Source organism: Cornus florida, unplaced genomic scaffold (genome assembly GCF_030987335.1).
Source record: "Cornus florida cultivar Cherokee Brave unplaced genomic scaffold, ASM3098733v1 CherokeeBrave_3.0.0_Hap2_Chr05, whole genome shotgun sequence".
NCBI classification, from domain to species: Eukaryota; Viridiplantae; Streptophyta; class Magnoliopsida; order Cornales; family Cornaceae; genus Cornus; species Cornus florida.
Window position 1 is genome coordinate 61,500,118 of NW_026775575.1, and position 72,089 is coordinate 61,572,206.

At 33.9% G+C, this 72,089-nt stretch overlaps 1 long non-coding RNA gene and 1 other non-coding gene across 2 annotated transcripts; both read right to left on the minus strand.

Moving 5' to 3' along the window:
- Positions 1-35,222: 35,222 nt before the first annotated feature.
- Positions 35,223-39,094, minus strand: LOC132306616 (uncharacterized). The gene is made up of 3 exons (XR_009482057.1): positions 38,742-39,094; positions 35,941-37,037; positions 35,223-35,827 (listed from the first exon to the last, which is right to left on the minus strand). It is a non-coding gene; the product is annotated as an uncharacterized LOC132306616 (long non-coding RNA).
- Positions 37,386-37,457, minus strand: TRNAC-GCA (transfer RNA cysteine (anticodon GCA)). Its single transcript has one exon. It is a non-coding gene; the product is annotated as a tRNA-Cys (tRNA).
- Positions 39,095-72,089: the final 32,995 nt, after the last annotated feature.

The following is a 72,089-nucleotide window of genomic DNA, read 5'->3' on the forward strand; positions in this document are numbered from 1 at the left end:
CGGGTGCATAAGTCCCACATCGCCTGGGTAGAGGAAATGTGAAGTGCTTATATGTAAGTGCATCATCTCCAATTGGAGTGAGTCCTTTTGGGGTAAAGCCCAAGAGTAAAACCGTGCGGGCTCAGGCCCAAAGCGGACAATATCATACCATATGGTGGAGTGGGACGTTACAAATGGTATCAGAGCACTCCAGGTTGAAGTGTCTCTAGGATTCTATCGTTTAAAACTTCTACGTAGTGTTTTCTCATGAGTAGAGCTTAAGTTTAAGATTCGTTGAATTCCTTTGCGGTTCGTTTAGAAGGTACTGATGTTAAGTTTATTCTGTAATTTCATAATGTTTGGCACTAGGAAGAGGATGGGGTCCACGATGAAAGCAAAGACGGGCCCAAGGCCGAGGAAGGTTACTCCGGTAATTCCCCTACGAAAGCTGATCAAGAAGGCGAAATTGGAGACCAATGAGTTGATTCTAATAAGCGTTGCTTTAGAGTATAAGTCAAGAAAAGTTTCGTGCATGCGGGATTGGCCACCATACTGTGGACCTAACACAACTTCGGTGGTCCTCGAAGCTGAGCTAAGTGGAGGGGAAGACCCCGAAGAAGATCAGGATGGAGGAGATACCGGAGCATCCGAGATGGAGGGCACCGGAGTTCAAGGATGACTGCTCTTTTAAGAGTAATTTTAATTACTAGTAGTGGAGGAGGTATTAGTAAGAAGGTAGTATAGATTTAATCACGTACATTAGGATTATGTTAAAGAACACCTTACGGTTATTTGTTTGACAGTTTTGGTTTGAAAAGTTCTTAATAAAGTAAACTTATGGTTTTTGCTATCTTAATTTTGTTTATTGGAAGTTGTGTTGTAATGTATACATGAATGGTTTTATTAAACTGTATTGGAATGTGTACGTTGCGATAAGGAAAGAAAGTCAGTCATAGTAGGGTGATTGGTTTTTTGCAAGCAAACAAAGTTTTGCTTATAGGTTCATTGTCTTGCAATAGGATGATTACCAACGAGTTATAAAAAAACTTGTGTAAACTCAATATAGTAGGTTTGGTATAGAAGGAAGATTCTCAAAATAAAGCGACATTCTAACTCTGAGTAGATTTCGGAGTATTTTGTTTACTTTATGTGTTTTACATTGTGGAGTGTTCAGAATAGTTGGGATTTAGGTTGGTAACACATGTATGCCATAGACCTCAGGGTATCTCTACACTTTTTTTTGGCAATACTGCCATTTTACATAGGAGGATGGGCCTATGACACTAAATATTAGTAGACTCAGATTTCTAGCCAATCTAGTGGTCCTGGACATGCACATATTTGAGGTGATACTTGGGATGGATTGGTTATCTCACTACCATGCCAAGTTAATTGTTTTGATAGGTCAGTTGTTTCACCATACCTGGTCAGGACATGTACGTTGTAACTATGCCATGTTCTAATGGGGAAGGTAGCACTTACTTGTGCCATGTGGAAGAGGAAACGGGGGAGGATGTTACTGTATCATTGGATCGCTTACCAATTGTACAAGACTTCCTAGATGTTTTTCAGGAGATTCCAAGGTTGTCACCTAGTCGCGAGATTGACTTTATGATAGACTTAGCTCCAGGTACAACACCTATTGCTAGGGCACCGTATAGGATGGCACCAGTGGAGATACGAGAGCTGAGGGATCAAATTCAGCAGCTACTTAGCTAGGGTTATATTCGTGGGAGTACATCACCCTGGGGAGCAACAGTGTTATTTGTGAAGAAGAATGATGGTTCGCTTCGCCTGTATATAGATTACGGGGAGTTGAACAAGGTTACTATTCGTAACAAGTACCCTTTACCTAGGATTGATGATTTATTTGATTAGTTACGGGGAGCCACATTTTTTCTCTAAGATTGATCTGTGTTTTGGGTATCATCAGCTGAGGGTTAGGGAGCAGGATGTTCCTAAAACAGTGTTTCTCATGAGATATGGTTCTTATGAGTTTCCTATCATGCCGTTTGGGACAACTAATGCACCTGCACTGTTCATGGATTTAATGAACAGAGTCTTTCGGGCTTATTTGGATCAGTTTGTTATTGTCTTTATTGATGACATATTGATCTATTCTCGGTTAGAGGACGATCATGCTAGACATCTTCGCATAGTCTTGTAGACGCTTCGTGATCACCAGTTATATGCCAAGTTCGAGAAGTGTGAATTTTGGCAGCGGGAAGTGAAGTTTCTGGGTCACGTGGTGTCAGAAAGGGGGATAACGGTTGATCCAGCCAAGGTTTCAGCTGTGGTAGAGTAGGGACAGCCTACTTCACCTACCGAGATTCGGAGTTTTCTTGGTTTGGTAGGATATTATCGTCAGTTCATCCAGGGGTTCTCTAAGATAGTAGGATTACTCACTTATCTGACCAAGAAAGGTGTACGGTTCGTGTGGGATGAGCGCTGTCAGTGAGCTTCTGATGAGCTGAAAAGGAAGTTGACTTCTATACCAGTTCTGGCTACTCCACAGAGTGGGATAAAGTATCTTGTCTACACGAATGCTTCGTTACAGGGTCTTGGATGTATTTTGATGCAGGAGGAGCGACCGATTTCTTATGGATCTCGGAAGCTTTAGCCTCATGAGCTTAATTATCCAACGCATGATTTGGAGTTGGCAGCTGTGGTCTTTGCCTTATGTATTTGGAGGAATTATCTGTTGGGTGAGTCCTTCAGGTTATTTAGTGATCACAAGAGTCTACAGTACTTGTTCACTCAGCGGGAGCTAAATATGAGACAGTGCAGGTAGTTGGAGTTTGTGGAAGACTATCATTTTTCTATACAGTACCATCCAGGAAAAGCGAATGTGGTGGCGGATGCACTCAGTGGAATGCTTTGAAGAATATAGATGAGTTGTTGGATGCTTTTATGGCTTGCATGGTGGTTACACCCTCCATCATTCGCAAGGTTTTACAAGCACAACTCACTGATCAGCAGTGTATCGACAAAGCTGCAAAGATGGCTTCTGGGGAGGTTCCATTTATCATGTTGGGACTGATGGAGGTTTGAGGTACAAAGGACGTTTGGTGGTACCTTCTGCTGGTGATTTGAGAAAGGATGTGATGACTGAGACTCACCACTCTGAGTTCTCTGTTCATCCAGTAAGCAATAAAATGTATCCGGATATGACGCGGCAGTTTTGGTGGGCAGGTATGAAGAGGGACATTGCTCTTTTTGTCTCACGATGTAGTTTTTCTCAGATGGTCAAGATTGATCATCAAAGGCCGCCAGGAGCTCTACAGCCACTACCGATACCGGAGTGAAAATGGGAAAGCATTTCTATGGATTTTGTGGAAGGATTGCCAAATTCTTTCAAGAGGCATAATTCCATATGGGTCATTGTGAATAGGTTGACCAAGTCAGCTCATTTCTTGCCTAATTGCACTAACTACACGTCAGAGCAGTTGGCGAGGCTTTACATTTCAGAGATTGTAAAGCTACATGGCATTCCATTGTCTATTATATCGGACAGGGATTCGAGCTTTGTATTCGGATTTTGGAAGAGTTTTCAGCAGGCCTTGGGTTCAGAGTTGCACCTTAGTACTGCTTATCATCCTCAGACTGATGGACAGACTGAGCAGGTGAATCAGATTATGGAGGATATGCTTTGGTCGTGTGTTCTTGATTTCAAGGGCCATTGGGAGGATTATTTGCCACTTGTGGAGTTTGCTTATAACAATAGTTTCCAGAAAACTATTGGGATGGCACCATTTGAGGCGTTATATGGCCGACTGTATCGATCGCCTATTTGTTGGATGGAGGTTGGCGAGAGCCGATTCTTGGGTCCTAAGTTCATCAAGGATACTTCTGAGAAGATAGCTCTTATACGAGATCGCATGCGTACTGCCCAAAGTAGGCAGAAGAGCTATGCTGATCGGCGTACTCGTGCTTTGGAGTTTAGAGTTGGACTTCAGGTTCTACTCAAAGTGTCACCTATGAAAGGTGTTATGCGCTTTGGGAAGAAAGAGAAGTTGGCACCGCGGTTTGTCGGTCCAATTATGATTATGAATCTAGTTGGCACTGTAGCTTACCGACTGGCACTTCCGGATAACTTAGATCGCGTTCAAAACGTGTTCCATGTTTCCATGTTGCGAAAATTTTTGCGAGATGAGGATCGGTATCAGCATATCGATGTTAGGGAGATTGAGTTACAGCTAGATACAACTTATTTGGAGCCACCGTGTTGTATTGTAAACCGACGGGATCAGATTCTTCGTAACAAGGTTATTCATTTGGTACGTGTTCAGTGGAGTCATCACAATAAAACTGAGTCCACTTGGGAACGGGAGGATTTCATTCGCTCGCAGTTTCCTGAAATATTGGAAGAAGGTAAGAGTGAATTCCGAGGATGGAATACCTTTTGTTAGGGGGGAAGAATGTAATACCCCTAATTTCAAAAGGATAGTCCTGGTATTTAATTTATGTTTTAATTGACTTTTTAATTATTTGACTTACTTGACTTATTTGTATTATTTGAATTAATTATTTGGTTTACTTGTTTTCTTTGATTTAATTAATTATTTGAATTATTTACATTAATTGTGATTATTTGAGTTAATTGTTTTAATTATTTATTTGGCTTTAATTTTCATTAAATTGTATTATTTGATTTAATTACCTGATAGAATTGTTATTAATTAATTGTTTTCATTTTTGAATTTACTTGCTTATCGTAAGTTGGGTTTATAAGTTAGGTTTAAATTTACATGGGTAGCCGACGTTGATTAAAACCTAGGTTTATCTATGGGCCGAGTTATATCTTTATGGACTTAGGGTTTCTGTAGTGTCTATATATATGTTGTTATACGTTAGTTTAAGGTTACAAATAAAACCCTATTCACTTATACAGTGAGATAGGAGGAATACAGAGAGAAAGATTTAAGGGAAACACAGAGTGAACTTGGGTGATTAGCAAAGCAACTCAAGGAGGAAGGAGCGTGGTAGTGGGGAACTACAGTGTAGGACACAAACATATCACACAGAGACGGTGAATTAGAATTTCAAATCTGAAATTCAAAGGCAAGTCTCTGTTCTTCTCTTTCCCATGAATCTGTGTTCTATGCATACTTAGTTAAGACTCTAGGGATTAAAACAAGGATAAAACGGACTTAAATAAAATTTATAACAAGTTTTATATGCATGTATGAATTTCATTTACTCTCGTGAATTAACTGCTTTGCAAGAATTGTTGATATTCTGCTATTTGTTTTTGCTGCGGATTGTTTTTGAATCTTGTGTTAGATTCTTGTTGTGAAGGTATATGTATTAGTCTGAGACATTAAATGAACCCTAGAATAAGTGTTTAACACAGTATTTAATTTCACCAAATAAATCTGTTGTGGGTTGCCTAAAATTTCAGACTAAGGTTCTGTAAACGTGGCTTTAAAACTTGTGCTCCTACACATGTTAGGATTGGATCTCAATGGTTTAAACTTATTTAGGACTAAGATTGAACCTAGAATAAGAATTAGAACACACCACAGAGCCTCTGTAATCACCGGAGTTGGAGAAGATGAAGCTGGAACGAGCAACAGGCTGCTAAAGGGGATGGAGCAGGCTCCAAAACACAAAGGAGCTGGCTCAAAGGCAAAGGAGCCGGCTCTATTAGAGTTTGGAGCCGGCTCAATGTGAAGGAGCCGGCTCTAACCCAAAAATGGAGCAGGCTCAATGTTTTAATTGAGCCTGCTCTTTCTTTAAACGCATTAAAAGGAATTTTAAGGCTGTTTGGGCTGCACAGTGTTTTCTAAGGCTGTTTAAAAGCTACTATGAGATGTAATTAAATGTTAGGGACTTAAATAAATATTGAAAACATTTGATACAAAAATGGTTTAAGGAAAGGAACAACGAACAACTCAAATAATGGCTATACGTTGCACTGTTTTTGCTAGGTTTATATGACTAGAACTTAGCAAAGTTTTATATATGCTTGAATTATATGTAAACCTATATTTTTATAGTGTTATAAGTATGGTGAATTAATTATATTTAACTATACTTAGTTTGGATTTAATTGATATTTAATTTGTTTAATTTCTATCAATTTATCGGTTGTTTTGGAGGACTTAAACGCTATGATTTATTTTAGCGGTTTAAATGATTGGAGCATGATATTTAGGTTTTGTAATGAATACCTAATATTGATATATGTATGAATATATACAAATGCATATTCTGGAGTATGGTTGTTGATTATAAAATGTTGTTTTAATAACTATGCTATATGGAGGATTTGTATGTACCGGTATGGGACGGTGACATACTAGGTTTGGATTAGTCAAACACTAAATCCTACCTACTTTGGATTAAGGTATGGATTAACCCTATGAGTTAAGTCCATCACTTACTTGTGTCATGTCAACAAAATAGTTGAATGACTTAATATGGTTTCAGGACGGATGGATATACATATACCAGACCACTACACAGATGGATGGTATTATGTACTAGGAGGAGTATGGACTTTATATATTTATTATATGTGTCATGGTATGAGCTTGAGTCTCAGGACCATGGTTAGGGTGCGTATATCGCCTAGGATGGATAGCTGGACAGAGGTGTTGTTCCCTGGTAGGTCTAGATACACATGACCACAGTATGTGCGATTTGCATGGTATCTCTATTCAGGCTAAGACAAACCTTTTTGGACTAGTGAGCGTCCTATAGTATGTACTATATACATATATGGACTACTTTAGATATTGTTGAGTCTTCTTAGGATGTATCTGCGTATCGGATTACTGTTTGGATTGTAGTAGATCAGGACTTGCATGTGGGCCTGACCCACTCCTTTATTTTTCAGATGTTCATCAGTTCCAGGGTTAAAGCTTGGACGAGCAGAGCAGATACAGACTTCCACTCTACCGATGTCGTAGGATTTCTTTCCAGATGTTCGATTTGGATTTTATCTTCAGTTTTTACTTTCATTTCAGTTTGAAGTTTCAGTAGGAGTCCACTAGAGATGGATTCCCGAGTTGTATGGATTGGAGGAGTTTGAATAAGTTGGTTTTTAATTAGTTTAAGTAGAGGATTTTTTTTTAATTTAGTATTCTTTCAGTTTTTAACTTTTATTTCTTATTCACTTTGTATTCCGTATTCGATTTAAAATACTTAAATTGTTTGATATCCCTCGGGTTTGGGCTCGGACCTGATCAACCCGCGTCTCGGATCCGAGGTGTATCACAGACAGTTTATACTCGTGTCAGGAAGTGTCATCAAAATTTGGTTTTTGGTCAAACAGATTACACTCTTGTCAAAGAGTGCTTGATTTTTTTTTTTTTCTCTTCAGGTAGACAGTTTAAACTCGTGTCAAGGAGTGTCATTTTTTTTTTTTAGGAGATAGTTTCAACTCGTATCAAGGAGTTCTTCATTTTTTTTCTAGGTAGACAGTTTAAGCTCGTGTCAAGGAGTGCTTGAATTTTTTTTCTTTAGGTAGACAGTTTAAACTCGTGTCAAGAGTATTATTTTTTTTTTTTTGGGAGATAGTTTAAACTCGTATCAAGGAATTCTTGATTTTTTATCAGGTAGACAGTCTAAACTCGTGTCAAGGAGTGTCATTTTTTGTTTGGGAGACAGTTTAAACTCGTATCAAGGAGTTCTTGATTTTTTTTTCCAGGTAGACAGCTTAAACTCGTGTCAAGGAATGTCATTTTTTTTTTTTTTTTTTTTGAGAGACAATTTAAACTCGTATCGAGGAGTGCCATTTTTTTTTTTTTTTTTTTTGAGACAGTTTAAACTCGTATCAAGGAGTTCTTGATTTGTTTTTTGTTTTTTTTTTTCAGACAAACAGTTTATACTCATATCAAGGAGTGTCATCTTCTTCTTCTCTTTTTTTTTTTTTTCTGAGAGATAGTTTAAACTCGTATCAAGGAGTTCTTGATTTGTTTTTTCTTTTTTTTCAAACAAACAGTTTATACTTATATCAAGGAGTGTCATCGACAGTTTATGCTCGTATCGGGGAGCACTTCAACTTTAATTATTCTTCAACTTTACAAGAATCAAACGACAATCCAAACCTATCCTGGAGGGCACGGACTATCTCGTCGTCACTTTGAGGATTTTCTTCTTGGTTTCCTTAACTTAATTCCCCCTGTGATTTTACACTTTTGGTTAAAGTCATTGTTGTAGCATGGTGCGTTTCTTGGTATAAGTCTTTCAAGTTGATGTTTATAAAGAAAGATGATGTTAATTCGTCATCCGAGTTAGGAAGTATATTGTCTTCCTCTTCGAACTCACTTCTCTCATCTTCTTGAAGGTTGTTGGATATATCAGGAACATCTTCTCTAGCACCATGATTTTTTATGCTAAGCTTCATGTTGTGGGCTCGAATAACAAGCTCTTCAAATGTGCGAGGCTTAATCCCTTTTAGGATGTAAAGAATCTCCCAGCACATGCCTTGCATACATGCTTCAACTGCAGAAATTTCAGACAAACGATCCTTGCAGTCAAGACTTAGAGCTCGCCAACGGTTGATGTAGTTAACCACGGGTTCACCCTTCATCTATTTTGTGTTTGTAAGCTCCAGCATACCTACAGTATGACGAGTGCTATAGAAACGGTTGAGAAATTCTCGTTCCATCTGCTCCCAACTGTCAATACCTCCAGCTTTGAGGTCTGTGTACCAATCAAATACATTCCCTTTGAGGGAATGAACGAATTGCTTGACAAGGAAATCTCCGTTTGTACCAGCATTGCCGCAAGTTTCTATAAAGTGTGCGACATGTTACTTGGGATTGCCTTTTCCGTCAAACTGTTGAAGCTTTGGAGGTTGATACCCAATCGGCATTTTTAAAATGTCAATTCTTTCTGTGTAAGGCTTTGAGTACATGCGAGCACTTTGAGGAACACCACTATATATTGTTCTCTTATGCAATTCATTATCATGTCTTGAAGGTGTTGGACGAAAAGTAAGGTGACAGAGGCAACATTAATTGTTGGATTGGCGGACACATCATTTAGATAATCAATTGGAGTGTTCTCTGGCATGGAATTAGAATGAAGAATTCGGCCTATAAGCGTTGTACACACAAATTTTGTAGTCTACAATAAAAACAAAATTGGAAGCAAATAGAATATTTTATTAATTTATAAAGATGGAGTACAATCCTCTGTAATAATATTCTTTACAAAGAATACGGTCCTCTGATTCGATCTCCTTGTTTTTGGTTGGTTGGATCCAAGGGCTGCACAAGCTTGATCTTGAATTACTGTGGAATTTGGATGAAGAACGGCATGACTTTAGAGAGGATTTATTCATCTTTAGAGAGGATTTATTGAATTTGGTGAAGAACGGCACGACTTTGGATGTGCTTGGTGTTCTTCGCCTTCAGGTTTGCCCTCTGGATTTCCCCTCTGGATTTCTGATTCCCTCAATTTCTGGACCTTCTGGATTTCTAGACTCTGAATTTGTGTACATTCTGGATTTCTGAGTCTCTGGATTTCTGAACTCTGAATTTGTGTCCGTCTGGATTTCTGAACTCTGGATTTGTCTGAATTTCTGAACTCTGGATTTCTAAATTCTGAATTTGTGTCCCCCTCCCTCCTTCATCCAGGCCTCTATTTATAAGTTTCTTGGATTAATAGGATAATGAAACGTGTCCTCCCCTGATAAGAAAAAAAATCATAATTGGGCCGGGTCGATTATATTATGATAATTATCCTTAAAAATAATTATTCCAAATATATTTTATTAAGAATAATTATCTTTCAATTTCATCATCTGGGTTAGGCTAATTAAATAATTTAAGTGGACCAAGGTTGGGCCAATTAAATAACTTAATTAAATATTGACCCATATTTAATGGGTCCATTTGTCAAAATTAAAGTCCACTAAAATTTTAATGTCTACAAACGTATCTCCAGACTATTTTATTAGAAAGAGATAAAGCTTGACATCAAACAATTTGTCGCTGAATACGAAATTTGTCAACGACAAAAGGGGTAAACTATGGCAAGCCCAGGACCCTTACAACCATTGCCTATTCCAGTCAACGTTTGGATAGATATCTCAATGGACTTCATCGATGGTCTACCATCCTCCCACAGTAAAACCACTATCTTTGTTGTGGTGGACCGCCTAACGACGTACACCCATTTTTGTTCCGTCGGCCATCCCTACACGGCCTCAACACTTGCCCATCTCTTCGTGGACAACATTGTCAAATTGCATGGAGTTCCCCAATCAATAGTAAGCGATCAAGATAAGATTTTCACCTCTAACTTTTTGAAAGAGCTTTTTCACTTGCAGGGCACTCTGTTGAAGATGAGCACCTCCTATCATCCCTAGACTGATGGGCAGACTGAGTGGTGAACCGGTGTTTGGAGAACTACTTACATTGTTTCACAGGAGATAAGCCCAAGGAATGGGTACGATGGCTTCCATAGACTGAATGGTGGTATAACACCACTTATCACTGTGCTATCAAATTGACTCCCTTTGAAGCAATTTATGGGTGGCCTCCCCCAATTCTCGCAACCTATACTCCAGGCTTGTCGCTGGTAGATCAAGTTGGCCATGTTCTTCAAGATCGTACTCAAATTTTACGGCTTCTTAAAGATAATCTTATTGCCATACAGTCTCGCATGAAGAATCAGGCTGATAAGCCTAGGAGTGAACGTGAATTCAACATTGGTGATTAGGTATTTCTCCGTCTGTAGCCTTACCGTCAAATCTCTATCCAAGTGCGGTTGTCCACGAAGCTCTCACCTCATTTTTATGGGTCATATAAAGTACTGGAGCGCATTGGTCCTATAGCATATCGTCTCGACCTTCCACGGGACTCCAAGATTCATCCAGTCTTCAATGTCTTGCCTGAAAAAGAAGTTAGGCGAGCATGTATTTCCCCAACAGCATTTGCCCAATATTACTTCTACGGGAGATGTCCGTGCTCAACCCACTACCATTCTGGATCGTTGACTTGTCAAACGTCATAATCGGGCTGCCATCAACATTCTCATCCAGTGGGTACACATGCCCCCAGAAGATGCTACGTGGGAACCTTATGAAACAATCAAGGAGTGATTTCCTTATTTCATTGGTGCTCAACCTTGAGGCCAAGGTTGTCTTTAAGGGCGGGGGGATGATAGGATTCTCGATTCTTCCCCTTTGCTTGGTCCTTACACTTAGCGTTAATTTCCTTGAATTACGCTTAGCGATTGATATCCTATTTTCATATTTAGCTTGATTTGATTTCCTATTTCCATATTTAGCTTTATTTTCTTCTATAAAAAGCTGTAGATGCCGTATGACTAAATCATCAAGGAAAATTACATTTTCTTGAAGCAAATATTGGAGGCTAGATCCCCTTGAAGTGATCAATCATTTTTCTCTTTTCTTATTTTCTTGTTCTATTTTCTGATTTCTCTTGATAGAAACCCTTAGATCCTATCAATGTTTAACTGAGTCTAACTAATGTATAGGAAGAAATGTTAACCAAGTCATCACAGGCGTCGGTCAGTTCTGATGCTTGCAGTCTAGCCCTAGATGAGTAAGCAGTGCATGACACTCCCAGTACGAATGGAAAACATGCTCGTGGATTCGGATATGGAGAAAGGGCTGCAATTTTGATCATCTCCACGTCGTGTGTACGTAGCTGTTGAGATTGAGATTGCTCGAAAGAGGGTTGAAGTAGCCGAGCAGAAACATGATGTGATGGCGAAGCGATTTGCAAAAATGCAGGAGTCCATAAATGAAATGGACATAAAGATTGGGAGAATTCTTGAAATTAATCTGAGGCTGGCATGCTCTTTGTTTGTCTCCCAGTTTGGCTTCAAGCAGAAACCACCAACAGAATAATGACTTTTCTTCACGGTTTCTCTTTGAAATATACTTGTGCCTATGTATGGGAGCACTGAATTGACGTTTTCGTATTGAAATTGGATGATTTCAAATCTAAGGCACAAGCAATTATGTTAGAACATTTTTGTGCAGGAACTACTGAGTTAATCTTTATCAAGATTGAATAGATGCATTTTTGTAGAACTCAGGTTGCAATAAAATACTTTTGATTTATATAATTGGATGTGATATTTGGATTTCGCTTTAAAAAGATGCATTCCACTTATAATTGGATTTAGCTTTACACTTTCAAATATGTAAGATTGTCTTAGATTTGATTTTTATATTTAATTATATACTAAGAATTTTATTTTAATGAAAATTTGATACTGTTTTTCCATTTACATTTTTAAAATCTATTATTTTTCTCTACGCATTTAATGTGCTCATTGATCAGAAAAAGAATAATCTCAAAAACCAACTAAAAAAATTTATCCATGAAATTATTGAAACGTTATCTTTATCTTTGACAATATTTCTCCAGGTCAGCTGTAACATATTAAATCAATTCAACCACAAATCTCTAACCCAGAGTAGAACCAATAATACAATACATTAATGAGGCATAAACTTGTTGCTAGAAAGAATACATTAACGAGGGAACTAATGGAGAAGATAAAAGGGGATTTTAGAAACTTGTCTTGGAAAAATCATGCTTTCACAGCTTTTTTACCCAGGTCGGGAAAGTGAAGAGGATCTTCAACTGAAGGGACAGCAGCAGCTACTCGTGGCGGTGAATTTTCGGCCCCCCTGTTCCCACTAACACCGGCACCAGTTGTAGAATCAGCCACTGGCGGCGGCCGTGAATATCCTCGTCCAGTTCGCTCTTCTTGCCCACGACCTCGTCCACCACCATCCGGATTTCCATCAACTCCTCTATTAGTCCTCCTATAACCTTCAGCCCCTCCATTCCCTTTATAGTTCTGTTGATAACCATCAGCTCCTCCATTATTCCTGCGATACTGGTTCCAATTGTTCCCCTGATAACCATTCATCTCTCCATGATTCCTAAAAGACTTTCCAGAACCACGACCACTGCCTCCTCCTCTCACTGTCTCAGATTTCACTGATATTAATTAACACCACCATTATCACACATAAAATATATACAATAATATCCAACAAAGAAAAAGAGATACAATCAATATAAACAGGATTTAAAATACAAACTTATAGATACAGAACAACAAGAACGGAATTATACCATATTGGGGGTTCAACCGCCGCTCCTCTTCATCTTTCAACCGCCGTTCTTCTTCCTCTTTCAATCGCTGCTCTTCTTCCATCCTCCACTGCTTCAGCCGCTTCACCTCGATCTTTGTGGCAAGGTCTGCGGCATCAACCTCCTTTCTTCTCCGATCAAGAAAGAGAAGAAATTCCCTTGACGAGCCATGTAAAAGCGCACAATAACAACGACAGAAGGGTTCTAGATCGACTTCACACACTTTCTCTAACCCTCTCTGGATTGCGTGGGGAGGAAGATAAGTAATGGGGGTTTAAACATGGGCTTTTAGGGATAGCAATTTCCTCCGACCCGGCGGGTTTTCGCCCCGCCCTAATGGGTTTGGAACGAATATGGTAAAATAATTGATAACCCAAAACGGGTTTGGGATGGGGGCGGATTTAGTGATGACCCCGCCCCACTCCCGCCCCGATTATATGTGTATCTTTTAATTTTTTTATATATATAAAATATATATTTTATATTTTTATGACTTTTGTTACTTTATCAGAAATGTCTGTTAATATATTAATATTCAATACTTAGTAATTTAAAAGTTAGGCTAGCTTATTTATAAGCCTAATTTAAACACATTGAGCTAGTTTTTTTTACTATATAATAAAAGTGGCATAACTCGGCCCACCCCGCAATTAAACGGAGTACATGGGGTGGAGTCAATATTTTGTTTACCGGAGTAGGGGTGAAGATAGTATAACAATTGCAAACCCGTTCCGGAGTAAGGGCGGAGTTGGTGTGATACCCCCGGATTTCCGAATGCGAGTTAGCCAGATCCACGCCCGAACGTCCGGGGATATCAAAAACAAAACGACAATATTCGAATACAGAATACAAAAGAATAAATAGGAATAATAATTTGCTGAAAGAAAACTAAAAAAATAATCCAATAATAGAACCTCTTAATAAATTTTCATTAATAATAAAATCATTTTGATATAATAAATCCTCCATTAATACAACTCGGAAATCCATACTGTATAGACCCAAAAAAAACCAATCTAAACAAGTGACAGCAATAACTGTCTATAACTGAAGAACGAAGCATAAAAGAATCTCCTATATAGAATCGAAAGAATGAAGTAGATTGATCCCTGCTCAGCACGAACAACCTCTACTCCTGACGAACACCTGAAAAATAACGGTAGGTTAGGTCCACAAATAAGTTCTACTCTACTACAATCCAAGTAGAGATTCGATACACGTATACATCCTAGTCAATCCAATAATAACTAGTAGTCCGTATATATATATATAAATACACACTAAAGAAACATCACTAGATTATATGGTTGCCTCAACCTGAATAGTAGACAACATACAAAACGCACATATAGTGGACATGAGTACCTAGACCTACCAGGGCACATAACTACACTATATCTAGCTACACATCCTTGCCGATATATGCGCCCTAACCACTAATCCTAAAATTCAAACTCATATTATGGCACCATAATTATATATATATAATCCAGTAACCATCATATCCAGTATAAATTAATCCTCTACAAGTAATCATCTATAAATCATTTAACTTGTTCAACTGACCTGACTTGAATATAAGTAAGATTTAACATTTTAGTTAATTCATTCCCTTATACAAAATAGGTAGGACTTAACTGATAAGTTAATCCGTCCCTAAAGTGCCACCATCACATGCTGAAATATTACATCCACACAATCTAATAATCGATATAACAAATACAATAATACATCAATTAATCCAACAATTAATATAATAATAGAATATCATGCTATCACAAAATAGGAATAACTTAGTACTTCTTTAAGCTTCCTACATCCTGTATCCTATACAAACTAAATCTTACACATACTGATATTTTATTATACAGTCAAGTAAGCATTCTCCATATAAAATTCATGCTACACAGTTAATCTTAATTATTAGAACAAAATAAAGATTAAATCCATTCATTCCTCCAAAAATTCAAATAGCATGCATTGTTACATTTAAATTTGTTTAAAATTTATTTAAATTCATTCCTAGTTCTTATTTAATGTTTAGGACCCTTCAAAATTAATTAAGATTAATTTAAACGCTTTTACATAACGAGCTTTTGGTCATAATTGCTCGAGCTTTCTGTCCAAGGCTTGAGCTTTTCACCTAATTGCTCAAACTTTTCCTTTCAGGCTCGAGCTTTTCACCTATTGCTCGAGCTTTTCGTTTTAGGCTCAAACTTTACATTCATAGCTTGAGCTTTGCCTCCAAGGCTCGAGCACTGTAACAGTAGATCTAGCACTGTTACGCGAATCTGCCCAGAATTTCTACTGTGATCTTAATCTTTATTGTTTAAGGATTCCTAGACATATTTCTAAGTTCCATCAATCCACAGATATGAAAATACATCATTTAAACCTGTAAAAATTCATAAAGGAAACCAGATTAAATTCATGAATTTAACAATTCATACAACAAGAACAAATATGAACCAAATTCATAAAACCTATGTTCTAATCCAATTAAACATACATAATTATTTAATTTTAATATTTAAGCATCTTGGAATTTCCTAGGCATATATAGAAACATGAATCAAAGGGAAAGAGATAAAAGAAGAACTTGCCTTAAACTTTCGGATCGAAAGTTAAACTTCTTCTTCCTTGATCTTCTTCTCTAAAAGTTTTTTTCATCATTCCTTCCTCTTCCTCCTTTTCTCTCTAACTCTCTCCTTCTAGAATATATTACGTGATATATTTTAATCCCTTTTTACAACCTCTAATTATATATTTATAGGCTAAATAACCTTTTCATAATCCAAGTCAACTTAATAAATAAAGTAAATATTAAAATATTAAAAAGGTAACTTGAAATATGTTAAGTATATAATTTATGCATATCCTTATTAAATAAACAAATTATATACATCCGATTATTTATTAACAGATTATTTAATAAAACTTAAGTTACCATAATATTAAAAGGTAACTTTAAACATGATACGTATAAAATCTATTTATATCCTTATTATATAAATATAAAATATATATCAGATTAAATATTAATATTAAAGTTACCATAAAAGTAATTAATAAATTACTTTCTTTTTATATATGTATATACATATATATCTATATATATACATTTACAGCTATCCATGGATAATTATCCATACCCATCAGACCTCCTATCCAAGTAATCTATGGAATCCAATTAGTTGGCCCATTACTACTAACTATAACCATAAAATAAAATAAAATAAAATAAAACATTTAATCATTTAATTTACAATTAATTACAATTAATCAAATACATCATTTAAACACATAATCTAATTAAACAAATAAAACAAATAACACCCAGACAAAATACAAATAACGCATAGACAAATAGTCAATTAATAAAGTAACACCTAATTCAATTAAACACATAAACAATTAGTCAAATAATCAATTAAACAATTAAAAATGCACAAATAAATAAATACCGAGACTATCCTTTTAACATTAGGGGTATTACAATTGGTATGATAAATTTTCTAACAGGGCGGAGTAGGATTTAGCCAAACTAGTCCCAACTCCGCCCCGTTGCCATTCCTATAGAGGCTCCACTTTCCTTTCTCTATTTCTAATTAAACCCCTCTTCTTTGGACTATTATTGCTTTTCTCCCATTTTCACTTTCCTTTCTTAGCTAGTGTTGTGATTTTTTGTGTGGCTTTACACTTAACATATATTTTCTCTATTTCTATTTAAACCCCTTTTCTTTGGGCTATTCTTGGTTTATACCTATTTCCACTTTCCTTTCTTAACTACTATTGTGATTGTTTGTGGCTTTTAAATCGACTCTTTCTCTATTTATAATTAAACCCATCTTTTTTGGTCTATTCTTGGTTTTTACCCATTCACTTTCCTTTATTAACTAGTATTGTGATTTTTTGTGGCTTTACTCTGATTATATATTTTCTCTATTTGTAATTAAACCCCTTATCTTTGGGCTATTCATGGTTTTTACTCTTGGAATTATAAAATTGGATTTGGAAAGGGATTTTAAGATGTTTGGAAAAGGTGGAATTTTAAAAGAAATGGAATTTGATGAATTTCAACCAATATTATAATGTTGACAGATTCAAAGAAAATTGAGATTTTGTTTGATTAGATGAAAATTAATACTGAAAAATGAAAAGAAAATAATTTTTCATTGTGTAATTTATTTAACATTAGTAAATTTATTATTAATACACGATAATAACACTATCTTGCGTGCATAAACAATGTGATAAGCAAATCTTAATAATATTAAATTCAATGTGGTTTAACATCTTCATTTATTTGTTTCAAATTCCTAAAATTTTCTTAAAAATCAAACAGGCATGGGGAATTCAAATTGCCTTCAAAAAGTTATACATTTTCCATTCGTTCGGTCCCAAGATCAAATGGCTAAAGTACACATGAAGGCAATTTTAGGAAGGGTGTTCCATGGTGTAATTAGCAAGTTGGGCATGATAGATATCTATGCTCCAACTTGAGGGGGTGTCAACATGAGCTGTATTTCCTAATGTATTTATGTAAATTCTCCTAAATTAATTTGGTAATTAATTATTAAAATTACAATAGTTGACCGATATATTGTAATTTATTTTTTAGGATTCTTTAGTTTAGGAAGTTTCATATATCCTGCAATTACTTTGTTATATATCCTCCATATTGTGAGGAAGAAGAGAGTGTAACAACGAATCATTCATAGAAATATACAGTTTCACATATATATTGGTATGTGTGAGTATGCTTGTAGTAGCTGTGCCCACTCTTTCATTTGTTTTACTTCATTTTGGTATTGTCTTCATTTTTTTTCCCTTTAGATAGTCCTGAATTCGAATATATATTGCAAGGCACTTCATGTGACCATAATCTATTTTATATTTGGATTTCTTACTAGATGGAAAGCTAGATGTTTAACTGAGTGTAACTAATGTATAGGAGGAAATGTTGACCAAGTCATCACAGGCACCGGTCAATTTCGATGCTTGCAGTTCAGCCCCAGATGAGTAAGCAGTGCATGACACTCCCGGTACGAATGGAAAACATGCTCGTGGATTTGGATATGGAGAAAGGGCACAATTTTGATCATCTCCACGTCGTGTGTACGTAGCTGTTGAGATGGAGGATGCTCGAAAGAGGGTTGAAGTAGCCGAGCAGAAACATGATGAGATGGCGAAGCGATTTGCAAAAATGCAGGAGTCCATAAATGAAATGGACACAAAGATTGGGAGAATTCTTAAAATGAATCCGAGGCTGGCATGCTCTTCGTTTGTCTCCTAGTTTGGCTTCAAGCTCGTTTGTCTCCCAGTTTGGCTATTCACGGTTTCTCTATGAGAGCACCGACGCTTTCGTATTGAAATTGGATGATTTCAAATCTAAGGCACCCATTCGTTTGTTGATGAGAATATTTAGGAAGCAATTATGTTAGAACATTTTTGTGCGGGAACTAGTGAGTTAATCTTTATCAAAATTGAATAGATGCATTTTTTTTGTAGAACTCAGGTTGCAATAAAATACTTTGTAGAACTCAGGTTGCAATAAAATACTTTTGATTTATATAATTGGATGTGATATTTGGATGTTGTTCATATACTTTTAAATTGATGCATTTCAAATTTTTATAGTCTGGATTTCTCCTTATATATACTTTCAAATATATAAGATTGTCTTAGATTATGATTTTTATATTTAATTATATACTAAAGAATTTTATTGTAATGAAAATTGATATTGTTTTTCCATTTACATTTTTAAAATCTATTATTTTTCTCTAAGCATTTAATGTGCTCATTGATCAGAAAAAAAGAATAATCTCAAAAACCAACTAAAAATATTTATCCATGAAATTATTAAAAAGTTATCTTTTATCTTGACAATATTTCTCCAGGTCATCTGAAACATTATAAATCAATTCAAACACAAATCTCTAACCCAGGATAGAACCAATAATAAAATACATTAACGAGGCATAAACTTGTTGCTAGAAAGAATATATTAACGAAAAACTAATGGAGAAGATAAGAAGGGATTTTAGAAACTTGTCTTGGAAAAATCATGCTTTCACAGCTTTTTTACCCAGGACGGGAAAGTGAAGAGGATCTTCAACTGAAGGAACCGCAGCAGCTACTCGTGGCTGTGAATTTTCGGCCCCCCGGTCCCCACCAACACCGGCACCAGTTGTAGAATCAGCTACTGGCGGCGGCCGTGAATATCCTCCTCTTCCAGTTCGCTCCCCCTGGCCACGACCTCGTCCATCACCAGTTGTAGAGTCAGCAACCGGTGCAGGCCGTGAAAATCCTCCCCTGCCCCGAGTTCGCTCCCCCTGGCCACGTCCTCGTCCATCACCATTTGTAGAGTCAGCAACCGGAGCAGGCCGTGAAAATCCTCCCCTGCCCCCAGTTCGCTCCCCCTGGCCACGTCCTCGTCCATCACCAGTTGTAGAGTCAGCAACCGGTGCAGGCCGTGAAAATCCTCCCCTGCCCCCAGTTCGCTCCCCCTGGCCACGTCCTCGTCCATCACCAGTTGTAGAGTCAGCAACTGGTGCAGGCCGTGAAAATCCTCCCCTGCCTCCAGTTCGCTCCTCATACCCACGACCCCTTCGCGGCATCATCTCACCAAGTGGAAGAATCACACTCTCAACCTATACAGCAACAGACATTATGTTAAGGACCATTCTTGAGCCGCAGAACCAAAACACATAAAAAGGGAAAAAGAAATTCAATGTAGAGCTGCTACCTTTCGAGCTTTCTCTTCCTTGTCAAGGCTATCTTTCTTTTTGAGCTTGTCCTTTTCAGATTTCTACAATATTGAGATTAGATGCAATCATATATAAGTTATAAATATAAAATAATTTTAGGGGAAAAAATAAATAAAAAAAATTTGCTCACCAACTGAATGCTGTCTTCCCTTTTTTTGCCAACAAGCTGCATAGACTCGAAGTCATCAACTGTTACCTTCCTCTCCACTGTTACCTTCTTCTCCCCTGAATTTAAAAAAGTTTCCAAATCCTTCTTCTTCCTAAGAAGAGACTTCTCATATTGCTCAAGTGTCATTTTCTGGCAAAGAAAATATGTTATGGTTAGTTAGATTTCACAATGACAATATGTGTTTCCAAATTTTGGAGTGACTATAGCTATTACCTTTTCTTCTTCTCGTCGCTCTTCAGCCTTCTTTTTGCGGTACTCCTCCTTCTCCTTCTCCTCCTCCTCCTTTCTGCGAGCCTCTGCCGGATCAGCTTTATCGAGTTTATCCTCAGCATCTTTTAACCCTTCAGTAGTTGGAACAACATTCCTGACCAAAAAGAGTAAACATAAGATATAACCATTCAACTCTTTTCATTATGTGTAAATAAAATAGTGGCTGATTTCTCTTAAATTATAGTCATAATTCTCGGTTTTGTTACTTCTCTTACGAACTAGTTTGTGCATAGAAATCTTATGTATTATCAACTACAAAAAGAATCTTATGTATTATCAACTACAAAAAGAATCTTATGTATTATCAATCGTTCCACTAAGTGATGTATTTTGATTCTTCAGAGTCCTTTGCTGGTAACTAGAACCTAATACTGACAACAAAAATATCATGCAACATAAACATTTAATGCAACAATTCTCTCTATCTCGGAGTGATATATACAAGATTTGATTAGTAAAATAGCATATATTTGAAGCTATACAATAAATAAAAATTAAGTTAACATAAGAAACACATACCTTTCGTCACTACCATTGTCATCAGCACCATTGATTGCAAGACCTTCATTAGCAGAAGTATTATTCAGCTCAGGCATTCCCTGCTGCTGGTTTTCAAGTTGCTGATGATTAGCCTCGACATATTGAGTACCTCGGCCACGACCCCTTCCTCTACCACCGCTACGACCCTGACCCTGACTATCCCAATTTCCATCAACTCCTCCATTATTCCTCCTATAACCTTCAGCCCCTCCATTCCCTTTATAGTTCTGTTGATAACCATCAGCTCCTCCATTATTCCTGCGATAACCGTTGTTCCCCTGATAACCATTCATCTCTCCATGATTCCTAAAAGACTTTCCAGAACCACTGCCACTGCCTCCTCCTCTCACTGTCTTAGATTTCACTGAAATTAATTAACACCACCATTATCACACAAAAAATATATACAACAATAACCAACAAAGAAAAAGAGATACAACCACGTAAGTCAATCAAAAAATAATTGTAAAGCTACATTGTTTAACAACAGAGAAAACTGAGTTGGAAAAATCTAGAGAGAGAAACTGGAACTCATATCAATTTTAATTTTTAAGAAAACTGAATACAGAATAAAAGAATCCGAAGAGAGCGTTAAAAAATTAATTTTTTATCTTTGATAAATTAGAGAAGTGGAACTTTTTGATCTCAGATAATTATAATTTAGGCCCACGGGTGGGAATTTATGCCCAAATTCGCCCACTAATGAGTTTTGGATCAGTTGGTAAAATTGTATAATTAGCAGGTTGAGAAACTGAATACAGAATAAAAGAATTGCACCCAAACAGAGCGTTAAAAAATTGTAAAATTTTTTATGTTTGAAAAATTAGAGAAGTGGATAAAGATAAAATCTTAATTACCCAACAATCTTCTTCACCCTATCAAATAAACCCTCTTTCAGAATCAATTAACATCGTTTAAGAGCATGAGCAGTATATAAATTTGTATAAACAAATAAATACATACCAATATAAACAGAATTTAAAATATAAACTTATAGATACATAACAAGAAGAATGGAATTATACCATATCGAGAGGGAGGAAGAGGTTGAGACGTCGCCGCCGTAAGGGGCTGATATTGGGGGTTCAACAGCCGCTCCTCTTCCTCTTTGTCTTTCAACCGCTTCAGCCGCTCTTCTTCCTCTTTCAACCGCTTCAGCCGCTCCGCCTCGATCTTTGCGGCGAGGTCTGCTGGATCAACCTCGCTTTCTTCGTCGCTCAAGAAAGAGAAGAAATTCCCCTGACGAGCCATGTAAAGGGCACAATAACAACGATAGAAGGGATCGTCAAATCGCGCCTCTATCACTCTCCAACTATGACTTCACACACTTCACACTCTCTCTAACCCTCTCTGCACTCTTATAAACAGAGGATTGCGTGGAGAAGAAGAGAAGGGATGGGGTTTAAATAGAGAGGCCTGTGGAGGCCTAATCACGTTATTTCCACTTTCCTTTCTCAACTAGTATTGTGATTTTTCCGACTATTTTATCTATTTTTAATTAAGCCCCTCTTCTTTGAACTATTATTGGTTTTTACCCATTTTTACTTTACCTTTTTTAACTAGTGATGTATTTTTTGTGTGGCTTTACACTGATTATATATTTTCTCTATTTCTAATTAAACTCCTAATTTTTACTTGTTTCCACTTTCCTTTTTAACTAGTATTGTATTTTTTGTAGCTTTACATCGAATTTTTCTCTATTTATAATTAAACCCGTCTTCGTTGGTCTATTCTTGGTTTTTACCCATTCACTTTCCTTTCTTAGCCAGTATTGTGATTTTTTGTGGCTTTATTGGGACTATATAGTTTCTCTATTTGTAATTAAACCCCTTGTCTTTGGGCTATTCATGGTTTTACTGTTGGAATTATAAAATTGAATTTGGAAAGGGATTTTAAGATGTCTAGAATAGGTGGAATTTTAAAAGGAATGGGATTTGACAAATTTTAACAAATATTATAATGTTGACAAATTCAAAAAAAAAATTTGAGATTCTTTGATTAGATGGAAATTAATACTGAAAAGTGATCTGATTGAAAGAAAAATAAATTTGTAATTTATGTAACATTAAAAAAAAAATTATTATTAATACATGAGAATAACATTATACAAGCATAAATATGAAAATCTTAATAATATTAAATTCAATGTGGTTTAACATCTTCATTTATTTGTTTCAAATTTCTAAATTTTTCTTAAAAATCAAACAGGCATGGTGAATTCAACTACATTTTAATAAATAAATAAATAAGCAAAATATTTCTTTATGCTTAATTTGGTTAGATAGAAATTTTTTTAAACTTTTTAGGGCTACATTGGTTAGATGAAAATAAGTAAGAAAAGTAGATAAATGGAAAATAAAAGAAAATTTATTTTCTAGCATACATTTGGTTAGCATGAAAATTTATTTTCTAGCATACATTTGGTTAGCATGAAAATTTATTCAAGAAAATTATAGGAAAATGTTAATTGTTATTTTGAATATCATGAAAGTGAGGAAAAAAAAAAAAAAAAAGAAAAAGTGATTGAACATACCAAAATTACCCTTATTATTAATGAGTTTGTATTTGATGATGTCTATTTTTAGCTAGCAAATAAATAAGTAGTAAAATGATGGATTAAAATTTAATAATATAATTATTTATATTTTATTTATATTTAAAATAAGATTTCATAATATTTTCTTAATAATTATTAAGATAGATTTGATTGTATATTGTTGTTGCCAAAGATATGAACAAAATGGACACACACACGCAAATAAATAAATATTATTTTCATTCCAAATTTCAATTTTTTCATTCTCCAACTCCTGAATGGAATTTGACCGAATTCCACCAGAAATGTAATAATATTATTTTCATTCCACATCATAAATTTGTTTCCTTTCCTCTCCTTTCCTTTCAAATCCAATTTGTTCCAAATATACTATCCAATTTAATTCTGATTTCTTTTTCAAATCCAAATCCCAAAGGAATTTGGTTCCAAACAGAGCGTTAGTTTCCTTTTACGGGGTCATCAAGAATATAAACGAAGGGCATCAAACTCGAAAAACAAATGTTATTCTCAAGCAACCTGTTTTAAATATTTTTATACACTTTCAAATATTCACATGATTTATGATTATATATTAACTCAATTATATGTTTATATAGTATTTTAATGGTCAAAGCTAAATTAAATAGACCTCATTTATTTTATTTTTAATATTAATTTTTCTACCATAGCAAGAAAAACACACAATGTCACTTTTTAATTTTTGTTATCAAGGAATTTAAATCATTGTCCTGTTACCTTAAAAGGTTAAAAAGATACTACTAGAATACAACTCTTTAATGGAAATGTTAAATATATAGTAATGTCTATATATAATCACACTTTAATGGAAATGTTAAATATATAGTAATGTCTATATCTAATCACATATGATTAGTTCTTTTTGTTTTCTTCCTCTCTGTCTCTTTTTATGGCAAGTAAAAAGTTAAAAATAACATTGCTAAATAAAGGAACTTGTCCCCTCATTTGATTTGGAAATCAAATTTAAAGACAATTCAGGGATATTTAATTTTACGTGTAAATTAGTTTCCTCTTTCTTTTTCCTAAATGCATTGGTTCCAACCAGAACGTACAGTACTCAAACATAAGATCTCAAAAAATATGTTTTCTTTTCTGTCTCTTTTTCTCTTTCAATAAAACCAAAAACAAACAGAACCCACAAACTAAAAAGGTCTGAACAGGAAACATTTTGGCAACATAAAATTTGTTACAAGATTTTTGAAAGTAAAAACATGAAAAATAAAATGACTAGTTAAAAAGCTCATTCAAGAATCGCTACTGAAAACAAAAACGGTACGATTCAAATCACAACAAAATTTAGCCTTTCATATTTTGCTTCATGCCGGACACCATCCGCAAAGAAAAAAAATCAGAAAACATAAAAGTTTGCCAAACAAGACCTGAATGTTATATTTTATTCATGGAACTCAAACTTATTAGAGAAGTTATAAGAAAGATATCGACTTATTTGATTCAATTTTATGAATATGGCTTTAAAAGGATGCGAGAAGTCTGACAAAGAAGCATATTTGAACTCAAGATTTACAACATGGCCAACAAAAAGAATTCTGATGAACAAAATAGTTAAACAATTGTGTTTAAGTGCATTTCAAAGATAATCACAAGAGATAAAAGTCATTGGTGGCCGCTGATGGGAAGGAACACGCGCCTTGGATTCATTTCAATCATCAAAAGCATTTGGTTAAGGAATTCCGCCCAACTCCTTGGCTTTAAAATCATTTTCCTGTCAGGAATGCTCCCCCATCTTTGTGCTCATTTCATTTATTGACTCTTTCATATTTGAGAGTTGCTTCGATTCTGCGTCTCCTCATGTCGCTGCTCAGCTATTTCAGCCCTCTTCCTGTCAGCCTCCATCTCAACATCTGTGGACACACCGTCACACACGACTTGAAGATGAACTCGCAGCCCTTTCTCCATATCCAAATCCACGAGCAACGTTTTCTATGCATCTCCTCATGTCGCTGCTCAGCTAGATGTCATGCACTGCTTCCTCATCTGGAGCTGGACTGCGAGCATCGGAATTGACCGATGCCTGTGATGACTTAGCCCGCATTTACTCCTACATTAATTACAATTAGTTAAGACATCTAGCTTTGTAAGTATAAAATACAAAATGAATTATGCTCACATAAAGTGCTTCCTAATTTAAATTCTTCGTAACAGTAGGGGAAAAAATACTTACTATTCAAAAGCTGCATGTCCCCTTCATATCAAAAGCAATCAGATCGAAGTTGAGAAAAGGGAATTAAACAATCCCAACAAGGTAATGAAATCCAATTGAATTCAAAATCCAATCAGACTACCACCCGATAAAAAAATATTATTAATATAGTAGTTAAAATACTTACATGAAAATCAACCAGCATTTGCCCACAATAAAAGATAGCAAAACCAACTTGAAAGAATTTCAGGAGCAATGATAGTACCAACTCGAGAACCATTTGCAGAACTCATGTATCAAATTTCCAAGTTCACACTAGCCGCATTCACATTCAACAATCCTACCAATAACACAAATGTGCAAAACAACGCCATTTCCAATTAACCCCAAAACAATTTTTCTTAAATGATTTTCATAACATACATATAATGCCTGAGCACCCTCATGTGTCCATCCAGACCCTACCTTGTAATGTGTTTGCTCGTACAGGCGAATGGAAAGACCTTACCCTCATGTAATACCCCTAATTTTAAAGGGATTTATTTGGGATTATTTGGACTTAATTATTTATCTTAATTGCATTGTTTGTTTAATTATGTGGCTATGTGTTTATGTGGCTATGTGTTTATATGTAATGTGCTTAAATGATTTATTTGTTTGTATGTATTTGTGTGATGTGTTCTATGTGATTTAACTGTGTATTTATTTGAAATTATGTGATACCTTAAATGTTTAAGTGTATAGTTCATTTATTTTATTTTAAAGTATGTATTTGGATAGTAGTAATAGACCAACTAAACGGGGTTGCATGGACTACTTAAATATAGGAATCCTAAATTAGTAAGGATATGACCTAAAGGTATTAGTTTATATATATATATATATATATATATATATATATATATATATATATATATATATATATATATTGATGTGTATATATATAAATATGGATGTTGCTATTTTGTTATTGTTATTATTACTATTACTAATATTAATAATAAAGGAGGATCTATTATACATATATATTTGTATATTTTGTTACAAAATATATATATGTATGTGTTTATAAGTTAGTTTTATAGTTTGTTATTATAACTATAATAAGTTATTTTATTTTCCTTTTTATTTTTATTTTCTTTTCTCTTGTAGCAGACTTAGATTTTAATTGGGATTAGGGTTTTACATAGGAGGCTGGAGTTTTTATTACGTGATATATATACAATAGAGGAGGCAAGAGAGATACAGAGAGGAAAGGAGAAAAACGGAGAGAGAATGAAAAAGAGGATTTCGCCAAGAGTGAAGGCCGAACCAAGGAGGAAGAAGAAGGAGGTTGCTCGTGTGGGTGTAGACCAACCAGCAGAGGAGGACGACGGCATCCAAAGGCTGCCGGCGTTAAGGGATTGGTCGGAGAAGAAAGGAGCTGGATTTTAATCCAAAACCGTAAAAGTAAGTTCTATGTTCTATTCCTCTTTAGTGATTTAGTGTCCAATACATGTGTATGACAGCTTTAGGATGTTTAATTAAGATTAATGAACCTATATGCATGCTTAAACAAATTAAAACAGAGAATATGTTTATGAATTTATATTTTTCTTGATCTTGAATCTTACAGTATGAAATCTTGTTTTAAATTGTGTAAAAGATGCATAAAGATTTTAATTAAATAATTGGGATTGTTTGGGGACATAGAACAAACCCTTAGGACCTTTAACGGAGGTGATCGGATTGATTTAAGGTCGTCGAAGATGAAGAAGAAGGATTGCAGCAGGTTGAGAGCCGGCTCCCAAGGGGAGAGAGTCGGCTCCCTCTGCAAAGTACCCACGGCTCTCAGGGAGAGAGTTGGTTCCATGGAGAAGGGAGCTGGCTCCCTCAGGCCTAGAACATGCTCTCTCTGGTTGAAAGCATGCTCCATCAGGCTGAGAGCATGCTCCCTCCTCCCTCAGGCCGAGAACATGCTCTCTCTGGTTGAAAGCATGCTCCCTCAGGCCGAGAGCATGCTCCCTCTTGGAGGGAGCCTGCTCTATTGTGGAAGAGAGCATGTTATCTCAAAAGGAGAGCATACTACCTTGCTGAATATCACGTCATTGTTTTTTCAAGGTTCCGTTTTGATGAATTAGGGTATTCTAATGTGGTTTATGTCGGTTTGGGTGATCTAAATAATTGAAATAAAATGGATTAATTCCAAAAATACATAATCTATGTTAATATGCTAAGGACTTGAACGATATGGAATTTTTAATAAATTTACATGTTGTTAATAGATGATTTAATTGCTTATATTTATTCTAGCAATTTTCATGGTATGTTTATATGATTTTAATCATGTATTGGTAGTATAATATGATCATGTATTTATCTGATTTTTATTATGCTTACTTCTAGATTATTTGATGTATAATTGTATATGTTGCATCAATTATTGGATTGTATGGATTAATGCACCATTAAAATAATATGGGGGCATTTTAGGGACGGATTAACGGAAAAGTTAAGTCCTACCTATTTGTAAAGGGCACAATAACAATGACAGAAGGGATCTTCAAATCGCGCCTCTATCTCTTTCTAACTATGATTACTCTATCTCTCCAACTATGACTTCAAACACTTCACACTCTCTCTAACCCTTTCTGCACTCTTATAAACAGAGGATTGCTCGGGGAGGAAGAGAAGGAATGGGGGTTTAAATAGAGGCATGTGGAGGCCTAATCACATTATGTTATTTCCACTTTCCGTTCTTAACTTTTACCGACTTTTTTCTCTATTTATAATTAAACCCCTCTTCTTTTAACTATTATTGGTTTTTACCCATTTTCACTTTCCTTTCTTAACTAGTGTTGTGATTTTTTTATGTGGCTTTACACCGACTATATATTTTCTCTATTTCTAATTAAACCCCTTGTGAAGTTTTTTTTTTTTTCATTTTTCCATTTTCGTGCATTTTTCAAATTTTTTGAATTTATTTAAATTTTGTACCTCGTTTTGCGTGTCACGAGGGCGCCAAGGGGCGTTTTAGTCATTTTCTTGAGCCGAGGGATCTAGTGATGTTTTTTTTTTTCATTTTAAGTCATTTAGAGGTGGTGGTGTCATTCTTAAATTTTTCGAGGTCGAAACGATTTTCGGGTTTGGGAACTTCTCCCAGTTTTCTCATTTTAAGTGAGGGGCATTATGGACATTTCACTCATATATTCATATGCATTTATCTATATATTTGGGATGATATTTTGGAGGATAGAGGAGGCATTAAATTGAATGACCAAGGGCAAGATTGAAACTTCACCAAAAGTAGAAACCATTTCTTGCTTGACAAGTGGCACCATTAGGACCACTTGACCAAGTGCAAGACTAACATTTTTCCCCTTTCTCTTTCATTTTCGGGCATCCCTCTTCCTCCTCTTTGTCTTTCACTTTCCTCTCTCCATATTCCATATCTATACATCACATATATGTCTATATTAATTTAAGTATTGATTTAAGGTGTTTGGAGTGAGTTCTAAGGAAGATTAAGAGGGGATAGTTAAGGAGCTTGAGGAGGGCTTCCATTTGGCACCCATATTGCTAGGGTTTGGGGGAAAGTTCAAAATTTAGCTTAGCTTTAGGCCTTGTTTGGCTAATCTCTTTGAGGTAGGGGTTTCTAAGGCCCAATCTCTTAATTCTTTTGTGAATTACTTCTAAATCTTTGGTGTATTACATGCTTAGTTGTGCAAATTTATGAAATATAATCTTTATGCTTGTATGAAAATGTGTAAAGCTATGTGTTACTTGTTTTGTTATGATAAGAATTGCTCCTATGATGCTAGTTCATGATGATATTTGCTTCTATGATGTTGTTTCATACTTTAATTGTATCATGAATGATGTGTTGAACACTTGAAAAGCTATCATATTGATTACTATTCAAAGCATGTTATAAAATTGAGGGTTACAATGTATGGACTTTCATAGTATTAGACATGATAATTCATTTATGCATAAACATTGGGAAGGAAAATGGGAAGTTAATTTCAAAGGATTGAAAATGGATTTTGGGAAAAAGTATTTAAAAAGGTTTGCGAAAAACCCGGCCGCCTAGGAGCTGCCTAGGGATCGTGGGGCTAGTGTGGCCTAGGGGGGACTGGGGAGATTTCCTTAGTGCGGTTGAGTTAACTGGCCCCAAATGACGCCCTGGAGTTGCCTTGTGGTCAGGGACAGTTAGTCAATTCTCCTCTCGTGCCGCCATGCATGGAGCTGCCATGGGACGAGTTGCACTAACAGTTTAGAAATGATAGCAAAAACAATTTTGAAAAATAGGGAGCGACATGCATGCCATTGCATCCCATTGCACGGTATAATTTAGTTATGACTTGGACTGTCGATCTTGTTGTTATGTTACCCCCGTATGGCATGATCCCACTTCCTTATTTTTCTATTCATTGTGTGAATTCACAGGATCTCAAGAGGTGTGTCTTAGGCACCACCTACTGAGCAATTTTGCTCACCCCTTATTATTAATATTTTTCAGAGCACGGGAAAGAAGTGGCGGACGACAATCCACCACCATCTTAGTGAAGTTGACGGACTTGGATTCTTTTGTGTTCAAAGTGTATATTAACCCTTTTTGGTTGTAAATGATATTAGAGGACATTTTGCATCTCTCATTATGATTTCAACATCCATGTAAGGCCTTAAGGCCATATTTTTTATGCATGACGCTTTCGCTTAATTTTAATGGTATATTAGACTTATATATGGCCTTATTTGATCTTATTATTACGTAATTGTGTTAGTTTATCATAGAATTAAAGATTTGGGACAGGTTTGGGCTTTGAGTAAGGTCGCCAAGGGACCAAATGGGTGCCTATAGGCACAAGGGTTCATTTTCAAGCTTTTTGGGGCTGATTTTAAGGTTCTGGCCATCTTGAACCGGTTCAGCCCCATTGAACCGGTTCAAGGGGTGCATTTGGTTCACATATAGGCATACTACCCATCTTGAACTGGTGCAAGATTCTTGAATCAGTTCAAGTCCTCTAGTGTGTCATTTTGCCTTCTCCAGATGTCAGTTTGGAATGCTTAAATTCGGACAGTCATAACTTCTTCGTTCGGAACCCAAATAGGGTCATTCTTGAGCCCATGTTCAAGGATTTTGAGTTAGCTTTCCAATAAGACTAACCTCATCCTAAAATTCCATTTATGTTGAGAGTTATGGTTATTTTAGTGAGACAGCGTCGGGATTCCTTTTGAACCGGGAAAGGGCACTTTTGGAAATTCATATCCGATGACCGTAGAACTTCACCGAACATCATGAAATGACTAGAATAATTGTTTTAGACCTCATTAGACTAGTTTGAGGTCTTATTAGCCTCTCACAATGAAAAATGACCATTTTACCCCTAGTGTGTCCTCGGGTTTGGTTAAAGACCCAATTAGCGATCCGAACCCCCGGGTTGGGTCGTTACACCCCTTGTCTTTGGACTATTCTTGATTTTTACTTATTTTCGCTTTCCTTTCTTAACTAGTATTGTGATTTTTTGTGGCTTTACATCAACTTTTTCTCTATTTATAATTAAACCCCTCTTATTTGGTCTATTCTTGGTTTTTACCCATTCACTTTCCTTTCTTAACTAATATTGTGATTTTTTGTGGCTTTACTCAGACTATATATTTTCTCTATTTGTAATTAAACCCCTTGTCTTTGGGCTAGTCATGGTTTTTACTCATGGAATTATAAAATTCAATTTGGAAAGGGATTTTAAGATGTTTGGAATAAGTGGAATTTTAAAAGGAATGGGATTTGATAAATTTCAACAAATATTATAGTGTTGACAAATTCAAAGAAAATTGAGATTAGGTTTGATTCAATAGACATTAATACTAAAAAGTGAAAAGTGAAGTGAATGAAAGAAAAATAATTTTTTAATTGAGTAATTTATTTAACATTTATTAAATTTATTATTAATACATGAGAATAACATTATACAAGTATAAACAATGTGATAAGCAAATCTTAATAATATTAAATTCAATGTGGTTTAACATCTTCATTTATTTGTTTCAAATTTCTAAAATTTTCTTAAAAGGCAAACGGGCATGGGGAATTCAACTACTTTTGATTTTAAGTTAATAAAAGAAAAATATTACTTTCTGCTTAATTTGGTTAGATTAAAAAAATAAATAAATAAATTAGACTTTTTAAGGCAACCATTTGGTTAGATGAAAATAAGTAAGAAAAGTAGAGAAATGGAAAATAAAAGAAAAGTTAGTTTTTAGCATACATTTGGTTAGCATGAAAATTAATTCAAGAAAATTGTAGGAAAATATTAATTTGTTATTTTGAATAGTATGAAAGTGAAAAGAAAGTGATTAAACATACTAAAATTACCCTTATTATTTCAAATACTAAAAATAAATGAGTTTGTATTTGACGATGTTTATTTTTAGCAAAGAAATAAGTAGGAAAATGATGGATTAAAATTTAATTATATAATTATTTATATTTTATTTATATTTAAAATAAGATTTCATAATATTTTTTTAAGGTAGGAGTATAACTAATTATTCATTTAAGAGAAATGAAATTTTTTTTTTTTTTTAAAAAAAAAAAAAACAATACTAATTATTAGGGTTAATTACAATAACACACCTTGAGGTTTACCATATTGATAGATATATACAACTTAGTCATTTTTTGGACAAAGACACCCCAAGGTTTGCAAATTTGAACAATGACACCCCAAACATGATGAAAGTATATGTTTACCTTCTTCCAATTTTTTATCTTCCCATTCATTCCATGTGAGCCCTTCTTCCCCGCCATCCATCAAGCCGCCACAAGCCAGCTATCGACCCATCACCGTCCCGCCATCACCCTCATCCGAGCCATCCATAACCACAGTCCATTCCTCCACCGTCTGCTTACTGCCATCGCCACCGCCGAGCTATTCGCTTCTATCGCCCAGCCGAACGAGCCCGCCACCCACCACGAGCCCGTCCTCACCACCATCCAAGCTGTCCATCTAAGCCACCGCAAGCTCGCCGCCGAGTCTCCACGGCCGAGCTCGACCTCATCACGGCCGAGTCCTCTGTTCTAAGCTCATCGGTCCGTCACCGCTATCACCACATAGCTCTCCACCATCCGAGGTCAACCTCGCTTACCGCATCCGAGCTCTGCCACCACCGAGTACAACTCGAACGAGTCAGTGCTTGTCACCGCCGCTATCAGTCAGCCGCGCCGGTCACTGCCATTCCGAAGTCAACTGAGCCAACTGCCGCTGATTCTATCCAGCCAATTACACCAGCCGCCGCCACCCTCATCGACGCCACCACACCCAATTCCCCAACCTCCGCCGGCCACCTAAATGAAAACAACCCAAGCAAAAACACACCCCTTCGATTTCACCCACCACCACTCACCACTGCCCTCGATTTCACCCACCACCACTCTCACCACTGCCTTCAATTTCACCTACTCACCACTGCCTTCGACTCGCATCGTCTCTTATCAACCATGGTACCGCCACTATCTCTTATCAACCACGGTGCCGCCACCGCCACCATCTCTCTGGACCCACTACCACAGCCACCATCTCGTCAAAGTGTTCCACCTCTTACCACCATTACTCGTCACCACCACTACCCACAACTAGGGCTACAACCACCCCAAAATTTTGCTTTTTCACTTTCTTGCATACACACACATATATACATATACACAAAGAATTGAAATTGATTCTTCCCTCTCTTGCACACACACACACGCACATATAGATACATATATACACAAATAAATTGCCCTTCTTCCCTCTCTTTCACAAACACACACACACATATATAGAGAGAAAATTGGGCTTGATTTACGGATTGGGGGTTTGAGGGTGTGGAAGAAGAGGAAGGCGATGGAGCAGTTTGTGAGAGAGAGAAAGAGAGATGAGATGAGATGGTAGTTTGGTCATTTTAGGTGAGGATTAAAAAATATGTTAGGGCATATTAAATATTTAATGCCACTTAAGGCTCTGTTTGGCTCCGTTTTTTTAAAATGGGGTGTCATTGTTCAAGTTTGCAAACCTTGGGGGGTGTCTTTGTCCAAAAAACAGTTAAGTTGCATAGGGTTGTCAGGGGTGTCGTTGTAATTAATCCTAATTATTAAGAGAGATTTGATTGTATGTTATTGCCAAAGAAATATATAGTTGTTTTCAAGAGAACTTGCTTCTTTGAAATCAGTAAGAAAATTAAAAAATAAGTTGTTTTGCGCGATTAAGTTAATGGGCAAAATAGGCACTCCCTTCACAATAGGCACTCCCTTCACAGAAAAATACTATTTTCCTGTATGAAAAGATGACCGCTAACTTTCTAACAAATTTTTCCCACCAAAAGCACACAAAAATTGCCTTCATGAGAAAAATATATGAAATTTCATACAACTTTTTACTTTCTAAAATAAGATATGTTTATGCATAGATTTTGATAAAAATAGTACTGTATATTAGTTATATCTCTCTAGCTGTCTTACAATATATATATTTAGATTCTTATATTACTTTTACTTTTTTAAAGTAAAATCCAATTATACAAATCAAAAGGATTATAGCAACCCAACTTTGTACAAATTATGCATCTATTCAATTTTGATAAAGATATGAACAAAATGGACGCACACAAAAATAAATAAATATTATTTTCATTCCAAATTTCAATTTTTTCCATTCTCCAACTCTTTGACGGAATTCCACTAGAAATGTTATAATATTATTTTCATTCCACATCATAAGTTGCTAACTAAAAGGGAATTTATTTCCTTTCCTTTCAAATCCAATTTGTTCCAAATATACCATCCAATTTAATTCTGATTTCTTTTTCAAACCCAAATGATTCCAAACTTAGTTTTCTTTTTACAAATCCAAATCCAAATCCAAATCCCAAATATACTAGAAGTGAGTGGTGACGTTAAATATGTAGTAATGTCTGTATCCAATCACACATGACTAGTTCTTTTTGTTTTCTTCCTCTCTGTATTTTTTCAAATAATATTTATATATTATGACAAGTAAAAAGTTAAAAATAACATTGCTAAATTAAGGAACTTTTGTCCCCTCATTTGATTAGGAAATAAAATTTAAAGTCAAATCAGGGGTATTTTATTTTACCTGTCAATCAGTTTCCTCTTTCCTTTTCCTAAATGCATTTGTTCCAACCAGAACGTTTAGTACTCAAACATGAGATCTCAAAAAATATGTTTTCTTTTCCATCTCTTCTTTTCTTTCGATAAAACCAAAAACAAACAGCGTCTGTTTGGCAAACCGAAATGTCTCAGTAACATAAAATTTGTTACAATATTTTTGAAAGTAAAAAATATGAAAAATAAAAGACTAGCTAAAAAGATCTTCAATAATCGCTAGTGTTATTACTACAGTGCCGAAACAACCGAAAACACTAATTTTATATTTTCGATTTTGGCATCACATGGTACTATTCAAATCAGAACAAAAGTTATCAAACACATGTTCAGCAAAAGTTATCAAAACACGTTTTCGTATTTTGCTTTGTCGCCGGACACCATTCGCAACGAAAAAAACACAAAACAAAAAATATTTGCCAAACAGAGCCTGAATGTGTTATATTTTATTCATGGAACTCAAACTTATTAGAGAAGTAATAAGAAAGATATAAGACTTATTTGGTTCAATTTTATGAATATGGTTTTAAAAAGTAGCCCAAAGACAGACAAACAAGCATATTTGAACTCAAGATTTACAACATGGCCAACAAAAAAGAATTCTGATCAACAAAATAGTTAAACAATTGTGTTAACTGCATTTCAAAGAGAATCACAAGAGATAAAAGTCATTATTCTGTTGGTGGCCGCTGCTGGGAGCCAAACTGGGAGTACGCGGCGTATGCCAGCCTTGGATTTATTTCAATCATTAAAAGCATTCGGTTAAGGAATTCCGCCCAACTCCTCGGCTTTAAAATCATTTTCCTTTCAAGAATGCTCCCCCATCTTTGGGTTCATTTCATTTATTGACTCTTTCATTCTTGAGATTTGCTTCACTTCTGCATCTCCTCATGTCGCTGCTCAGCTATTTCAGCCCTCTTCCTGTCAGCCTCCATCACAACATCTGTGGACAAACGACTTGAAGATGAACTTGCAGCCCTTTCTCCACATCCAAATCCACGAGCAACGTTTTCTCTTCATACCGGGAGTGTCATGCACTGCTTCCTCATCGGTGTGGCTGGACTGTGAGCATCAGGATTGACAGATGCCTGTGATGACTTAGCCAGCATTTCCTCCTACATCAACTACAATCAGTTAAGACATCTAGCTAAAATACAAAATGGATTATGGTCACATAAAGTGCTTCCTAATGTAAATTCTTCGGAACAGTAGGGGAAAAAATACTTACTATTCAAAAACTGCATGTCCCTTTCATATCAAAAGCAATCAGATCGAAATTGAGAAGAGGGAATTAAACAATCCCAACAGGGTAATGAAATCCAATTGAATTCGAAATCCAATCAGACTACCACCTGATAAAAAATATTATTTAATATATAGCTTATATACAGTTTTCCAGTTAAATACTTAGATGATAATCAACCAGCATTTGCCCACAATAAAAGCTAGCAAAACCAACTTGAAAGAATTTCAGGAGCAACAATAGTACCAACTCGAGAACCATTTGCAGAACTCATGTATCAAATTTCTAAGTTCACACTAGCCACATCCAAATTCAACAATCCTACCAATAACACAAATGTGCAAAACAACGCCATTTCCAATTAACCCCAAAACAAATTTTCTTAATTGATTTTCATAACATACATATAATGCCCGAGCACCCTCATGTGTCCATCCAGACCCTACCTTGTAATGTGTTTGCTCGTATAGGGGAATGGAATGACCTGCCCCCTCATGATCACCTTTCTCCTGACTTTCTTCTTCCTTTGGCTGCAGCAAAAACCCAAGCAATGAATCAATATATCATTCTATGTTTGTAAGTAGAAAAAGAACTTAGTTGCTATTATATCTTCAAAAGCAAGTAGTAAAGAACTTAAGTATAAACTACTGCGATGTCCACCTAATTTTTTTCCCCTTAGTTTAGCCAATTTATCATGAAAGTAGAAGTGGGTAAAGTGACCTTGTGTTGATTGTCCTCTAAATCTAAGTTTTCTTCTTCCGTACGTAAACAAGGAATAAATCAATCAATCAAATTCCGGGAGGCTTCATGAAGTGTTTTCTTTAGGAGTTATACTTCCATTTGTCCATAATTCAAGAAAAATAAGTAAAAAAAATGAAAAACATTTTGATCATATCAAAATTGAGAGAGGCACCAATAAATTTAGTTCATCATGGCTAGGGACACTATTGCGATGTAATAACCTCTCTTCGAAATGCTGAACTTCTGCGATGTCCACCTATCACACATCTTCCAATCCTCGTCATTTACACCTTCAGGAGAGTGGCAGTGTGCGCTCTCAGTCAGCCTGTGGCCTGTGGTTACTGCACAAGTGTCAACAGATTTAAAGTATTTCTCTCTAAACTCTACTAGAACTTTAGTAAATATTCAACCAATTTAATTGTTTACTTACCGGGAAAAAAAAAAATATATATATATATATATATATATCAGAAGCATAATGATCACTTTCTGAAGAACCAAATCAGCATGTATACATATAATAACAGCAAATGTATAAAACATGTTATGAGATAAAAATCAAATAACAAAGTGCATCAATTGTCATGCTCTTTTTTTTTTTTTTGGGGGGGGGGGGGGGGGGGGTAAGTCATTCGTAATTTCATTTAAAATAAAATAAAATTTAAGTTAAAAATAAATAAATCAAATTGAGGGCCCTACCGGGTTCGAACCAGTGACCTCTTGATCTGCAGTCAAATGCTCTACCACTGAGCTAAGGACCCACTTCAATTGGCATGCTGTTGTTTCAGTGAGCTATTTTATTTCTTTATAGCATCTCATATTCCATGCCATTTAATGGTTAATTTTTTCACTTTTGCTGGATAAATAGTATCAGTAGTAGTGCCTCTGGATTTCCTTTTTCTTATTTCAAATTGTTGCATTTCTTTCTTATGTTCTTTTAGAGAACCTAATTTGTCTAAATTATTCAAGGCTCACTACAGTTCAGTATGCAGTTTGATCATTAATCCTGAGATCTAGCTAACTGTCTTAACAGTGATATGTGTTGTCAACCACAAATAATTCCAAAAAGTGATCTAAATGCAAATTCCAAGAATTCAAACCCTACACAATCAATTTCTAAATCAATTAATTAGAATACCGTTCAATTAATTTTGCAATTTATACCATAACAGCAAAATAATTGGTCTAGATAACAACTTTTGAGATATTAAGCATACCGGAGTCAAATAATAGCATTTTCCCAACAATCTGAAGGCACGTCATTCATACATTAGGAATAAACTTCTCATAATTGAAGAAATTACGTATTCTAAACCAACAAACAGACACAATTAGCGTCGTTTAGTAGGAAACACTTGAAATGATTCAACAAAGCAAGCAAATTAATACACCATTCAACCATTTATGCCTGCAATACCAAAACAATTAAAGTAGATCGGGAACTATCAACCAAAACAACTGTAATAGGAGATACACACACAAGTGACACAATTCCTATGTGGTTTAAAGCTAGTGTGTGTGTGTGTGTGCGCGCGCTCTACCTTGGGCTTATAAGAGAGAGGGGGATCCACCAAAGAGAATTGCTTCAACAGTAAACAAATAAACACAAAAATAAATAGCTTTCACGGCATTACAAACCTTTTATGACATCAATAAGCAGAAATACAAATGTACATCATTGTACAGCCACACTACAACCCCAAAAAGTTTAGTCTGAGACAGATATTAACACAACCAATTTCATTAAAACCACAATCCTCTTATTTGGGTCAATTTGTCAAACAGTTAGTGACCATGAGAGCATAAAGAAGTAAACTTGAATGAGGTCTGTGTGCCGTGTGTTCACACCAACTGAAACTCACAGAACAATTCGACTTGGTGAAGTAGAGGGGTTTAAGCTCTTCAAAAATATAGAACAACAAACAAAATATAAATGCAAAGTTGTGTTATTTGATTTCCCTACATTTTCTTTGCAACCAAACGGGAATATGAAAAACAGAGGAGAACCAAGATGACAATCCTGATATAGAGAGAGAATGTGTTACCCTGGAAAAATTTTAGGTGTGACATGTGGGTTTTGATGGGCATATCCCACTGTGGCAACGAGCGTATTATCAGGATATGGTAGAAGAAGATATATAGCCGGTCTCGTAGTCGTACCTCCTGACCCACCGATCACTGATCGGCCAAGGAACGGAGAGAGCTGGGCGAAGGAGATTAAGAAAGTGATGCACAACCTCTGCTACTTTAACTTTATGCGCACACCAAACGAGACGGAGAGAGAATCGCCAAGGATTTTTTTCACGGGGATTTCTTTCCCGCGCTTTTCTCAGTCCCAAAAGGCTCACTCCTCTCATAAAAATATCTATTTTTTTTTTTATTGAATTGGAACAATTATTTTTGTTTTGTAGAATAGGAGTGCCTTTTTAATAAATACAAATCACAGAATACAAATCACAGGTATAACAAATTCATCAGTATAAATCAACGAATCATTAAAAAAGGGTTATCAATAGGCCATACTCTAATTTACCATTATGATTCACTCCAAAAAGAATAATAATAAAATATCACATAAATTGGGAGTTTTTACTTGTTCATTCTCCCAATATGACATACTAAATATTCCTGAGAATTATATTACATTTTTATAAGAGTAACGAGGGTTCTTTCATGATAAGAGTTTTGAAGGTCTGATACACTTTTTTGAGATCTAAAAAAATCACTCATTTAATACGTTTTTTAATTTAGGATAAAGTACACTAACACCCCTTGAGGTTTGTTAAAAGAACACACAGATGAAACTTAGCATATTTTGGGACAATAACACCCCCTCAAGTTTCATATAGTTACCAAAGACACCCCAATGGTAATGAATTGACATTTTTACCCTTTGACTTTTATATTGACCTATTTAAAAATTGAAATTACCTTTCTAATCTTACTAACCCATTTCTTTCCTTCTCTCCTCTCTCCATTTCTCTTCCTTCATCCTTCCAATTTCTTTTTAATTTTTTTTATATAATATACACACACATATATATACACAGATACATACATACATATGTATTCACACATGCGGCGGTGACATAAATTGGAAGAGTTTGTTTATCCTTTGATTTTTCTTTGCCGTCTTTCTCAGGTTCGTTTTCTTCTTTGCCCATATATATATATGTATATGCGTGAAGGTTGAGAGGAAATATTCGAGAAATTTCTATATATTTATTATTAATTGATCAAGTAGAAAAGTCATGTAGCCATTGACTTAGCCAAAGCCAAAATATTCCAGAAATTTCAATCTATTAATTCCGAGGCACCTCAAACAATTAAGATATGTATGTATCTGTATATACAAATACATACATATATATATATATATCCATCATCCTTATCTAATCATCCTTTTGCAGTAAGATTGAAATTGGATCATACTCATACTTAAAGAAAAAGACCATAAATTGGATGAAAAATGCAGAGTTGTATTACCCATGATGCAGGGAATACTCTGTCAAATTGACATTAGATTGAACCTTTCGAGAATGAAAATTGGGAGCATATGCTTCATGGTCTTAAGATGCGGCGTGTATTGAACTTAATGATTTGACCTTTCAAGGGCAGTGAAGCTCTTTTTCCGACGTGCTCCTACGTAGCCACAAGCTACATGCAGCCAGACCGACAAAAGGTGGGCGAGGAGATCAGGGGAGATGAGTCAATTTGTGGCTGTGAGGGCAATTTAGTCTTTTAACTATATCTGATAGTTTATAATAAATCTGATTTTAATATTAAGGGGTAATTTCGTCTTTTTAGAATATTTAGGGCCTTGTTTGGTTGGAATTTCAGGAAGGGGGTTTCATTGTCCCAAAATAGGCTAAGTTTCATCTGTGTGTCCTTTTAATAAACATCAGGAGGTATTAGTGTACTTTACCCTTTAATTTATTAGTTAAAACGGAGAGCTCATGGTGAAAGAGTTATGTTTTATTCATTGCAAAAATGAGGGTACACATAGACATGAGTGGACTCCACCATATAAGATACCAAGCAAGCCACCATGAGTTAAAAGGCACTCAATACAACCGACTTGTTATGTATATATATATAATGGAAGTGGGGCCCACAATATATGTATGTCATCCATGACATCATCATATATAGCTTACATGGGAAGTTTTCATTTGTGGCTTCTTTGGGAAGCCAAGTGCAACACCTATATATATGGCATACATATGTACAGCGTGGGGGTGTGTTTATGAATAAAAAGCATTCTGCAATCTCTTTCTCTCTTTTCGTCATTCTCTCTCCCTCTCTTTTTCTTTCTCTCTCTCTCTCTATATATATATATACACTCTCACACATATTTATTACACGTTATCAGCACGAGCTATCCATCTGAGAGTTGAAGAAGAAATCTTTTTCTCCCTATTTCTTTCCCAACTATATATCTATTTTGTGATATTAGTTTTGATAGATTGGTGGGTTGGTTTGCTTCATCTTCTAAAAAATAATATTTCTGACTCCAAAGGGTAAAGAAATTTTAATTATGGATTATTGTTAGTAAAATAAAGTTGTTCACTTGAATGATATATATGCTTACACTATGGTCGGTTCTACCACTTTTATTATTTAATAATTTACTAATTATGGTCGGTCTTACCACCTTTATTATTTAATATTGTATGGCTGATTTTACCGCCTTTATTGTTTAATAATTTATTTATAATGACCGGATTGACCATTATTGTTGTTTAAATAATTTATATTATGTTATTATTTCATTTTAATTCCATTTTATTTATATGCTAAATTATATTTTTATATTGTTATCACATCTAGTTATTTTGAAAATGTCAAATTTGACAAAGCTGGAATTCGTGGCCCTGGATATTTCTGGCAAAAATTATTTATCTTGGATTCTGGATGCTCAGATCCATTTGGATGCCATGAGCTTTGGTGACACAATTAAAGAAAACAATGAGGCATCATTATAAGATAAAGCAAAGGCCGTGATTTTTCTCCAGCGCCATATTAGTGAGGAACTGAAAACTGAATATTTCACTGAAAGAGATCCACTTTGTTTGTGGAATAATTTGAAAGAAAGATATGATCATCAAAAAACAGTCATCCTCCCAAAGGCCAGGGCTGATTGGCTGCAACTGAGGTTGCAAGATTTTAAAACTGTGGCTGAATATAACTCTACTCTATTCAAAATCAGCTCTACATTGAGATTATGTGGTGATACTGTTACTGATGAACTTTTGCTAGAGAAAACATTCACCACATTTCACGCCTCGAATGTACTCTTGCAACAATAATATCGAGAGCATAGATTTAAAAAATATTCAGAGCTGATATCATGTTTGCTTGTGGCAGAGCAAAATAATGAACTTTTATTGAGAAACCACCAGTCCCGTCCAACTTGATCAACACCGATCCCTGAAACATATGTTGCCTCATCCCATGGTCGTGGACGCGGACATGGACGTGGTCGTGGTGGTAGAAATGAATATGGTCGTGGCAAAAACAACTACCACAATAATGAATATGGTCGTGGTAGAAATCATTATTATTATCGTGAAGGATATCAATCCTCACATTTTCGCAAACAGAGATCCACACCGTATCCTCAAAGGAAAGATCATAATGAAATGAGACAAGTAAAAGGGAAGAATGTGGCTCAACCTTCCAAGGCACACGATAATACTTGTTATCGGTGTGGCATGACAGGGCATTGGCAAAGTATATATCGTACACCTGAGCATCTGGCTAAACTTTACCAAGCCTCAATGAAAAAAAAGGGAAAACAAAAGGAAATGAATTTCCTTGATCATGATGAGCCAGTTGACACCACAAATCTGGAAATGAATTTCATTAATCATGATGAGCCAGTTAACATCACAAATCTGGATATTTTAGATTTTTTTGAGGACCGTGATGAAAGGATAAACTTCCTGATTGGTGATGGAAATATCCACACCAATTAATCTTATTTTCTTTTCATATTCTGTCTACTATGTTTTTATTTTCCTTATATTTTCCTTGTATTAAAGTTTTTATCCTCTAGTTTGTATTAAAGTTTATTTTGTTATAAAAGTTTCTTTTCTAATAAAGAAATTTACATGAATAGGAATGTATCTGACTAGTTCAAATATAAATAGAGAAGACATATGTCTTGCAGATAGTGGAATAACACATACAATCCTTCGAGATCAAAAATATTTTTCCCACTTAATTCTGTCAGATGCCAGTGTCAGTACCATATCAGGTCCCACCGACTTGATTGAAGGCTCTGGACGAGCCAACATCATTTTACCACATGGAACAAGATTACAAATCAATGATGCCTTATATTCTACAAGATCTCGGAGAAATTTGTTGAGTTTTAAAGACTTTCGTCGTAATGGGTATCATATTGAGACTGCAAATGAAAGAAATGTGGAATATCTCTACATTACTTCCATTACTTCAGGCAAGAAGCTGATATTAGAAAAACTCCCTGTTTTCTCTTCTAGATTATACTATACAACCATTAGAACAATTGAGTCAAATGTTGTGATCCATAAAAAATCTTGTGACCCAAAACTTTTTATGCTTTGGCATGATCGACTTGGTCACCCAGGGAGTACAATGATGCATCGAATTATTGAAAATTCACATGGTCACCCACTAAAGGATCAGAAAATCATCTTACTAAATAATCATCTATGCACCGCCTACTCACAAGGTAAGTTGATTATCAGACCATCCCCTTCAAAAGTCATTGTTGAGTCTCCTCAATTTTTACAACGAATTCATGGGGATATATGTGGGCCAATTTATCCACCCTTTGGACCATTTCGTTATTTTTATGGTCTTAATTGATACATCAACACGATGGTCACATATTTGTCTTCTTTCTACCTGTAATATTGCATTTGCTAAACTCCTTGCTCAAATTATCAAATTACGGGCACATTTTCCTGATTACCCAATTAAGACAATTCGTTTTGATAATGCCGCTGAATTTTCTTCTCAAGCTTTTGATGATTATTGCATGTCAGTTGGAATTAATGTTGAACATCATGTTGCACACACTCATAAACAAAATAGTATGACTGAATCTTTTATTAAAAGACTTCAGCTAATTGGTCGTCCTTTACTTATGCGAACAAAATTACCTGTTTTTGCCTAGGGTCATACCATATTACATGCTGCATCATTAGTTCGTATACGACCAACTGCTTATCATAAGTACTCACCATTGCAACTTATTTTTGGTCAACAACCGAATATCTCCTACATACGAGTTTTTGGTTGTGTTGTATATGTTCCAATTGCACCACTCCAACGTACTAAAATGAGTCCTCAATGTAGACTTGGAATTTATGTTGGTTTTGATTCTCCATCTATTATTAGATATCTTGAACCCCTGACAAGTGATGTCTTTAAAACACGATTTGCTGACTGTCATTTTGATGAGTTTGCTTTCCCACCATTAGAGGGAGAAAAGGCACAGCAGCAACGTGATCTTACTTGGAATGCCCTGGAATTGTCTCATTCTGATCCTCATACAAATCAATGTGAATGAGAAGTTCAAAGGATCATTCACTTGCAAAATGTTACAAATCAATTACCTGATGCATTTATTGATACAAAGAAAGTGATAAAATCACATATACCAGCTACAAATGTGCCAGCACAAATTGCTGTCCCTGAGGAACCTTCTGTCAGTAATGCAGCAAATACATCTAAAACACGCCTGAAGCGTGGTAGACCAGTCGGTGCAAAAGATATTGTTCCTCGTAAGAGGAAATCACAAAGAAAAGCTGGCACTCCTGAAGAAGCCACAAAAAAAGTAACAGATATTATTGATCAATCTTAGATAATAGCTTTTGATAACGCAGAGGCTCTTGATGAGTGGCTCTTGATGAGTCTCAGGTACCTAAAAATGATGAAATCATAAATATCGATGAGGCAAAAGCAACAAATGATGATATGGCCTTTGATGAGGCACATGCCCTTGATGAGGCAAAGGTACCTGAAAATGATGAGATCTCATTAAATTATGAAACGAGATGGAATAGAAATGAAATTGTTGTCGACAACATATTCTCACATCTCGTTGCTCTTGATATTGAAAATGAGGATCCGAAACCTCAAAACGTCGAAGAATGTCAACGAAGAAATAATTGGCCAAAATGGAAAGAAGCGATACAAGCAGAGCTAAATTCATTAGCTAAACGTGAAGTATTTGGACCAGTAGTCCAGACACCTGAGGGTGTTAATTCTGTTGGGTACAAATGTGTGTTTGTACAAAAGTGTAATCAGAAAAATGAAATTGTGAGATACAAAACCCGACTTGTAGCTCAAGGTTTCTCACAAAGACCTGGTATTGATTTTGAGGAAACATACTCCCCTATGATTGATGCAACTAGTTTTAGATTCATAATACACTTGGCAGTCACAGAAAGATTGCATATGCATCTAATGGACGTGGTTACAACATATTTATATGGATCACTAGATAGTAATATTTATATGAAAATCCCAAAAGGATTTAAAATGCCTGAAACAAAACTACGTAATATGCACTCAATAAAATTACAACGATCCTTATATGGATTGAAGCAATCTGGACGAATGTGGTATAATCACGTTAGCGATTACTTATTTAAAGAAGGGTATGTGAACAGGCATATTTGTCCATGCATTTTTATTAACAAATCAGAATCTGATTTTGTTATTGTTGCAATATATGTTGATGATCTGAACCATGTGGGAACATTGGACGAGATCGAAAAGACGACCAATTATTTAAAGAAAGAATTTGAAATAAAAGATCTCGGAAAAACAAAATTCTGCCTTGGGCTGCAGGTTGAACATTTTTCGAACGGTATTCTCATCCATCAATTAACTTATACAGAAAAGATTTTGAAACATTTTCATATGGATAAAGTCTATCCATTGAGCTCCCCAATAGTTGTCCGATCACTTGACATCAAGAAAGATCATTTTTGTCCTCGAGAAGATGATGAAGAACTCCTTGGTCCTGAAGTGCCCTATCTCAATGCGATTGGTGCTCTTTTGTATCTTGCAAATTGCACAAGACCTAATATAATTTTTCCAGTCAATTTATTAGCACGGTACAGTTCTGCACCAACTCGCAGACATTGGAATGGAATCAAGCACATACTACGATATCTTCGTGGCACAACTGATATGGGCTTGTTTTATTCGAAGGCACCAATTTCTCCATTAGTTGGATATGCAGATGCCGGCTATCTTTCTGATCCACATAAAGCTTATTCACAAACAGGATATATGTTTACCTGTGGCGGCACTGCTATATCATGGCGATCAATGAAACAGATAATGATTGCAACTTCTTCAAATCATTCTGAGATACTCGCAATTCATAAGGCAAGCAGGGAATGCATTTGGTTGAGATCAATGATCCAACATATTCGAACACCATGTGGTCTCTCATCAATAAAAGATAGCCCAACAGTATTATATGAAGATAATGTGGCATGCATTGCACAGATGAAAGAAGGATATATTAAAAGTGATAGGACCAAGCACATTTCACCAAAATTCTTTTATACACATGAACTCTAGAAAAAAGGTGATATTGATATTTAGAAGATACGTTCATGTGAAAATCTAGCAGATCTATTCACTAAAACGCTTCCAACTACAACCTTCAAGAAGTTGGTGCACAACATTAGAATGCGTCAACTAAAGGATCTTCAGGGTTGATCTAATGAGGGGGAGCAATTGATCAAAGAGGTATTGACATGCTGTACTCTTTTTCCTTCGTCCAGGTTTTGTCCCACTGGGTTTTCCTGGCAAGGTTTTAATGAGGCAGTTTTACTTTATACAATACCATTTTCAAATACATAAGAATACTGTACTCTTTTTCCTTCGCTAGGGTTTTGTCCCATTGGATTTTCCTTAGCAAAATTTTAACAAGGCATATTCTTAATGTAATATTGTGGACCCCAAAAGAGAATGTTATGTGTATATATATATAATGGAAGTGGGGCCCACAATATATGTATGTCATCCATGACATCATTATATATAGCTTACATGGAAAGTTTTCATTTGTGGCTTCTTTGGGAAGCCAAGTGCAACACCTATATATATGGCATACATATGTACTGCGTGGGGGTGTGTTTGTGAATAAAAAGCATTCTGCAATCTCTCTCTCTCTCTCTCTCTCTCTCTCTCTCTCTATATATATATATATATATATATATATATATATATATATATATATATATATATATACACACACACTCACTCACACATATTTATTATAGGACTAAAGTTATAAAATAGGCTTTCGAGCGGTTACATCAATTGTCTCAATGAATATAATTATTCTTAATATAAAATGAGCAACTGCTCGAGAGCCCAACCCAATACAACCGACTAAAGTTGTGTTCCCACCACATTTATGAGTAGTTGACATGTGTCCAACAATTTATAATTTTTCATGTAAAATTGATCTATAAAACTTGGCACTTTCAAAGAGCAATATTCAATCTCATGGTTTTACTAAGATCAATTTTGTAGTTGGTGTCTTACAGCAGAAATTTCTATATAGTGTAGATCATGCACTACGGTGAAAATTTTTTATTACATTTTATATTTTTAAATTAATATATATTTGTATTTATATATGCCCTTCAAATTTTGAAATTACTCTTACTGAAATTATAAAAAGATATATAAATCTTTATATAAATTTGTCCAACCTCATGTGAATTTCTCATCCCTGATTTGGATTACATAATCATCTACTGTGATACAAGCAAATACGTTACTTTATTCAAATTTTTCTTAAAAATTTCTCATATCACATAAATGTGGGTGCCCATAGCACTTCCGGTGAGGCACCTCCCTGTTCGCTGTCGCAAAGTTGTAGAATCCCACTTCCCAAACATCATTTGTGTTGGTAGGCTTTACAAAACATTGGGCCTTGGCACCAGCCCAGAAATTCGGACTTAGTTACCCATGGTTAAAATTGGACTTAGTTTCGGGCCAGGTGTGCTTTTATTACCAAGCTTTTTGGACCTCTAGCCCATATATCATATACGGTTTTAATTTTTTCAAAAGAACAAATTTTGAGTAATTATACTTTTACCTATAAAATTTTAAATAATTCAACTTTTACCTATTAACTCTTGAATATAATTATACTTTTTACTTTTCAAAATTTTGAATAATACTACTTTCACCAATAAAATTTTAAATAATTATACTTTTACCTATAAAATTTTGAATAATTATAATTTCACCTATTAATTTTTTAATAATTCTACTTTAACTTATAATTTTCAAATAATTCTATTTTTACCTATAAAATTTAGAATAACTATGCTTTTACCTAACAAATATTGAATAATTATACTTTTACCCATAAATTTTTTGATAATTCTACTTCAATCCTATAAATTTTTAATAATTCTACTTTAACATATATATTTTGAATAATTATACTTTTGACATATAAATTTTTTATAATCTAATTTTAACCTATAATTTTGAATAATTGTACTTTAACCTATAATTTTTTTTATAATTCTACTTTAACCTTTAAAATTTTCATTCATTCTACTATTGCCATAAAATTTTGAATAATTATAATTTTAATCTAAAAATTTATGAATAATTATATTTTTAACCATAAAATTTAGAATAATTTTACTTTTAACCTATAATTTTTGAATAATTATACTTTTACCTTTTAAAATTTTAATATATACTTTTAACCTATAAATTTTAAATAATTATAATTTTTGCACATAAATTTTGAATAATTCTACATTTAACCTATACTCTTTTATAATTCTACTTTTGTCCTATACATTTTAAATAATTATACTTTTCACCTATAAATTTTTATAATTATACTTTTTACCTATAAATATTGAATAATTATACTTTTAACCCATGAATTTTAATTAATTCTACTTTTAACCAATAAATTTTGAATAATTCTACTTTAAACCTAGGGGTGGCAATTCGGGTTCGCGTGTCATAATCGTGTCGTGTCAACTTAGGGGTATAACACTAAACATGTCAACCCGAACACGACACGATTAATAAACGTGTCACACATCCTAAACCCGAACACGACTCGTTTATTAAACGGATGACACGACACGACACGTGTAACCCATTTAATAAACGAGTCGTGTTAAGACACACCAGACACGACCTGTTTAACCGTTTAACCCGTTTATCCATTTAACATCATTTTCCTTTTCTTTTTCTTTTTTAAATTGGTAAATCTTATTAATATGCCATGTGAATGATTCAGATATATGAGTATGTACATCCAAACAAGATCCTAACTAATTTTATTGATTTTACATAAAGGTACATAAATTCGGAAGACTATAAAGGAGGGTTCGAAAAATCAGATATTGAGCAAATCTTGTCAAATGTAGAGTTCAATTTCAACAATTAGGCTTCACACTTTGCTTCTCTGGTTGTTGATGCAAGTGATCCTCTCTCTCTATAGAAATTCGAAAAGTGCTTGAACAGAATGAGGCCTGAAGCTGCACTCTCAGCAACAAAACTTGTTTTTCAGAGTGATGAAAGAGACACTCTCAAAAAGGTTACAACCCCATGCACCATCATCTTGACCACTAGCGACATCGTTGTACAGTCCTGTATCCCCGGCTACATGCAGAGGAAGATCAAGGGCGAAACCACGATTGAAATCATCGACACCCATCAGCAAGGTTTAGATAAAAAAAAATATTTAATTGATAACAAAGCCTAATAAACAATCAAACCCAGTAAATCAGCAATCAAGCAGATAGATCGATCCAATAAACAAAATCCAAACGAAAAACAGTGGATTCATTATTTCATTACATAAACCATGAATCTTAGATAGAGAATCTTAGATAGAGAGAGGAGGACCAAAACAATATTTAGATAAACCATAAATAATTATAGTATTTTACCTAAACAAGAAGATAGATCCACGTGAGTTCACTGAGTTGTAGAAGAATGGAGGATTTGAGAGAGAAAGGGAGTTGTCTTTTGTCTGAACTCTGAAGAGAAAAGAGGAGAGAGAGACTGAAGAGAAGAGAAAGAAAAATCCGCCGCTGCAATCTGCATAGTGAATCTAATGACTAAGGGGCTAAGGGCGTATAGTGATAGGGTTTCTTATGAGTTATGTATACTATGCAATGACCAAAATGTCCCTTATCATGTCAAAACAGGTTATACGGGTTATACGGGTTCACGGGTGACACATTTAATTAAACGGGTCAAAACGGGTTAAACCGGTTGAGTCATAAAACCCAAATACGACACGTTTAACTTAATGGGTTAATCGTGTCAATCCGTTTACAACAGGAACCCGTTTATAGTAAACCCATTACCCATTTAACTCGTATCGTGTACGTGTCGTGTTGGCGGGTCGTGTCGAATTTTGCCACCCCTATTTAAACCTATAAATTTTGAATAATTATACTTTTACCTATTAAATTTTTTACAATTTACTTTTACCTATTAATTTTGAATAATTATTCTTTTAACCTATCAATTTTGAATAATTATACTTCGAACCTATAAATTTTGAATAATTATACTTTTAACCTATATATTTTAAATAATTATACCTTTGACCTATAAATTTTTATAATTATACTTTTAGCCTACTAATATTAAATAATTATACTTTTATCCATAAATTTTGAATAATTCTACTTTTAACCATAATTTTTTATAATTCTACTTTTAGCCTATAAATTTTGAATAATTATACTTTTAACCTATAATTTAAGAATAATTATATTATCAAAATAAAAATTTTGAATAATTATACTTTTAAGCCATAAATTGTTAATAATTCTACTTTTAACCTATAAATTTTGAATAATTATATTTTTAAGCCTTAAAATTTTTATAATTCTACTATTAACCTATTAGTTTTGAATAATTATACTTTTACCCATAATGTTTTTATAATTCTTCTTTTAGCCTATAAATTTTTAGTAATCATATTTTAACCTATATACTTTTACCTATAAATTTTGAATAATTCTACTTTTTACCAATAAATTTTACATAATTATACTTATAACTTATAAATATTGAATAATTCTTCCTACAAATTTTATATAATTATACTTTTTTACCTATAAATTTTGAATGATTATACTTTTATAATATATATTTTTGAATAATTAAAAATAAATAAAAATAATTTTTAATTATTATAAAATATTTTAAAAAATTAATAATAAAAAAATTGATAATTAATATTTCCACGGATCATAACGGGTTGACCCTATACATTTTTTATCCGCCCATTTTCAACCCGTTTAGAACAGGTCGAATATAGGTCTTGACCCCCCCAACTCAGTCCAAACCCAGCCCAACCCGCCCATTTGCCACCCCTAACTTTTACCTATAAAATTTTGAGTAATTATACTTTTACCTATAATTTTTTTAATAATTCTACTTTTACGTATAAAATTTTTTGAATAGTTATAATTTTACCTATAAATTTTTTAATAATTACTTTTACTTATAAAATTTTGAGTAAACGGGTCGTGACAAAGTTTGACCCGACCCGCCAACACGACACGAGTTAAATGGGTTTGGGTAGTAAACGGGTCAACACGATTAACCCGTTTAGTTAATCATATCGTGTTTAGGTTAAGGGGTTCAACTCATGTAACACATTAATACCCGTTTAAATATACGTGTCATAAGCAAATTTCTATTTAAGTTCCAAAATAGCTATCTAAACTTGTATTTTATAATTTATTCTTTTATAAATTAGAGATTATTTAGTTGGTACTCACACACACATGCCTCCACCAAGACTCAAACCCCTAACCTCTCTTTGAGGGGCTTGGTACCGCTAACAGGTCATTAAACGGGTTACCCGTTTAATAAACAGATCGGGTTAGTATTGAGGGTTCCTAACACGATTATTAAATGGGTCGTGTTCAAGTTGAGTTATTTAGTAGAATACCCTTAGATCGACACGACACGATTACGACCCGCGAACACGAATTGCCAACTTTAACTTTTACCTATAAATTTTTTTTATAATTCTACTTTTTAGCTATAAAATTTTGAGTAATTATAGAAATGCTCCCACAACTTTTATCTTTTACCCCCTCATTTGTTTTCTTTTTCTCACTCATGTCTACACACAAATAAGCTGCCAAAAACTATATCATTCGCTCTCTCCCTCCACCGTCCACGACTCTTTGTCCATTGAACAACTTAAATAATTTTATTTTATTATTATTTTTTTTTTGTTCTTCGCATTGACAATCACTGGCGAATCCAGCGTAAGTGCGATACCCCTCGGATCCGAGACACGGGTTGATCAGGCCCAAGCCCAAACCCAAGGGAATATCAAACAATTAATATTTTATAATGAACACGGAATACAAAATAAATTAAGAAATGAAATTAAAGCTGGAAGGAACTAAAAATAGAATCCGTAAAATATTATAATTATTAAAATCCATCAAACCCAAACTCCAAAACTCCATCAGTTTACAACTTGGAAATCCATCTCTAGTGGACCCCTATTAAACATCCAAACGGAAGATAGAACAACTGTAATAAACGTCCAGAAATAAAACTATAGAGAGAGCCCTACATCGTCGGAAGAGTGAATAGAGACCTCTGCTCAGCACGAACACGTCTAAGCCTGGAACTGTCGTGTACCTGAAAAATAGAAGTGGGTCAGGCCCACGCGCAAGTTCTATACTATTACAATCCAAACAGAGGCCCAATACGCATGTACATCCTAAACAATTCAACAATAACTAATAGTCCGTAAATATATATATAGTCACACTAAAGGACTCTCACTGGACTACAGGCCGATCTCAACCTGAATAGAGGTAACATGCTAAAACGCACACGAAGTGGGCATATGTACCTATACCTAAACAGGGTACACCTCCAACCATCGTAGCCAGCTACACATCCCGATGCATATACGCTCCCTAGCCATCGGTCCTGAGGCTCAAGCTCATACCGAGGCACCATAACAGTACATATATAAAATCCATCCAAAATCCCTGGTATTGCCGCTCAACAAGTAGTTGCCATGACAATACAAATCCACGGGACTTAACTTTTAGTTAATTCCATCCTTATTCCAAGTAGGTGGGTAATGGTATTGTTTTAAAAACCAAACCCATCCTTAGTATGCCACCGTCCCATACCGGTGCCTACTTTCCAATCCTCCAGTAGTTAATAATACCAATAAATCAAGTATATATCAACTAAATTCCAACATCGAACATTCAATGTTAGTAGTGATAAAATAAGCATTGATAAACAGGGTCACAACAACAACATATACATACCCAATTTAAGTTGTTCCCTTTAGTCTGATATAAAGACAGAATTAATTAAAACTTCCATTTAACACCTTACAAATGACATACAGATATGTAGGGTATGTATCACAAAATCCTAACCTCCACTGTTGATACTAACTGTGATAATGTAAGCATCAAAACAATATTCACAGTATGTATGTAGACATGCTCAAATTATAGTGTTCCACAAAACCGATCTAGTGTTAAACTCAAATCCTCCTAGTATTTAAGTTCCAACAGTTGCTATTACAGAAGTTAAGATAGCTATCATTTAGACCCATCCTTCCAATAATTTATACTAGCAGTGGTAAGGAAAAACGTGAACCACAGAACCATAATGCATCCATAAACATGCTTAGTCTAGGTTGAACAAGCATACAACACTACTGTAACTACCAGTTTTATAGCAAAACAGATATCATTTTAGTTTGGTTTAATCTTCATTAATCCTGAAATCATTTAAGAGTACAAAGAGTATGAAGCCTAAGGGAAAGAGTAAGGATAGAATCTTGCCTCAGAAACTTTTGTTCAAAGTTTCAACGTCGTCTTCTTAAAAAAAATCCCGGCGAGTTCCAAAACCCGGTTACTATTCACGGGTACGAAACACTATTCTGGAACTCAAAATCTGATCTCCACCGTTCAGATTGTGCGACACTGAGTCATGAACCTTTCCTCCAAATTTCAGCTCGATCGGACCACGGACAAAGCAGGATCGGATGTTTGATGAAATCTGGGCAGAATGGAAAAAAAAAACCTGTGCGACCCAATTACTGTTCACGAGTACGAATCGCTATTCTCGAGGTCAAACTCTGATCTTCACCGTTCAGATTGTGCGTCACTGAGTCGTGAACCTCTCCTCCAAAATTCAGCTTGATCGGACCACGGACAAAGCGGAATCGGATGTTTGATGAAATCTGGGCAGAATGGAAAAAAACCTGTGCGACCCAGTTACTGTTCATGAGTACGAATCACTGTTCCCGAGGTTAAACTTTGATCTCCACCGTTCAGATTGTGCGTCACTGAGTCATGAACCTTTCCTCCAAAATTCAGCTCTATCGGACCACGAACGAAGCGGGATCGGTGTTTTGATCAAACCTTGGCAGAATGTGAAAAACTGCGTTTTTCCTTCTCCAATTCCACAAAACGTGTGCTTTGTTTAAAAAAAACCCTACACAGGCGTCTACCTTATACTTATAGAGTTTTCCTAAACCCTAGATTCATTTAAGTCCAACTCACAATCCTAACCGGCCCATCCAATTAACGTAGAAACCTACGACAGTTATAATATAAAATCCTAATTTATACTGTAATTAAAACCCTAGTTAGATGTATTTACCTAATTACCCTATTCACCATTAAATACTTAACAAATAATCTAATTGAACAAAATAATAATTAGTAAACCCAATTAAACCAAATAAGACACACATAAAATAAGACACACATAGAATAATTAAACCAATTACACTTAAACCATTAATGCCAATTAAATAATTAAAACACTAACAAGTAATTCCAATCAAATAACTAAATCAATTACACTTAAACCATTAATGCCAATTAAATAATTAAAACACTAACAAGTAATTCCAATCAAATAACTAAAAATAAATATCATTTAAATAAATTAAATCACCACAAAAGAAATAAATTAAATCACCACAAAAGAAAACAATTAAACACCTAATAAAAAAAATAATGACACATAATCAAATAAAATGCACTTAAATAATAAATTAAATATCATTAACTACCAGGAATATCCTTTTTAAAATTAGGGGTATTACAGTAAGGCTGGGCTGGGCTCCAGCCCATCCTAAAAAAAAAAAAAATTATTACTATGGGTATTTTTAGCCCAGCCCAAAAAAAAAATTTATTATTAATATTAGCTCACCCAAATAAGCCCAAGTCAGCTAAGCCACAATACTAAAATAAAGGCCCAAGCCTAACAAGCCCTATTAATGATGACTATTAGGATATAAAGTAAAACATATTTTGAGATAAATTTATTGTAGAGGCAGTTATGAAATTATATATATAGAATAAATTGTTAGAAAGGTGTGTGAATGTAACTTGTCTACAACGTGTCTATGTATATCACATTAGACTACAATATGTGAATATCAATTATATGTTGGTTGCAACAAGAATATTCTAGTATGAAAGGTTGTGTCGATTCAGGTAAGGTGATGTTTTAGGAGTGGTTATAACCAATAGATGTAACTAATCTAAACCATTGCATCTCAAATGAACAGACACATCTAATAACAATAGGACACCACTTTGATTATAACCAACCATTGCAACCTATTGGAAATGGTTGTGCCTGTTAACAAAGAGACACCATCTTATCTATAAATACCCACCATTGGTTGCCATTTAGGTGTGTAATTGATTATTCTCTCCCTCTCTCAAGATGAACCCAACCCAAGTGGGTGTGGGTTTAAGCCATGGTCAAGCGGTTTAAGTCACTTAGGCCTAAAACCAATTTCATTGAGCCATATTAAATTTGATTCGAGCCATTTGGTTCGGATTGCACCCAATTCATTTTTTATATAATATAGATACATTTTTGAGTCAGAGAGAGTATTACACGGAGAAGATTCGCCGTATTCACGAGTTTATAGTGCTGCTACTGGTAGATGTAGACTGTTGTATCCTGGGAGATAGATGCCACTGAGTTCGTTAGCACCATAGCGGGGTGAATCTGTCTTAAGGACATAGTATCCAATACTAGCCTCGGTTCAGGTTCTTTATTTATTATTATTATTTTATTGCTTTATTTTGCATATTTAATTAAATATAGAGTTGCATATTTAATTAATGATTTTTTAGCATATTGTTAATTATCTCATGACATACTAGTATAAGGTTTGTTATATCTTAAATGTCACATGAAACATATATTTTACCAACAATCTTAAGACAGATTCACGCCTTACATAGATTTTACTATATGCTTCTATTTAAGATATAAACAAGTAGAAATTATACTAATAATTGAGATATAATAAAATATTGTTATATATATTATTGTATGATAATATGCTAAATATTGATGTGTTCAATATTATATGAAATTGAAGCATGTTATATAAGTAGAATGTTGAATTATTTATATAATTCAATATTGGTTGAATTATTTTAATTTTATAATATGATATTATAAAGTATATTATATTAACTTAAACATATGCCAACTAGAGATAGAAAAAGGTATTTCATTCTTTTTATCAATGGTTGCACAAGATGATGCTATCTTTACGAAGTAAAGATAAAGCCTTAGAAATGTTTAAATATTACAAAAATTAGGTTGAGAATCAACTTGACAAGATGTTAAGAAATGATAGAGTTCGTGAATACGAATCATCATTTGCTGATATTTATTTAGAACAAGGTATCATTCACGAAGAAATGATGAATGCTATGTTAACAAGTTCTGGTTTAACGTAGAATTTGTGAGGGGAAGTTTTGTTTTCCGCAAATTTTGTTATCAATAAAATACCTCAAAAGAAACTAATGTGACATCATATGACTTATGGAAAGGTCGAAACACCTTCCTATAAATTCTAGAAGTGTGGGGGTATCTAACTAAGTTTGTAGTTCCTACTCCTAAGAAAGTTAAAGTGGGACTTATAATGTGGCGACCTTGTGAGTGGGTGTGCCGTGAGAGAGTGCAAGAGGCACAGACATGCTACCACACTAAGCAAGCTACAGGTGAACAGTCCCACACCACCTACGTAAGGGAAAGGTTAAACGATTTTATGTAGTGGTGTTATCTCCAATTGGTATAAGGCCTTTTGAGATAAAACCCAATAACAAAATCATACGGGCTCGATCCCAAAATGGACAATATCATACTATGTAATGGAGTGGATCGTTACATAAAACCTTTGATAGGTTATGCTTATAACATCAGTGCATATCATTTTCTTGTGTGTTAGAATGTCTACATCTTTTGGTCCTGATTTTCTAGCATGTTTATTGGAGAATGAGGCATAAAACTTTGAGAAAGCAAAGTCTTCTCTTGAATATTATTATTTCTTAAATTAGTTATGTGATACAATTAATCATGTTGTATAATATTATTTATGTGAGTTTAATATTATTTATATAAGTGCTTACTTTTAATTGAGATTATAATATTACTTAATGTGCATAATAATTTAATTTTACAATATAGTTAATTTTATGTGTGATATTATTAATTTTGTATGAGTTCATGATTGGTTTGTGTATTTAATACAACAGACAAAAATTGACTAGTCTAGCTATGTCAATTCTCCCAATAGTTAAGGGAAAAAGATCTATACTAGTGTTTAAAGACACGTATAGCTGTGAATAGGCTGAATAAGATAAGATTTTCTGATAACTTTAAGATGTTTAATGGAAAATGTTATAGATACAGTAAGCAAGTTCACTGAGACAAGCTAAATCGAGCTAGTTAGCTATAATGTACAATTTAGCTAAAAGCTAAAATATTACTAAGCTACAAACTAGTTAGCTTAGCCATAAGTTAAAATAATTAATGAGGTGCACAGAACCTAAGAGGAAGATGAAAATCTGTTAGTTGGTTCTTACTCTCTACTTGATAGTAAAAAAAACACGAGGGTGATGAGTAGCCATTTTAGCCATAAGCTATTTGAGCTATATATCATATCTATTCATGTAGGAGTGAATAATATTACTTGTAAAGTAGTAGTTTTTGAAGAATATTCTTCAAAACAAATTACTCGACTACCAAGGTAAACTACTTAGATAAATGTTTACTAAAATTAAGAGCTACTAGAATTGATAACTGAGCAAACTTAACTTCAAGCTAGTGGTAATAGCAGAGAAGTGGGTGCTCATTATAAACTAGTAGTAATTAATGAGAAAAGTGTGTTTAATCTAAGCTAGTAATGAGAGTTTAAAAACTCACTTTTAACTAATAATGATAGTTGAGAAGTGAGTGCTCACTATGTGGTGATGTATCCAAAACTTAAACAATAAGTGAGTTATTTGCTTAAATGATTGAGTTATGTAATGTGTGATACATGCAAGGTTATGACATGTTAATATGATTGACTTAACATGAACTTAAACATGAATAACTCAATTCATAAATACAAAAGATGTAGAAGCAAATATTAATTAGAGCCCATTGTAATTAATATCTCTAGCATTAATTCACAGTAACGTCTGTGACATATTATAAGAACAAGATAGAGATAAAGTGAATATATATGCACTAGAGACTGTTATACATGTTTGTTGAGAAGCAAATATAGAACCTTGAAAAGGTAGATGAGGTGAAATATTTAATATATGGTATTTCAAGAGTTGGAAAACCATAAGAAATATATCATATATAAAATTTCAATATTATCCCAAAGTTGTGGGGGGATATTGTCTATAGATGAAATTTGTTATGAGTTACCTCACCAGATAAGAAATATTTATAAATGTAGGGTTCTTAATCCTAAGAGATTTTGGATATAATCAAAAATCATTTATAATATTATAATAATAGTGCATGTTGTTCCCTATGAGGAAAATATTACGGAACAACTAGAAGAGTTATTTTTCTAGCGGAAGAGCTGAATTATTTGTTCTAGTTGAAGAGTAAAGTGTGTAAACTTATAAGTCGTTGAGTGGATTAAAGCTGGTATTAAGATAATGACATAAATGTGATGTATAAGTTATTGTATGCCTTAAAAAAATAATAATAAAAAAATTAATGATATACTAATTAGTATATTTTATATGAAAGGTCATCTGATAACATAGTATATTCTTAATAGAGTGAGATTGAGATAATACTAGTTATGATAACAAAAGCCTAACTAACTTTTGTAGATGTAAATCTCAAATATAAATATTAGTCAAAGTATATCATTAGTTGAGATTGCAAGGCATTTTAATAACTGTGTTTAATTGCACATTTTCAATTCAGGATCGGATCACTGAAAAACGATAAATTGGGTAGTTGAGATACACCCTAAGTCCAATATTGCATAGATCGAGGTATCTAACTAAATTAGAGATGTAACGGTGATGCAATCTGGATATGGGATATTAAAGACTTCAAATTCAAGAGTGGATATGTCTTTTATATTAAATGTATAGTTGTATGTTCTTAATATAACTCAAAGTTAGAAACTTTGAATCAAATAGGAAAGTCAATAGACTTCACCTAGAGGACATTTCAAAGTAAGTTTACACATGTGCCACTAAAAAAAATGATATTGCTAACAATAAGCAATTTTAGGGCACTGTGATACCCCTCGGATTCGATACACGGGTTGATCAGGCTCAGGCCCAAACCCGAGGAATATCAAACAATTAATATGTTTTAACGAACATGGAATATAAAGCAAATTTAAAAAAATAATAGTTTAAGCTGAAAGAAATCTAAAATATAAAATCCTTTAAAATTTAATATTTAAAAACCCTGATAATAACAATCCAACTCCAAAACCTCCAAGGGTACAACTCGGGAATCCATCCTGCGGACCCCTAATAAGAAAACCAAACTGAACTAAAAAACCAAAAGAGAACCATATGAATAGAGCTCTTATGTTGCCGGAAGAATGAGTGGTCGCTTTTACTCAGCACGAACAAGCTCAAGCCTGGAACTGACGTACACCTGAAAAATAGGAGTGGGTCAGGCCCACGAACAAGTTCTATCCTACTACAATCCAAGCAAAGACTCGATACGCATATACACTTTAACCAATTCAACAATAACTATATAAGCCGGGTATATATATATATATATCCACACTATGGACTCTCACTGGACTATGATACGGGTCTCAACCTGAGTAGAAGGCAACATGCAAAACGCACGTGAGTGGGCACGACTACCTAAGCCTAACAGGGTACACCACAACCAGCATAGCCAGCTATGCGTCCTATTGCATATATGCCTCCTGACCGTTGACTCTGAGACTCAAGCTCATGTCACGGTATCATAATAATATATTTAAAATCCGTTCATATCCATCCATAGGAAATCTAATAAGTCGTTTAGCTTGTTCAATCGCACAAACTTATATAAGAGATCCGGTAAGTCATTCAGCTAATTCAACTGCACAAACTTAAATATAAGGGGAATTAAGTATTTTTTTATAATCCGTACCCTTATTCCAAAATAGGTAGCATTTAGCACTTTGAGCTAATCCAAACCTAGTATGTCATCGTCCCATACTGGTGCATACAATCCAATCCATCCAGTAGTTGATAGAATAAATAACAATTATAACTATCAACTAATCCATATTATCCACAATTGATAATAGAAATAATAAAACATAAGCATCAATTGTTCCATATCAAGCTTGCTAAAATTTCTGTAAATTAACAGTCTTAGACAAAACTACTCCGCACAATACATTAATTGATTTTACAGATTATACATGTAAACCAATTACCTTTAAGTAAGCATAACAGAATATAATAGTTCACATGCTTAGTTCTATAACATGTAACATAATTAACTGTCAAACCATTTCTAAGAATTGCTATCTTAAGGTTCAAGCAATTTAAAATACTATCCATCCAAAAACAGTAAACCGTTTTAATTCCGAATAAGCATATTAAAATATAAATATTCACACGCTTATTTTATATCACTAGAACCTGATTAACAGAGAAACTTACTCAAAGAATTTCTATTTAAGATTGAAAGAAATTTAAAATCCTTTCCATCCAAGAACAATTATCTACGGTTCAAGCTCGAGCATTTGTTGATTTATTTTCCATTAATCCACTCTCTAAAGGGTTAATAAGACTTAGAACATCTCAAAACACTCCAATACAGCTTCCAACAGAATCTGAAAACGTGAAAATCCAAGCCCCGTAGCCAAAACCGTCGCAGAAAAACCAAAAATTAGAACCCAACTGAAAGAGCCTGCTCTTCTTTGCTAGGAGCCGGCTCTCCTAGTCTTGGAGCCGGCTTCAAGATCTCCAGGAGCCGGCTCTTGGTCTCCAGGAGCCGGCTCTTGGTCTCCAATAGCCTGCTCTTGATTCCAAGAGCCTGCTATTTCAACCTGTGAGCCGTCTCTCTTCTCTGTTCTTCATCTCTTTCACGTCCGGCGATTTTCCGACGAACTGTTCTTCATCCCTAGGGTTCCTAAGTGTTTTAATTAGATTCCAGTATGCTAAAGAAATAATTAAATTACTTACTCACTCAACGACATTAATTATACATCAATTACGCCACAAGAAATTTAAACCGAGATAATTTTCATTCATGAACACCAACTGTTTTAGCAAATCAACCTTGCAACTAAATTACTTCCAGTGTTTCTCCAACATGTTATAGAACTACTAAAATTCATTATTCATCAATTTACATGAATTAAAACAGAATCTACACCAGAAAGAATTTAAAACAAAAACAATATACAGTATATAAACACGTCCAGTTTGTAAGCATCTAACCATGGAACCCAGTTTAATTTTAATCCTTATTAAATCCTGGAGTTGTATTAAACGTGCAAAGAACACGAGTCAATGGGATAGAGTTAAGGTTAGAACTTGCCTGTGAGATTCGGTTCAAAAATCTCAACATTCTTCTTCTAAGCTTTTCCGTCTCTGTTCTCTCCCAGACTTCTCTACGTTTCTCTGTTTTAGTATGCCATGAATAGGGTTCTCAAACCCTAAATCGAACAAAATACCTATATTTATAGGTTTACGCCAAAACCCTAGTTTAACTAAACCCTAAACTGAAAACTTGGCCCATGGAAAACCTAATTAATGTTTAATTATATCGGCTACCTACATGACCACTAAAAACCTAATTTAATAAAACACATCTAACGTAATTTAAATTAATATAACCATGCAATAAAAATCAATTTAACGAAATAAAACAAGTACAAACAATTTAGGACACAATTAAGTCAATTAAAATAAAAGAAAATCCAAATAAATAAACAATTAAAATAAATAAGCAAACACAAACAAATCATTAAATAATTTACCTAATTAATTCACAATTAAATCAAACAAATTTCACAATAAAACAAAGTAAAATGCACTTAAACAACTAAATAAATTCCAGGATTATCCTTTTAAAATTAGGGGTATTATATTCTTCCCCCCTAACAAAAGGAATTCCGTTCTCGGAATTCGCTCTTACTTTCTTCCTATAAGTCAGGAAACTACGAGCGAATGACATCCTCTCATTCCCAAGTAGAGTCAGCCTCTTTGTGAAGACTCCACTGAACACGAACCAAAGGAATAACTTTATTACGAATGATTTAATCCCGACGGTCGACAATACGACACGGTAGCTCTAAATAAGTTGCATCCGGCTGCAACTCAATCTCCCCAACATCGATATGTTGATACCGATCTTCATCTCGCAGAAATTTTCGCAATATGGAAACATAAAACACGTTGTGTACGCGATCTAAAGCATCTGGAAGTGCAACCGATAAGCAACAACTCCAACGCGATCCGTGATCATAAATGGACCGATAAACCACGGTGACAACTTCCCTTCCTTCCTAAAGGGCATAACACCTTTCATAGGCGACACTGTGAGTAGAACCTGATCTCCAACCCTAAACTCCAAAGCACGAGTACGCCGATCAGCATAACTCTTCTGCCTACTCTGAACAATATGCATGCGATCCCGAATAAGAGCAATCTTCTCAGAAGTATCCTGAATAAACTCAGGACCCAAGAATCTGCTCTCTCCAACCTCCATCCATCAAACAGGCGATCGACATGGTTGACTGTACAATGCCTCAAATGGTGCCATACCAATAGTCTTCTGGAAACTATTGTTATATGCAAACTACACAAGTGGCAAGTAATCCTCCCAGTGTCCCTTGAAGTCAAGAACACAAGAACGAAGCATGTCCTCTATGATCTGATTCACCCTCTCAGCCTGTCCATCAGTCGGAGGATGATAAGCAGTGATAAGATGCAACTCTGTACCCAAAGCCTGCTGAAAACTCTTCAAAAAATCCTGACACAAAGCTTGAATCCCTGTCCGATATAATAGACAACAGAATATCATATAGCTTCACAATCTCCAAAATGTAAAGCCTCACCAACTATCAGTTTTGGCCATCTTTTTTGTGGTTTATGATGGTATTGTTGGATTTATACACATATGTTTTTAAACTATATTGGAATGTGTATGTTACGATAATAGATGACTATCACAATGAAGTGTTTAGTTTGGATAAGAACTTGTGTACATCAATACAACAAGTTTGATAGTAATGAAAGAATTCTCAGGATAGAGTAATGTTCTAACTATGAGTTGACTTCGGAGTATTTTGTGTATCTTCTGTGTTTTGCTCTACGGAGTATTTAGCATTTTGGTTTGGATTAAATGTGGTAATTTATTACTTGTACTTGATGATGACAAAAGATAAAAAGCTTATACGAAGTGTCAAGTAAATTTCATGACAACATTATTTTAATAAAAAATAATATTTAAGTGAAATTAGTAAACTTGAAATACTAGAAGAAGAATTTACTTTGGGACATGTTTCTAGTGGAATTCTTTTTTATTACTCAAGGATAAAAAGTTATTGGACTAGTACTTTTTCTGTCTCACAAAAAGTGTCTTTGTCATAAGCCTAACCTTTTTAAAAGCATAATTTTTATTATTATTACTTTTTATTATAGTGGTAGGTAATAAATTTTCAAATATATACTTTTCTTTCTATAATTTCAAAACAATAAAGAAAATTAAGAATATATAAAAAATAACAAATTAAATTTTGAATCCGTACAATTATTTTACAACAACAAAAAAATTAAAAGTTGAACACTTTTTTAACATCACTCATTACCTAGCTTTAAAATAATTTTAACCAAGGCCAACCACAAGCCCAAATATTTCGGACTTGGTTGGCCTTGGTTAAAATTGGACTTATGTTCAATTAATTTTAGGGCAAGGCCTGCTTTAATTATCAACTATGCTTAGACATGGTTCCGGAAAATGTTGCTAGAGGAAAACAAAGTTGACAAACAATAAAATAATTTTTTAATTAAAATAATAAATATAAAAGGTTAACTTTTTATTATATAACAAATGAATTTACTTGAACTTACTTAATAAAAAGGACAACACAATAAAAGTCTTGATTTTGGGCACATATACCGAAGATGATATAATATTAATACAATGAAAGGAGACATGACTTTCCGAAAACGTAAATTAGAAGTGTAAGAATACATTGTACTGTATAAATACAAGTCGATCTTTTGACTCTTTAATTCACTACTAGTTTTTATTATTTATATTTTATCTTTGCACCTTTTTTTATTGGGTGGTAATTTAATTTGATTCTAGGAGATTGCTTTGGCACTCCACTTCTTATTGACAAAATCATTTCTTGAGTTAGTGGAATTTTAAATTTTTTATTTTTTTAATTCGATTATTTTGTGTGAATGGAATTGATGTGGTGATGACATTGTATTAAGAGTCGGAGATTGATGTCAATCTTCAGTAGTATAAAAATAGTTGAAGTTTATATGGGAGATTGCTCTGGCACTCCACTTCTTATTGACAAAATCATTTCTTGAGTTAGTGGAATTTTAAATTTTTTATTTTTTTAATTCGACTGCTTTGTGTGAATGGAGTTGATTTGGTGATGACACTGTATTGAGAGTCGGAGATTGATGTCAATCTTCAGTAGTATAAAAATAGTTAAAGTTTATATGCTTTAATTTGACTGTTTTATGTGGTCAAAATTGATGTCATGATAACATTCATAACAAGAGTCTAAAACTAATCATATTAGTTTTTCAATCACATAAAAATAGCTTGAGTTTATATGCTCTAATTCAAGTGTTTTATGTGAGCGTAATTAATGACGTGATGACACTTGTATTGAGAGTCTGAAATTAATTTCATAAAATTAGTAAGAATTCTTCGATTGTCAGATCGGGTAACTCACACTTTTAACCGTTCAATTGAGAGATTGCAAGAGTCACTCTCGATTTAAACAATTGGTCACATAAACTCACTCTAAGAATGATTATATACTTACACTTCTTGTGAATATTTTACCGTATAACCAAATAGGCAATAGCCCCAATTCCTTCTTGTCGAAAGGGAAATTAAGAATTCGAATCTCGATAGTGACATGAGTGTGGGAATTTACTTAACCTTTTAAAATAAAATAAAATAAATCATATATGCTTAAGCCCCTAGTTTTGCGTACTTCTGGTTTTGGACAATCCACAACCGACCATTCAATATAAAATATTACTTTATACATAAAAATAAAACAGTATAAAGCCAAGTGATATTCTTTTATTATTCTATTAATTGCTATACAAAGAAATTATGAGCATTACAGGTACAGGTACTCACACCACAGCCTTGGAATTAATTAGGATAAACTATTTCTCTCTCTATATATATATATAGATAGAAATATACACGTATAATAATGTTGTGTTTGTGTATTTTTTCTAAACCATATTAATTAATTAATTATCTTTTTACTATTATGTGTGTGTGTGTGTGTTGCAGTGCTTACAGGACAAGGCACAGACAAACAGAGCCAAAACCCATTTTAATCCGGAATCACTTGCGTATAAGTTATAAAGTAGTCGGACCAAACTGATTCACAATCATTGGATGCATTTAGGTGGCATATATTCAATGTTTGTGATTAATTAGTTGATTAGGAAAGCTTCTTCTATATATATTTAATTTTTTTTAAATATCTCTTTTTCTTAAATCTGGGACTCATCTATGATTAATTGGTTTCATATTATTAGAGAGGTGGGTCGGTAGTTAGACTTTGACCAGATTTCGAAATCCATGCATGCAAATTATTTAACGACTATTAACTACTACACAAACCAATAACTATTAATAAATTTAATATTTTTACAAAATATATATTTATATATTTCAAAATTGAATTTCCCATGTGACTACCCAGTATTAGTTGGCTGTTCCTCTTTTCTTCTACATGTCTCTTATTCGATATATATTTTTTTTTCCCTCTCTTTTGTTGTTTCTCATATGCTAATTTCATCTGCAACCTACTGATTTTAACGTGTAGAAACCTCCAAATAACCAACCAACATTATCAATAACTTTAAATCGATACTCGTATAATAATTTATTGTAAGGGAATATAGAATCGTATAAAAGTGCCTTCATATGAATCGAATAAAGTTCGAATTTTGTCTAAAAGTGTGACCTTTAAGAAATTGTTTGCACTTGGTAAGAATCAATCATGAGGCCATATAGTCCAAGACTTTTGCAAGTAGAGCAATTCGCTGGGATTATTTTTACATCGTTGTTGCATGTGTATTACATGGAAATGAATCATCTCCGATCAAATCTCTTTCCTAAACTTTTCAATTCTCATTAGCCACTTCATCATTTTATTTAACTTTATCACTTAAAAATTAAGTTGTAATAAAATTTTCAATATAGAATTTAACAAGACGATGTAACTGAATTTGATCAGTAGAATTGAGAACTGTAGAGTTAATAAGAGAAATTTGGCTTGAGGAGATTCTTGTCTGTATTACATATGTATGGGATTTAATTACTGTGAATAATTAATTCCTTCCAACCCACTCAATGTATTATTGTTAAATTCTTCCTTCATCACAACGGAAGTAATATCATATCACATAAATAGAGATAACAATCATACACATGATTCACACACAACATAATATTTTACATGAATCACCCACCTTTAGGGCTATACCCATGGAGAGAGATTTCACTTTTATGAGTTAAGGAATATACAACAAGATGTCAAAACCCCACTCACTCACTCATCATCTCTTTGAGTCTATATCTATACACTCGGGAATTACATATACTCTCCAATCTCCTCTCTCTTCACAACATTCACCCTTAAACCCCTTACATCTTTTATCTATTCTCTCTCTAAATTTAACCGGTCTCTCACACCCATCTCTATTTATAAAGTATTCAAAACCAATTTCTTATTAGACAAGTATTTCCGAATTTACCTACAAAGAATTACTATATATATATATATATATATATATATATATATATATATATATATATTTCCTAGGGGGCTTGGTACCGTTAGGCCACTGGTCTGTTGGTAATTATTATATGAGTCTTCAACTCAAAAATAGTAGGCACAATTTTTTCCCCAAATCTTCAACCTTTATGACTTTCAAAACTGATTAAGAAACTATTTCTCGCTAGGGAAGTGCAACCGGTTCCACACCACGGAGCTAGTTGCGCCTGTCGTGTACTTACGTAGTGCAATTCACTGTCCAAAAGGAACCGCCCTATGAAACCGGTTGCAATATACCAAAGCAGTCAATGCAGACACCAAAAATCTACAAATTTGAGTCTCCCAAAAATAAACACAAATTCTTCATAACTTCACCTCGGCTAAAAATTTCTCTACCTCAAATAAAGCACTATTGCAGAAGATGATCCCAAATCAATTTTCATGCCCAACCTATTTATTTCTAAATCCAAACAACCAACGATTAAAAATGATCCAACGGCCAGTATCAATCTAGCTTCTTGATGCCCACATTGTCAGACAAGAACAGGAAACCAATGATTAACATATGATTGCAAATAATATATATACATCATGGAATTCATAAATGATTGGTAGCAGTATTACTCACGAGGGTTGGCAATATTGGTCAGTACTGAAAATACTGATCAAAATATGCATCTTCATGAATTCAAAAACGGTTGGAAAAAATGATGAGCAGTGAGTGAACCTATATGAAAATGCCGGGTCAGCCATGGAATGTATTTGGACTCTCTGTGTCCAACTTGAATGATACATGACAAAAAACCAGTACTACAAACTTTTCCTTTTTCATCTCCAGAAGCTCCTCCTTTTCTTTTTCTTTTTTTGTCGGAAAGATACGTAACAACTGGCCAAATTTTTATTTATGTGTGTGTCTGTGTGTTTGTATGTGTTTTTTTCTTCCAGTGTGTATACCATTTATGTTGTTTGTCCAAGTTTGGATTGATAAAAAAGGACTAGGTGTAATGAATCTGCAACCAATTTGCAATTAAATATCTTATGTTGCATTTTAGCCACATTACTACTGTCACAGTACTTCAGATTCTTGGAGATAGAGATCGATCTTTGTAAAATATTCCCTGCCCTATGATTTTTGAGCCCACTCAACTTGTTCCAATATTTGTCTTACCAATTAGAAAATTGCTGTCTATTTTTATTTATAAAAAAAAAATAAAAAAAAAAGAAGGAAAATTTAGTAGCAGTTTGATAGTTTGATTGCTTGTTTAAGTTTTGATTAACATGTTTGAGACATGTAATAATGTTAAATGATATAGTTAACTGAGATCCATCTTATCAAACAGTGAAAAGTCATCATGTCTGACATAGGTATGAAATTTTTTTATTATTATTATATCCTACTATTTTTTATATTTTGATATATACCTACACAATTTTACCATTACCATCTAAATTTACTTTAAAAAAAAATCACCTTATATAATTTTTTGAATCCGTCCCTCTCGTACCCTAAAAATTCTATCCTCTTTGAACCGAGTATACAAGGCACCAACTCTCTCTCACAAAGGATGTGGACCCAAAGTGATGATAGAGTCGAGCTGGCTGAAAACGTAGTGCATACCATTTTTACTTTATTGACATTATCCATTCAAAGATAAAGAGTGCATGCCCTTTTGGCATTTTTTTGCCATCGACAGTGTCTACCGAATTTACATGAAAGCTTGGAACAATTAACTAGTAGTCAAATTGGATTGTGATTGCATTTAATTTGGTCCCTAGTTATATATATATATATATTGTTTATAACAAAAATTAATTAGGTATATTTTCAAAAAAATTACCTTGGACTTCCAAACTGAAGCTGGCAACTAGTATACATGTCTCTAGAGGACCTCCTATGATACTGCACAGGGGTTCCTCAGTATATATATATATATATATATACACACACACGCATATATTATGTGTGTAGATATATATATATATTTAAACTTCAACAGAAGACAAAATCTGGCTATGATTCTTGCATTTTTCAAGATGGTGTAAGCTACTAATTGTCTCTACTGACAAACAAGTTTACACACTGACCATCTACTTCTTGACTTGGTGACAAAATGAAGATTGTGTGAACATAATGCAATCTAGCTTGAAAAAGACATTATTAATTACTTCTATATCTTTGGCAAATTTAATTAGTGTATCTTTCACAAACCATCACACACACACACACACACACACATATATATATATATATATCAATAGTTTGTCCAGCCCGAAAAAGTAACATACTGATATCCCGTCATCATAAATGACATTGGCATTTAGAGGTTTAAATGAAATTCAAATTAGATGCTCTGCAATTTTCACTCAAGATTTACTTCCATTTACAATATTACCCCTTCAATAGCAACATTACACACGGTCATTGTGTCTACTTGATTTATATATGTATATAAGGGTTGTAGCTTAACGCACTCATCCAGGTTTAAGGGCACAACGGCTTCTAAAAGAGCAAGAAAAATCCACCCAAATTAAGGAAGAGGGTGAGCGAAAAGTTACGATGGCCCCAAATTTTGTACTGATTAGAGTTTCGTGTATAAAATTTTATTTTATTTTTTTTGAAAATTAAATTACAGTAGCCATTTCCCATATAACTCATCATGAGTCTGTCTCTTAAAGCCAAGAAATTCATCTACCATATTGGGATGTTAACTAATAGGCGATAAGTCCTCTTCACTGAATTATCTCAACTAAATGCATTGAATCAATGGCCATTTCTAGTGATATAATTGATTTGGAGTCAATAGCTTAAATCTTCATATTGTCTATTAGACTTGTAAATGTTGTACAAGTCCATTATTCTCCCTTTTCACATTTTTATTTAAAATTTTTCATAACTCGGAGATACGTAGCTGAGTTGACATAAGATCTTTAAATATGATCGAGATGTTTTGTGTTCACTTTCTAAAACCGTCGATACCACTTAGAGAAATCATGTGATCATATAAATATTTAATTTTTAAAAATTTCAAACATTATATTAGTTGGATAAGATATATATAACATTGGTGTATTTTACATATATATATATATATATAATTCATTTGGAGTTCATAGCTTAAATCTTCATATTGGCCATTAGACTTGTAAATGTTGTACAAGTCCATTAGACTTAAATAATTCTACTTTTGTAATAAAATTTTGAATAATTATAAATATTAACCTATAAATTTTTGAATAATTATATTTTTACCCATAAAATTTTGAATACTTATACTTTCAACCTATAATTTTTGAATAATAATACTTTTACCTATTAAAATTTTAATATATACTTTTAACCTATAAATTTTCAATAATTATAATTTTAGCACATAAATTTGGAATAATTCTACTTTTAACCTATATTTTTTATAATACTACTTTTATCCTATATATTTAAAATAATTATACTTTTCACCTATAAATTTTTATAATTATACTTTTGACGTATAAATATTGAATAATTATACTTTTAACCTATAAATTTTAAATAATTCTACTTTTAACCTATAAATTTTGAATAATTCTACTTTAAACCTGTAAATTTTGAATAATTATACTTTTACCTCTTAAATTTTTTACAATTTACTTTTACCTATAAATTTTGAATAATTATTCTTTTAACCTATCAATTTTGAATAATTATACTTTGAACCTACATATTTTAAATAATTATACCATTGATCTATAAATTTTTATAATTATACTTTTAGCATATAAATATTGAATAATTAACTTTTAACCATAAATTTTGAATAATTTTACTTTTAACCAATAGTTTTTTATAATTCTACTTTTAGCCTATAAATTTTGAATAATTATACTTTTAACCTATAAATTATGAATAATTATATTATTAACCTAAATTTTTTGAATAATTCTACTTTTTACCTATAAATTTTGAATAATTATATTTTTGAGCCTTTAAATTTTAATAATTCTACTATTAACCTATTAATTTTGAATAATTATACTTTTAACCCATAATGTTTTTCTAATTCTTCTTTTAGCCTATAAATTTTTAATAATTATACTTTTAACCTGTATACTTTTACCTATAAATTTTGAATAATTCTCCTTTTTACCAATTAATTTTAAATAATTATACTTTTAACTTATAAATATTGACTAATTATTCCTATAATTTTTTTATAATTATACTTTTTTACCTATAAATTTTGAATACTTCTACTTTTCACTAATAAATTTTGAATAATTATAATTTTAAGCTACAAACTTTGAATAATTATACTTTTAACCTATAAATTTTGAATAATTATACTTTAACCTATTAAGTTTTGAATAATTATACTTTTAGCCTATAAATTTGGAATAATTATACTTTTAACCTATAAATTTTTCAATAATTAAAAAATAATAATAAATACTTTTAAATTATTATAAAAAATTTTAAATATTAAAATATTTTTTATTAATTATTAATTATTAATTATTAATAAGTTCACGGGTCATAACAGGTTGACCCTATACATTTTTTACCCGTCCATTTTCAACCCATTTAGAACGGGTTGAATATGGGTCTTGACTTGCCCATTTTCAACTCAGTCCAAATTCGGCCCAACCCGCCCATTTGTCACACCTAACTTTTACCTTAAAATTTTAAGTAATTAAACTTTTACCTATAATTTTTTTAATAATTATACTTTTACCTATAAAAAAATTTGAATAGTTATAATTTTACCTATAAATTTTTTAATAATTACTTTTACTTATAAAATTTTAAGTAAACGGGTCCTCCAAAGTTTGACACGATCCGTCAACATGACTCGAACACAATACGAGTTAAACGGGTTTGGGTTGACCTTAAACGGATTCGGGTAGTAAACGGATCAACACGATTAACCCGTTTAGTTAATCGTATCGTGTTTGGGTTGAGGGTTTCAACTCATGTAATCCGTTTATACCTGTTTAACTATACGTGTCATAAGCAAATTCTATTTAAATTCCAAAATAACTATCTAAACTTGTATTTTATAATTTATTC